Source organism: Hypomesus transpacificus, chromosome 17, assembly GCF_021917145.1.
Source record: "Hypomesus transpacificus isolate Combined female chromosome 17, fHypTra1, whole genome shotgun sequence".
Classification (NCBI taxonomy): domain Eukaryota; kingdom Metazoa; phylum Chordata; class Actinopteri; order Osmeriformes; family Osmeridae; genus Hypomesus; species Hypomesus transpacificus.
Window position 1 is genome coordinate 2365851 of NC_061076.1, and position 62983 is coordinate 2428833.

General features: G+C 45.6%; 6 protein-coding genes across 17 annotated transcripts; 1 reads left to right on the plus strand and 5 right to left on the minus strand.

The window, feature by feature from the left end:
* The first annotated feature begins 2852 nt into the window (after positions 1–2852).
* tmem98 (transmembrane protein 98) lies at positions 2853–8691 on the plus strand. 7 transcript variants are annotated; one of them, XM_047039095.1, is made up of 7 exons: positions 2853–2984; positions 4978–5215; positions 5924–6055; positions 6356–6389; positions 6478–6593; positions 6733–6792; positions 7006–8691. In XM_047039095.1, the coding sequence occupies exons 2-7, from the start codon at positions 5085–5087 to the stop codon at positions 7205–7207; spliced, it is 675 nt and encodes a 224-aa protein (XP_046895051.1). In that variant the 5' UTR covers positions 2853–2984; positions 4978–5084; the 3' UTR covers positions 7208–8691. The 7 variants fall into 7 exon arrangements, with proteins under 7 accessions (XP_046895051.1, XP_046895048.1, XP_046895047.1 ...); XM_047039092.1 differs by having other exon boundaries at positions 2865–2984; positions 4975–5263; XM_047039091.1 differs by having other exon boundaries at positions 2865–2984; positions 4978–5263.
* svilc (supervillin c) lies at positions 8253–28339 on the minus strand. Of its 6 annotated transcripts, none has more exons than XM_047039068.1 (32): positions 28251–28339; positions 24302–24930; positions 23430–23594; positions 23077–23253; positions 22582–22616; positions 21569–21630; positions 19656–19801; positions 18951–19182; positions 18077–18754; positions 17131–17178; positions 16949–17011; positions 16545–16625; positions 16253–16442; positions 16049–16132; positions 15640–15841; positions 15357–15529; positions 14958–15095; positions 14712–14848; positions 14377–14524; positions 14067–14212; positions 13502–13677; positions 13255–13399; positions 12599–12938; positions 12368–12495; positions 12015–12117; positions 11676–11883; positions 11241–11374; positions 10954–11109; positions 10652–10795; positions 10325–10437; positions 9038–9193; positions 8253–8913 (listed from the first exon to the last, which is right to left on the minus strand). In XM_047039068.1, exons 2-32 carry the CDS (start codon positions 24598–24600, stop codon positions 8827–8829), a joined length of 5094 nt encoding a protein of 1697 aa, XP_046895024.1. In that variant the 5' UTR covers positions 24601–24930; positions 28251–28339; the 3' UTR covers positions 8253–8826. The 6 variants fall into 6 exon arrangements, with proteins under 6 accessions (XP_046895024.1, XP_046895022.1, XP_046895023.1 ...); XM_047039066.1 differs by having other exon boundaries at positions 15640–15844; XM_047039067.1 differs by lacking the exon at positions 28251–28339 and adding an exon at positions 26677–26695 and having other exon boundaries at positions 15640–15844.
* A 2050-nt stretch (positions 28340–30389) lies between these two features.
* Positions 30390–32267, minus strand: cdk21 (cyclin-dependent kinase 21). The gene is made up of 7 exons (XM_047038176.1): positions 32035–32267; positions 31762–31894; positions 31498–31665; positions 31131–31240; positions 30863–30913; positions 30591–30723; positions 30390–30467 (listed from the first exon to the last, which is right to left on the minus strand). The coding sequence occupies exons 1-7, from the start codon at positions 32265–32267 to the stop codon at positions 30390–30392; spliced, it is 906 nt and encodes a 301-aa protein (XP_046894132.1).
* Positions 32268–32736: 469 nt separating this feature from the next.
* On the minus strand, positions 32737–37498 carry retsat.2 (retinol saturase, tandem duplicate 2). Its single transcript, XM_047039080.1, has 11 exons — positions 37266–37498; positions 36924–37106; positions 36451–36692; positions 35706–35907; positions 35315–35512; positions 35075–35194; positions 34801–34939; positions 34542–34651; positions 34100–34269; positions 33811–33970; positions 32737–33662 (listed from the first exon to the last, which is right to left on the minus strand). The coding sequence occupies exons 1-11, from the start codon at positions 37423–37425 to the stop codon at positions 33514–33516; spliced, it is 1833 nt and encodes a 610-aa protein (XP_046895036.1). The 5' UTR covers positions 37426–37498; the 3' UTR covers positions 32737–33513.
* An 808-nt stretch (positions 37499–38306) lies between these two features.
* On the minus strand, positions 38307–44891 carry nmt1a (N-myristoyltransferase 1a). The gene is made up of 12 exons (XM_047039083.1): positions 44749–44891; positions 42352–42460; positions 42031–42175; positions 41829–41947; positions 41572–41663; positions 41093–41209; positions 40619–40789; positions 40426–40534; positions 40138–40308; positions 39842–40009; positions 39574–39711; positions 38307–39455 (listed from the first exon to the last, which is right to left on the minus strand). The coding sequence occupies exons 1-12, from the start codon at positions 44862–44864 to the stop codon at positions 39435–39437; spliced, it is 1476 nt and encodes a 491-aa protein (XP_046895039.1). The 5' UTR covers positions 44865–44891; the 3' UTR covers positions 38307–39434.
* A 443-nt stretch (positions 44892–45334) lies between these two features.
* Positions 45335–60631, minus strand: plcd3a (phospholipase C, delta 3a). Its single transcript, XM_047039072.1, is given in 15 exon segments — positions 45335–46624; positions 46711–46860; positions 47344–47479; positions 47632–47810; positions 48057–48173; positions 48311–48464; positions 48730–48870; positions 48996–49293; positions 49425–49626; positions 49771–49996; positions 50546–50675; positions 51981–52195; positions 52197–52210; positions 55834–56001; positions 60346–60631. Coding segments are annotated over 15 exon segments (2361 nt in total). The 5' UTR covers positions 60434–60631; the 3' UTR covers positions 45335–46481.
* Between the last annotated feature and the right edge of the window lie 2352 nt (positions 60632–62983).

Genomic DNA, 62983 nt, shown 5'->3' on the forward strand with positions numbered 1-62983 from the left:
CAAAACCATTCCCATTACAGCAGAAACACATGACATCTTCTATAATGCACTGTTGACCTTATTCTCACAAGGCAATGTGTGGAATAGGGAGATTTGGGTTGTCTCCTGAAATACTTTTTATGCCAAAGAACAATGGCCTGGTTTGTCATGCCAGCTTCTTAAACATGCATCACAGGCAGTGCAGACAATGATTCAAAAACACAAATGCGCACACTGTCATTACACTCTCTGAAAAGCAGCACACACCATTATTCACACGCAGTAAATGTCTAGCTCAGGGTGTCTAAAACCAGCTTAATAAACCCAGTACTTGACCCTCAGAGAGGACTCATCCAGGTCTTGATCATAATTATCGTTTCGTTTCGAATTTCCTTTTGTGTCCAACTCTTCCATTTTCTACTATTTCTGCACCGATAGAAAATTCTCTGGAGCATTGCCATGTCAACTAAATAACAGATTCCAATAGGCATGCAGCACTCGCATAGGTCATTAGGTACTTATTATGGTCTGGGAGCTCAGGTGGCGTTGTTATGGTTTCTCAGCACTCACCGGAAAACCGGCTGAGACAAATCCTACATAGTCCGGTTTTTGGACAATTCCTACATGCATCACAGGCACATTCCCCGCAAAGGTGTTTGTGTTTGTATGTGAACCACTTCTAGATGATAAAAATGACTATTTAATCATCAACACACAGCCCTTGCTTCGCCACGGGAAAACGGTACGTTCACTAGCAGGCTTCATGCTTCATCAGTGATGACAGTTAGTCTCCCTGTTTGTGAGGAAGCGGGGGGGGGAAAGGATGAACGGGGAGAGTGGTGTGCTCTCCTACTGCAGCTAGCCCGGTCCTTACCATCTGTTCTGGAGGCTTCCACCCCCTCCCTGCTCACCCTGGCTCTATCTCCCTCCCCCTGTATGGAGAGACTGGGGCTACAGATGCCATGAAAGGCCACAGAGAGACTGTATAGCAACTCACATCCTCACTCTCCATCGATCAGCATAGCCCCTCACTTATGATGATAAGCTATTGATGCTGTTCCAAGAACTCCAGGAATTGGGATTCAACAAAACACATAACCGTGACTAATGGGCACAATTCTGCGTAGTGGTGTCGTGGCAAAAGGCAGACCTAATTTGGAGTCAAAAACATTCAGTATCCAGTTTTGTTCTGATCCGACGCCTCTGATGGGAACCCGCGTAGCTTGGCGCAGGAACGGAGCTGAGATCAAGTTGCGGAGAAAGCATGAGTCACCAGCTCCTCCCCCCTGCGTGGATGTGGGTCTGCATATCAACGACAGGCCCCTTCCACAACAACAACAACCCCTTTTTAATTTCTCAACCCTGATCAGCCGTTACCATGACGACCAGACCGGCGTCCCACCAACCTCCCACAACCTCTATTCCTAGCTCTATCACAGTCGCAAAAGGTGCCCAGCCACAGCACAGCCTCGTGTAAGAACTAGGGGTTCAGAGTCCACCTGACATCCAGCCAGTATTAATGACAGCTAATAGTTCAATTACAGCCAGCTAAGCTTTCTCTCCAGGGGAAGAGATTGTTATCCACTGATTGGATCTGCTGCCGGCTACTGCTATCATCGCTTCAAAGCTGCCTGGTGACGTTGTTAACACGGCCGGGGTGAGAGGCGAGCTGTCTCACAGCCTGCCTGAAGCAAGAGGGAGAGGAGACCACAGGGTCAGGATGGGGAACAAGGTGCTTGGCTCGTGTGTTTCTCTTCCTGTCAAGGTCTGGAGGCGTGAGGAAAGTTTTGAGGCGTTTTTACAAAGATATGACGGGATAATCGCAGAACTGATTAGGATTTGTCATCTACACCTGGCATATTTGTTGTCTATATTTTTGTCTTCCACAAAACATACGCTCTTTCCTCTGCTCTCAGTTGCACATTGACCCTGCGTTTATATCTGGTCAATCATTTTTTAATGAAGCGATACTTGTACAAAGGACTTTGTTTCTACAAGTCATAGTCAATTATTGTGATGACAGAGCAGATGGTCTCTCATGGGCTCCACAGACAACAGTCTGACTTTATAGCTATCTTCAGAATTACAGAGTGTCTACCTTGGCTTCATCACTGCCCCCTGAGTGGCTGCTTTGCACACTGTAACTAAAGGATCTTACTCTCCCCAGCAGGCCTGGGATCATAGCAGGGTCATCTGTTGGTGGCCATTAGAGTATCTCCCTTCATAAGGATGTGTGTTGTCTCAAACATCCGATGGAACTGCTGTAAATTCCCCAGTTGGATGTTCTTTCTGACAGGTTAATCTGTGTATATTTTTCCCCGTTTCGGGTTACTTGTAATCAGGAACGCATCGACATAAGAAGTAAACTGATAAGTAGCCTACCTGGTCCAAATCTTTTCCATGGTCGTTTTCTCAATTTTAAATTTGGTGTGGTCATCATGGAGACTTCCGGAATAGGATGGATTGCATACGCCATCTAGCGGTACTTTCAGGGAATTCGGGGTTCCAGATCAATGGCATAAAAATATTAAAACTTTCAACCCTTTGCAAAGCATGGGAAGAAAAGTTACATATAATCGATCAGTATAATATTGGCTGCAGTGCTGCTAATTTATACATAATCCATATAACCAAACTATAAACGTTATAGTATACAAATGACAATAACTATAAAACTGTGTGCAATTTAAACAGAGGGCCACGTTATTAGTTGAATAGCCACATTTGTAATAACTTCTACATAGAGAACGCACATTCTTCCAAGCGCAAGCACGCGTTAAGTCCTCGTGCACAACGCGGAGTTTAAAACTTTTCCCCAGAGCTCGGGCTTGTTGATACTGAACCACAGTAGCACATTCACCTACCTACCGCTCAACCGCTCACGTAATGGCCTTTGCGCGTCCCCGTTACCGATTTGGAGAGGTCGGTGCCATCTCCACTCACACAAGCAAGTAGTAGCCGCTTTGTTTCCCAAAGCAAAAAGAGATAAAGGACAAAATGATTTGGTAAGTCTGAAATCTAATCGTGTTGTTTGGTTGGCATTTGGTTCGATATGTTTTAGCAACACTAGTGTAAAGTGAGAAATAATGCAAACGTACCGTAACACAATTTAGCCTACTGATAAAAACTAAACTACAGATGAGTAGCCTAAACTAAACAGACCTAGTTAAGACAATTAAGTATGTAATTGTAGATCATTTTCAAGTGCAATTTCTATTATCTTGTTATTCAACAATTTCACAAATGGATGGATGCTAAAATACAGATATGAGTAGTGAAATACTTATGTATGAATACATAATATGTATGTGTATATACATACATTAAATACATATAAATACGCATTCCTGTTCATCTGAGTAGCCAAAAAATAGTGTGATTGACTTTTGTAGTCAGCTAGTGCCTCTAGTAGTCTTTGTAGTTCTTTTGTCTGAGTTGGCTGACTGGGTGTACACTCCCCTTTAGACCAAGCAAGGGGTCAGTGGACTGATGGTGGAGGGCAGGCTTGATGCATCTCATTAATGAGTCCATCCCCTTTCCAGAAAATTCAGCACAGTGTATGTAGATAGTACTGTGACAGTGTTTGGATATTAAAAGTGCTCTGTATGTTCAATCAATGTAAAAAAAAAAATGTCTCACTAACAGTGTGCAAGAGTTGAGTTGGGTTTAGGGATTGGCCGGTTATGCACAGAAATTTACTTCACTTAATTTGTGTTCCCACTGTTTATAATTTTCTGAACCAGAGTCAAATGCCTTACACACATTATGATCATCGGGCATTAATTGACTGTTCTCCTCTTAACAGAAAAGGAGTCTGAAATACTTAAAGCGAGAGACAGGACAAAGCACACTATGACATGGCCAGTGTACAACAAATTAATCTGATTAAAGAATTACAGCATTCCAAAGCGGAATCTCACATAATCATCCGGATGAAAATGTCGGTTGAGAATGTTGTAATTCTGTAATTCTGTTGCCCATGGTGACTGTGCCTCAAGATACGATGTGGAAATTGCATTGCCCTGTTAAATAAATGCCATGCCTTAAAACAAACCAATTACATTCCACCTCAAAAGGCCTTTCTATTGCTGCTCATGGCTTCCTTCCAAAGTATTGGTTATGTCAAACACATAAACACACTCAGGAACACACCCATGGTTCCAAGGTGGGGCAGTGCTAGGTTAATGAGTGATTCAACTGGGCAGAGGGCAGGTAGTCAAGAATTACATCCTGTGGGAAAACAGCTAAAAAACCATCAAAAATACTCTACATTTTCCCTCTCCAAGGACCGGAGGCATCTACAGGGGTAAGACGCTGGGAGGAAAGACAGATTTGTGATTGTGAGCAGATTACTTTACCCTTTATCTTGCGTGTCTTGGAACAGCTCAGTAAAGAACATGTCAGATGATTTAAAAAACTGATGGGCCATTCATATCCTAGCACTGTATCAGCAAATGTCAAATAAAGACACTGACAGACAAGCTGTATGGATTTAGCTGTGATAAATGATTCATTGGGGTTGTTCATCAATTTTATCTTGTGCGAGGTGGCAGTGATTAGAAAAGGGTGACATGTAAACCGTGTTCCTTCAAGAAATGCCAGTGTACCATATGTCGGGCTCCAGGTGCTGTCGTGTGCGGTTGTTATCGAGCTGTATTGCCTTCTGTGGCGAATACAAGGCAGCGACTCCAAAGGCTGTGCTCCGCCGCAGCATATGAAACCAACAAAAGGGCATGCTCACCTTCCATACACTGTATGTGCTCTGATAAAGCCCGGAGGATTGTGTACACTGTGGGTGTGACACTCAGAGGCCACGAATAGGCCGAGTATTAGAGGAGAGAGTTCTTCTTTTGTTTAGTTTTTTTTTACAGAGGCTAACAACGGGCTGATGCTGTGTGCAGACACAGTGAAACACAGCCAGCCTCAGACTGTACATGAGATCTAACAAGGCTTGCTTTTTCATGTCGCTGTGACTAGTGAACACCTTCTCCTCAGCAGATGAGTGCTCAGCCATAATCACGAGCAGACCAGCCAGTCACGCCTGATTGGAAACCTTTCCTCTTGCCACGTCGTTGTCTGTTGCCGTCGTGGGACCTGGGGTCACCATGGAGACGGTGGTGATCGTGGCCATCGGGGTGCTGGCCACCATCTTCCTGGCGTCCTTCATCGCCCTGGTGATGGTGTGCCGACACCGCTACTGCCACCCCCTCAGCCTACTGCATCACTTTGACTCCAAGTCAGTGTTCCAACGCATCTGGGGATGGGAGGGGACGTCAGCACACGGGTGGGTTAGGGTGCATATGGCCTGCAGCCCGAGGCTGTGGTCTCCTCGCTTCACAGTTGACTGTACTGAGTGTTCCCTTCTTGTGTTCCACGCATGGTCTCTGTGGTTTAGCCCCTCTCCGTAGCACTCAGGGCAAACCTGCTTGAATGTGAGGTTAATGCCAAGTCAACATGCAGGGTCTCTCTCTCTCTCTCTCTCTCTCTCTCTCTCTCTCTCTCTCTCTCTCTCTCTCTCTCTCTGTTGTCTGTCTGTCTGTTTCTTTCTCTCTCTCTTGCTGTCAGTCTGTCTGTCTCTCTCTCTCTCTCTCTCTCTCTCTCTTGCTGTCAGTGTCTCTCTCTCTCTCTCTCTCTCTTGCTGTCTGTCTGTTTCTTTCTCTCTCTCTTGCTGTCAGTCTGTCTGTCTCTCTCTCTCTCTCTCTCTCTCTCTCTCTCTCTCTCTCTCTCTCGCTGTCAGTCTGTCTCTCTCTCTCTCTCTCTTTTGCTGTCAGTCTGTTTCTCTTTCTTTCTCTCTTGTTCTCTCTGTCTGTCTCTCTCTTGCTCTTACTCTCTCTTTCTCTTGCTCTCATTGTCTGTCTCTCATCAAGCCCTCATGTGTTCTCCTATGTAACCTCACATCTCTCTTGTCATCTCTGTTCACCGGGTACCCCCTACCCTCCCCCAGACCCAACGTAGACCTTATTGGGGCCATGGAGACCCAGAGCGAGCCCTCAGAGCTCGAGCTGGACGACGTGGTCATCACCAACCCTCACATCGAGGCCATCCTGGAGAATGAAGACTGGATCGAGGACGCCTCGTACGTCTGACTTGGAAGCATACCAGTGCTAGCTTGGGTGCTAGCTTGGGTGCTACCTCGGGTGCTAGCTTGGGTGCTAGCCTGGGTGCTAGCCTGGGTGCTAGCTTGGGTGCTAGCCTGGGTGCTAGCCTGGGTGCTAGCTTGGGTGCTAGCTTGGGTGCTAGCTTGGCTGCTAGCCTGGGTGGTAGACTAGCCACTAGACTGGCCGCTCGGTCTATTATCAAGTATTAGCAGATTAAATATTGTATACAGGCATGGACTAGGGCATGTTTTAACTGAATGTTTGTTGGTTTTTAACAGTGGTTTGGTGTCTCACTGTATCTCCATCCTAAAGGTAACGTTAAGCAACACCCAGGTGCTTTGATATTTGTTCTTTCTTGTCCAACCGGATCATATTTACTGTACACACTACTTGTTCACAGATCTGCCACACCCTGACTGAAAAGCTGGTCGCCATGACAATGGGCTCAGGAGCAAAGGTCAAGGCGCCGGCCAGCCTCAGTGACATCATCACCGTGGCCAAACGCATCAGTCCTAGGTGACATTCAGACAGGGTTGAATCTATCATCTGAATTGCAGCTATGATTACAAATCCATATTTGTATTAAGACGAATACTGCCTGACCTTCTCTGACCTCTCTTTTGTGCCTTCCCATAATCCTGTGTGTCGTGTGCAGGGTTGATGACGTGGTTCGATCGATGTACCCCCCCCTGGATCCCATCCTGCTGGATGCCAGGTAATCACAACGGCCACTAAGCCTCCATCATCTGACGTGGAGAGACGGTTAGAGGAGACAGTGATGGCAGGCCATGCAGACAGCTGCTCTGCTAATAGAATGCGTTGGTGGAGTGCTCTAGACTGCAGACAATCAGAGAGGAAATGATGTGCTTTTGTCTTTTTCTTCAGTATAGTTCTGGTCCCGTATTGATGAAACCTGTCTGTCCCTCAGGGCCACTGCTCTGCTCCTGTCGGTCAGCCACCTGGTTTTGGTGACACGCAATGCCTGCCACATGTCTGGCAGTATGGACTGGATCGACCAATCACTGCATGCTGCTGAGGATCACATGGTGGTGCTGAGGGAAGCCGCCCTGGCTTCTGAACCAGACAGAAGTCTACCTGGAATAGACATGCAGAGAGAGCAGGCCATTTAGAGTACAAACATCCAAAACACACACATATTTTCATATATTTGCATATACACTCACATTCCCACACAGCATTAGAAGAACATGAATAAACATACAGTCAAAGGTGAATTCATACTCCATATGTATTCATCTACCATAACTAAGCAAGATGTTACACTTGATACAAGATAGACGTTGTATTAGAAGTCGGTGTGCGGTCTCTTCATGGACTGACAGCCCCCTCATCCCTGGAGCTCCTGACCCATCTCTCCACGGTGGGCCTTAATCCCACTCGTTAGGGCTGCACAGTCACATGGAGGCTTACATTCACTCCGTTAATCCAGGCTTGGGAGAAAAACACCCAAATGAAGAAGAAGAAGTAGAGTCAGTTCAACCACGGCCCCTGTCTGGTGGCATTGGGCGTGTCCAAGCTATCTGAGATCAATACTCAAATGCGTTGTTTATGTATTTACCCTACTGTAGTAACACAGGGGAGCTGTGTGTATATACCAGCTAACGGTTGTTCGGTTACAAGTACGGAGCGATCTGAAGCAGATTTTGCGTGCCTTGCGCTGACTGATATTATTGGAGCCTGTGTACCTGTTAGCCCATGCATACCTAATACTGGAGCTCCTAGGGCTCTGATTACAGTATTAACCAGCCCTCACACATGGTGCCTAGCCAGAGATGCAAGTCCTGCACAATACACAGGGTCTTTCCACCTACATTATTACAGGCTGCTACAAGGCTTTCTGTTCCACTGCCAACACTGCCAGGAACCCACACTAGTATGACACCAATAACATATGCACATGTAAACCATGGAAGAGCACAATCATGTAAAATGCACAAATTAGATTTTAGAGACAAAACTATATTACTGTCAAGCCCTCAACTAAGCGTAGTGACAAATCAGTGGGACTCTTGCGTCTGTCCTCCTGAAGATACATTTGTGGATGTTTTGTTTCTTCAACGTCAAACTGACATTTACAGTTTGAATGACTGTCAGTAGCTGTAGACCTGCAGGGCTCTTTGATAGAATTATCTTGATCGACGAGGAAACATGAAGACATTGGTTACTCCTTTATTCTCCTTGTTTACATTGTTTGTTAGAATTGATTGTTTTTTATTCAGTCCTGTTTTCACGTCCCATCCACAGTTTGCTACCGAGGTCCTTCTATTCCTCCTCTTATCTCTTTCTTACTTTCATTCATTCCCTTCATTGATTTGTACAGATAAATTAAAGTTTCATAGGAAAATTTGCGGGCTGTCTGTTCTTCAACAACAACAAAAACTCTAAAGGCTACTCATTAAGAAAGCCACGCACACATTCATCTTTTAGGAATACAAAAAAAGAACACAGTTAATCTGGATTGGGATTATAGTTAACCCTTCTGTTTGAAGGTATAGGCAGTCCTGTCTCTCTGAAACTGAGAGCATTTTGCTGAGAACAAAAAAAATAAGGCCCTAAAACAACATACTTAAATAAGACACACAGATAAAACGACTACTAAGAAAACACTGTACATGAATGTTATCGTTTGACAACGTAACATTTTCTTAAAAATAGAAAATACAAAAACAAAAAAACTTTTAAGCTATGCGGACATTAATACAAGTACATGTTCCTGTTGTGACTTTAGCTAGTAAAGTCCTTTGCTTTTCTTCAGGTTGACTTGTTTCCAGCTTGGAAGCGAGTCATACTCATCTCTCTTCATCTCCAGAATAGTCTGAAAGATAAAATTGGCAAAATATCCAGAAGTGTAAAAAAATAAAAAGTTGAGGCACATGTTTAGTCAAAGCAATAATTGACTGGCCTCCCTATGCTGACAGGTACAGTCACACTCTGCCTACCTGGAAGTCTTGGTCTGAGAGGTAGACCTCTAGACACAGGGGGTCCACGCCCTGAGGTAAAGGGGTCTGCAGCAACTCATCCAGGGGGTACTGGGTCTTAGTGAGCTGGGCCAGGGCATCCTGCACCAGGGTCAGCTTGACCCGGCCTGTCTCCACCTGGAACATGCAAGCAGACAGACACACACAGAGAGACAGAGAGAGAGGTTAGGCTATAGCTTACAATAACAACTCATTGTATCATTACTCACAATCTTGATTGATGTACTACTGTGACTGAGTTAGTGTACCTGTGGGTGAGTTAGTGTACCTGTGACTGAGTTAGTGTACCTGTGGGTGAGTTAGTGTACCTGTGGGTGAGTTAGTGTACCTGTGACTGAGTTAGTGTACCTGTGGGTGAGTTAGTGTACCTGTGACTGAGTTAGTGTACCTGTGGGTGAGTTAGTGTACCTGTGACTGAGTTAGTGTACCTGTGGGTGAGTTAGTGTACCTGTGACTGAGTTAGTGTACCTGTGACTGAGTTAGTGTACCTGTGGGTGAGTTAGTGTACCTTTGACTGAGTTAGTGTACCTGTGGGTGAGTTAGTGTACCTGTGACTGAGTTAGTGTTCCTGTGACTGAGTTAGTGTACCTGTGACTGAGTTAGTGTACCTGTGGGTGAGTTAGTGTACCTGCGGGTGAGTTAGTGTACCTGTGACTGAGTTAGTGTACCTGTGACTGAGTTAGAGTACCTGTGGGTGAGTTAGTGTACCTGTGACTGAGTTAGTGTACCTGTGACTGAGTTAGTGTACCTGTGGGTGAGTTAGTGTACCTGTGACTGAGTTAGTGTACCTGTGGGTGAGTTAGTGTACCTGTGACTGAGTTAGTGTACCTGTGGGTGAGTTAGTGTACCTGTGGGTGAGTTAGTGTACCTGTGACTGAGTTAGTGTACCTGTGGGTGAGTTAGTGTACCTGTGACTGAGTTAGTGTACCTGTGACTTAGTTAGTGTACCTGTGGGTGAGTTAGTGTACCTGTGACTGAGTTAGTGTACCTGTGGGTGAGTTAGTGTACCTGTGACTGAGTTAGTGTACCTGTGGGTGAGTTAGTGTACCTGTGGGTGAGTTAGTGTACCTGTGACTGAGTTAGTGTACCTGTGACTGAGTTAGTGTACCTGTGGGTGAGTTAGTGTACCTGTGACTGAGTTAGTGTACCTGTGACTGAGTTATTGTACCTGTGGTTGAGTTAGTGTACCTGTGACTGAGTTAGTGTACCTGTGACTGAGTTAGTGTACCTGTGACTGAGTTAGTGTACCTGTGGGTGAGCTTGGGGTGTCTTCTCCCAGCGAGGGAACACGTTGGTGAAGGTGAGGGGTTCTGCTCCGTCCAGGATGAGGTAGGCCAGCGGTGGACGTCTGGGGTTCATCTCTACAACACCAAGACAACAGCTGTACAACCACTGGACAAGGCAGAGCTAACAGTCGAACTACACGGAAAACTAACAGCAACGTCGCCGTGATATTTGTAAACAACAGAGTGGTGACGCTCTTTTTTAAATCTCTTCCCAAAAATGGATGATAAAGCTAAGGAAGCTTATCACCTGTCCAGCAATAAGTTACCCTAGGTTCCCTGTCCCACTTACCTTTGCAGTACTGCAGCACTGTCTGCATGGCACACCTCCTCTCATTGTCCCAGGAGCTACAGGGTGAGGTGGAGTAGTTATCGTCCTCAGCCTGGATCCCCTGCCACAGGTACACTTCCAGACGGTTGTCCAGTAAGAAAATGGCTGTGGAGAGACAGAGAAAGAAGATGGGGGGGGAGAGGAAAGAGAAAAGAAGAACAAGAAAGACCATTTAAATGATTTATCATCCAGGGAAAAATTGGTCAATTTACTTTAGTAATTGGTTTTGATGTCGTGTGTGTTTGTGCAAAGAGCCCACTCACACGGCTGTGGCACAGAGTACAGACTCTCCTGGACAAAAGGCATTGCCATGACAACACCTGGCAAGCGGCCAGGGCTTTGTAGTTCCTCCCCTCTGAATGTTCCGGAGCCAGCGCTCAGGTGAAAGAGACGAGGTGTAAAGTTGTATTTCCCTGGATCTGAGGGAGATCGCGAACAAATCTTAGTACTGGCTGTCTTGCAGTATGGGTTTATTCAGATGAAGTGTTTTATATACGTTTCGGTACCGTGTTTTTGGACACGTTTACGAGGTGTCGCGTCTTGTTTTTACCTTGAAGCATGCAGTCGTAGGCCTTCCTGTCCTGCTGTCCAATAGCGTTCCAGAATTCCACCGGCTCTGAGCCCTCCTCCACTTCCTTTACCCTGAGAGGGCTGTCACTGCTAAGCCCCAGCTCAGCAGGACACCTGACACACACACACACACACCATCAATACACTCCGATATCACCAGCATCGACGGACCTAGATAGACATTTACATTGCATTTAGTCATTTAGCAGACGCTCTATTCCAGAGCGACTTACTGTAAGTACAGGGACATTCTCCCCGAGGCAAGTCGGGTGAAGTGCCTTTCCCAAAGACACAACGTCATTTTGCATGGCCGGGAATCGAACCAACAACCTTCTGATTCATAGCCCAACTCCCTAACCGCTCAGCCATCTGACCCCGCCCAAAATAGACAAGACAACAAAAGGGGAGGACTCACATCTGCGTTAGGCGTTCCACAGCCCTCTTGCCGACTTCCCTCGAGCCAGAGTGGGCCTTGCAGCCATGCCAGAGGAACAGCGCCCCCCGCTGGCTGTCGAGCAGGACGAGGGAACCTCGCGAGCGCAGCCCGGCGCAGCAGCACACCACCTCCAGCAGACAAGCCTCCTCCGGGAGCTCACCCCGCACACAGAACAGGCGCCAGGCCACTGCAGGACACACCACACACACACACACATGCCTCTGTACAGCCCTGACACAAGCTCCGCCCCCTCACCAGACACGGTGAGGAATAGTGTGGCATAAAAAGGAAAAGGTGTGGGAGGAGTCATTGTGCTACCTGTGTTGGCGGTGGCGTCTCCTTGGCGGCCCCCGTGTACGACCAGGCCTCCCCGAAACAGCTGCAGGAAGCAGGGCGGCTCCTTCCCCTGACGGACCTCCACCTTTACCAGGAGCACCACACCACAGATAACACAAACAGCTACATCTGTGACGACGCTCTCTCACTCTGAGCAAATCACAGGTTTGAAAGTTTCTTTCTCATCCTGAATGTATGTGTGTTTGTATCTTTTTATGTCACAATACAAATTATGGTTATTGTTACTGTTATTATTCAAGTGGTAAGTCCATGGCTTGGACTCTATAATGCAGTGACTTCAGCTGTGTGTGGTTGTGGGAGGCAGAATATCTGACCTGCGCCCCCTTGTGGTTGGTCGTGAGAGCTGACTTGCCCCACCCACTGACATTGGAGTGCCGGCCTCGCCAGAGGAAAAGGGCGGAGACTTCCTCGTCAGGATCACCTGGGCTGTCCCTCTGTCCCACTGGACAAGGAACCGACACGTAAACACTCGACATATTCAAACGTACGTGAGTGCAAAGTAGTTCAGTGTAGAGTAGATATGACGGCATGGTGGTGATAATGACCTGTGTTGTTGATGGTGTAGGTCCAGCGGACCAGATATGTGTCTCCCTCATACAGCTGCCCTGGGCTCTCCATGGCGACCTCACAGTCGCCACCCTCCTGGATGTGCCAGGTATCCACAGCAACCGTGCACAGCTCCCCTTGTCGCCCATCCTCCAGGGTGACCCTCCCCTGTCCCCGCTGGAGAGCCAGCCCCTGCAGGGCAGCGTGAGCCAGGGTGTCCCTTGTCACCCCCTCACCTGCCACCAAGGCCTTGGCATCACAGGGACACAAACCCTCTGAGTGCAGGGGCATCGTGGGCACCATGGTTACCTCAGGCACAGGGCTCTGAGTGGAGAGAAACTGGGAAAGGAAGGAGAAGTGAAGGAGAAGGAGAGAAGTGAGGAACACATTGGATTGGTTTGAGACCGATGGAAACGCTGGGAGGTTTCAAGGTTATCTAGTCCAGTGGTTCCCAACCCTGGTCCTCAGGGACCCCCTGTCCTGCATGTTTTAGATGTTTCCCTGCTCCAACTCACCTAATTAAAATAAATGGTGATAAGCAGGCTTCTGCAGAGCTGGATAATGACCTGTGTGTTGGAGCAAGGAAACATCTAAAACATGCAGGACAGGGGTGCCCTGAGGACCAGGGTTGGGAACCACATTCTAGTCCACCAACCTGGGTCATCTGGACCAGGGGCGCAGGCTCCTCTCTGGACCTGTTCTTCTCCTCCCAGTCCAGAAACTTCTCTCTGAAGAGAACGGTCTCATTGCCCTCACACACCAGATCAAACAGGGCCCAGCTGGGACGCCCTTCACCACACCTGCACAGTACGTGTCATGTTGTTGTCATTCACCTCACGTTCATGCTATCAACCCTAAACGAGAGTCACGTCCGTGTGTCTGTAACGTGTCAACTGACTCACGGCTGTATGTTGGCATTGCAGTGGGCGGGGTCCAGGGGGTTCACCCTACAGTTTCTGTAGTCGTAGGCTCCGCCCCACACCTGCTGGGCCAATTGCAGAGCTACCTTCCTGTCGCCGTGGGATACGTCCTTGCCCTGCCACAAATATACCTCGCTGCCAAAGTCAAACACCAGAGCCTGGAGACGACCCACATAAACACACACACACACACGTATACACACGTTATTCATGTAATGGGGGAGTCAGGTGGCTGAGTGGTTAGGGAATCGGGTTAGTAATCAGAAGGTGGCCGGTTAGATTCCCAGCTGTCCCAAATAACGTTGTGTCGTTGGGAAAGGCACTTCACCCTACTTGCCTCGGGGGTATGTCCCTGTACTTACTGTAAGTGGGTGTGGATAAGAGCGTCTGCTAAATGACTAAATGTAAATGTAATATGCTGTTTGTTCCTGTGTCATTCTAACAGACAGCGGCGATCCAGCCTGTACAGGTGACCAGTAGAAACACCGATGACCATGAGACTGTCCGAGATCCTGTGAGACTCTCTGAGTGACCTGGAGGGACTGACCTCTCTGGAGTCCAGCAGCGAGACGCTGGGCACAGCTGCCCAGGCCTGCCCATGAGGCACCAGCCTGTTCTCCATCAGCCGGTACGCACAGTTGGACTCCACCACCCCACTTTCGTACAGCTCGTCCTCCTCAGGGGCGCCCGCTCCTGGGGGGGACAGAGAACCGAAACGACGCAGACGTCAGACGAACGTGAGGGAGGGGAGGATTTCTGATTCACAGTCACGTACGTTTCCCTGTTCAGGACTGTCATACGGTGTGAGCTTTAGCTGTGGAGCTGAGTTCTGAGAGAACAGCTGGTTTAACCCTCACCTCTGTACTGAGTCCTTCCTCCCAGAATGTTCCAGAAGTCGGAGGCCTGGCTCTTCTCGGTGTTGACCCCCTCCTCCAGGCAGGTGACTTGGGGAGCCTGGCAGCTCAGCTCCCCCAGGGCTACGATGGAGGCTGCCAGCTCTGAGGCCTGGAGGGCAGCACCACCACATCACTACTTGTGCATGATCGTACAATCCATACGTCCGTACACACGTGAATACTATACATCCTTAAGAAATCACATAGTCCATACAAGAGGCTGAATTCATTGGCTAGATGTTTCAGCCTATGGCTGGCCTGGTGTCCTTGTCAAAGCTGTGTTGTGTCAGCAGTACCTTGGCTTTCTCTGATGTGTTGGCAAACTCTCCACACCACAGGATGCAGTGGCTGTCTGTGACCAGGAGGAAACAGTCTCCACTGTTCAGAGACCAGACTGTTGGCTCGACCACACGCACCTGGACGTGTCGCTTGCCTGTTACCGTGGGAATAATACAGCACACAAACACACTTTTACCACACTGGCGTGTCTCGACACACAAAGCACACGCAGGCATACATGCGTGCACATTTTCTCTGCTGACCTTTTATCTGAATGAGCACAAGATTGCTGATTGGTGGGCTGTTGTTGTTGACCGCGTCCGTGGCAACGGTGACCTTGGTGACCTCGGTGCTGGCCAGACCTGCTAGAGCTGAGTCTACCACGCTGTTGTTCTTGACCTCTGCGAGACGGGAAGAAGTTCTGAATCAGCGACAAAAACAGAAGAGAGAAAGAGAGAGACGCGTAGGAAGAGAGAGAGCTGAAGAAAGAGAGACAGAGAGAGAGAGACAGACAGAGAGAGACAGTGACAGCTGAACAGAGCTGAAGAGAGATAGAGACAGAGAGAGAGAGACGCGTAGGAAGAGAGAGCTGAAGAGAGAAAGACAGAGAGACAGAGAGAGACAGAGAGAGAGAGAGACATGTCCTAAGTTAAAATGCTCACTCTTCTCTGCTTGTATCCTGTTGGTCTCCGCAGGCGCTTCGCTCACTCTCTGTCCCATGAAGTCCTGCCTGAGGTCCTCCCGGGCGGCCAGGGCTCGCAGAGGGTTCCTGGAGCCCTGGGTCCTGCGAGAGGGGCGCACCGAGCGCCTGTGCTCCGCCACCGCCGAAGTCAGCCTGACACACGCCCAGAACCACAGACCGTCAGGCACACCTCCAATAAGAACACCGTGCCAGGAGGATACCTCTGGCTAACACGCAGCGAGAATAAGCACACGCACACTCACATGGGTGTGTTCGTCTGGCAGAGGGCACTCAGGTCGGTCTGCGGCAGCTCAGAGCCAGAGCTAGGGAGAGCAGCAGGTGTGGGTGACAGGGGTGACAGCTGTTTGTAGAATCCTCCCAGTGTCCCCTGGTCATCCAGAGGCATGGCCTCCGTCCCTTCAGTCCCTTGCTCAGATGTCACCTCCAGGGAAGGTTCCTGGGTTGCTGCTGGGGAATGAGGACGGGGGGGGGGGGGGGGGGGGGGGGGGGGGGGGGGGGGGAGGGGGGGGGGGTCAGGTATTTCACATTCCAATGCAAGTTCATCCCGGGGCGAAAGGCTAAATTAAGAATACATCATGAGGTAAACCATCTATCAATCTGCTGTTGAATTGAACCAGGCTAGGGTGGAGTTGGTGTGTGGGAGCTGTGTACCTTTGCATGCTGTGGCCCCTGTAGAGGGTCTCTTAGTGTGAGAGGGAGGAGGGTCATCTCGGTCGGGTTCAGGAGACACCAGACCTGGAGCATCACAGGCATAGTGAGAACGGCATCACAGGCACAGTGAGAATGGGAAGGGTGACACGTACTGGAGATGACCAAAGCAAAGCGAGAAGTCCCCAGGCTGAACAGAGTGCTCACCTCGTTTTGTCATACGTCCAGCTTCCCCTCTTCCTCTGGTCTGCCACTGGTCCTCGTTCTCCTGAAGGGAACGCCTTCGCTCAGCCACTGATGGCTGGAGCTGGAGCTGGGAAGGGGCTTGGGGCTGGGCCGGGGCCGGGGCCTGGGGCTGGGGCTGGGGCTGAGCCTGCTCCTCCTCTGCTGGTCGGACCTACATCCCCAATAACAGAGAGTATTGGCGGAGGCAAAATATTTGTTCATGTGCTTATTTCAGAGACTCTGTCAGAAAAAAAAAATGTATGAACTGCCTCACCTTCTGCCTCCATTGAGGCTGAGAACGAGGCTGGCTCTGGGCGGTAGGGGAAACCTCCTGGGCCTCAAAAGACTGGGTCGTCTGAAAGAGGCAAGGTAGAAAAGATGACTCAAACAATGAGTGAAGGAGGACGCAGAAAATGATAAGAGAAAAAGGATTGAGACTTGACGAAACCGAACAGGCCTTTTCTGTTCTACCCAGTGGCATCCTAAACGACACCCAGTAAACAGTTAAAGGTGTAACAACCCACAAACCACTCCAAAACACTTTGTAACAGGCAATTGTTAACCGTCATTGCAGTAAATAAGTCTTAAAACTCTGCACTGCACACAAAGTACCGTCAACCAACAGTAGAGAGCAACATGCTTCGCCCCTCCACCGTGAGCGCACACACACACATTTACCTGATTGAAACACATGACATACTGAGGTGTACTGCTAGAATAGACGGAGGAAAATACAGGATCCTGGGAGGGGAGAGGAGGAGGGCACTACTGTTGGCTCAAATCGACAAAGTCGCTTTTCATGGTTTTGGACAGCATAATCGTCATGTCAGAATTCCAATGCGTCATTGACAAACGCTTACCCAGCTCTTCGGTCGGACGGACTCATCGTGAGAGATTTGGTTCTCGTCCTGTAGGGGGCAGTATGGGAGTGTTGAGAAGAAAACATTTGAACAAACAAACCCACACCCACACACACACTTGTACAGTGGTTATCCAGCTGAGGGTGGCTAATGGACATATGTGTAGAGTGAGTCCTTGTAATCACCCTTGTCTATCTGTCATTGTTCACTGTCATTCCAGCATGTCCCTGTCTACTATCACCCATAGTGATGTTCGCAGTTAACAGACATTAAACACATACCATAGTGATGTGCCTAGGAGGTACTCTGATGCTCCTTCGGTTTCAATGGAATGGCAAATATCTCATCCTAACCACTCAACTATCAGGAGCCGAACTGATCCGCACTGCATCAGCCCTTACGCTCAAGGACAGCCGAGGCAACTCATCCCTTCACTGCGGCTCCAAATCACTGAGTGTGCTTTAGTTTGACCTGTCCAGACGAGGTTCACCCCCAGATTCAGGCCCCCCTGTTCTGTTGTCTGCCCCTCTGCTGACCCCCTGCTCCCCCCTGCCAGCCGACTGACAGTCTAAAGCCCCCTGCTTCCAGGCCCACTCTCTGGGGATTAGAGATTAGGAAGAGGGTGGGAGCCATGGACCCTACTCTGGGCTGCTGTGCAGCGTTTGAGGATAGCAGGCCGCGCTCTCTCCCTCCCTGCAGCGGAACCTCCCGTGGAGTTCCGTGTGGTCTGTTAGCAGCTGTTCTTTTCAGGGTAAGACTGGATTTAGCCCATTTATTCAAGACTCTGAAGTGCCGCTTAAAACCAACTACCAGCTTGCCAAACAGATTTGGAAGTAGACTCTAGCGATTCCTACAAAATGATTTCCGATCGCGGCTCTGCTGTCAGCGTGGTCTGAGTGAGTTTTTTTGGGGGAGGCGGAATGATGTCGGGTGCTGTAGGTCGTACCGTCCTCCTCCAGCCGCCTGCTTCCTGGCCACAGCCGTCTGCCTGAGACACCTCAACATGGCGTCGTGGCGGGGCGTCCCTTCTCCTCCGGCTGCTCCTCTCCTCGTCTTCCTCCTCCCTGGAAACATCTGAGGAGTCCTGCTCAGCCGCCTGGCAGGACCTCTCCTCCTGGGGTTCTGGCCAGGCCCTCACTGGAGCCGCAGGGATGGGCTCCCTCCTGCTCCTCCCTCTATGCCTCCAGGGGGCACCAGATAGCGGGGTTCCATCGACCCCGGACACCCCATGTTTTTCTCTCCGATAACCAGATCCACTGTCTTCTCCCATGCCCGCTGCCTCTACGCCATTCTGCTCGAGGGCAAAGGGAGACTCTTGGCTGCTATCAGAACCTCGGTCCCTGCTCCACTCTGGTCCTCCGGAGCGACTCTTCTTCAGGATTCCTTTGATCTCACCAGTCTCCGAGTCCCAGCGTGACAGAGGCTTTTGGGGGGAGTAGAGTTCCAAGGAGCTGGTGCCAGGTCCTCCTGAGCCAGGCTCTATATCTGCCCTGGAAGCCTCCACAGGCCGTGGCTGGGCCTGACGCACCTCGCTGGGCCTCAGGTTGACGGACAGGGCCTGCTGCCTGTCTGAGAGGTGGGGGGACAGGCGCAGAGGGGGCAGCTGGGTGGGCGCTTTCTGGAGCTGAGATAGTACAGAGCGCAGGCAGAGAGAAGCCGTAGACGGTTAGAGGAACTGAATATAAAAGGAATTTGCAGCTCACAATCACAATTTATTGGGAAATGCAGATTAGTAGATTAATCCTCCAGATTAGTATACTGTATATTTGTCAGTGTCAATGCATCTCTGTGGCCACTCCACCCACACCCACCAGACTGACCTCCTCCACGGTGATGGGCTGTGTGCGGTAGCGAGCCCCCTTCTGCCTGCGTCTCTCTGGGGGGGCGTCAGCAGAGGCGTCTCCCTGGCTCCCCGGTAGAGACAGCTTGTTGAAGAGGGCCAGTTTCTCACTCATACTCAGTTTACAGCTCTCATCGTCCTCCACAGGCTCGGCCTGCGCAGCCTGGGTCTGGCCTGGCGGGGCCTGGCCAGACAAGGCTGCCTTGGGGCTGCTGTAGAGGAACCGGAGGGGAGAGAGGGAGGACCCTGGGTGGTTATTTCATGGGTGAATAGCTAGATAGAAACACAGTCTATTCAAGTGAATGTTAATGTCCAAAGGGCATTTATTGTGTAACACATAGCTGTACGTTTTGGATCTATGTCGACATCAATCAATGTTTAACTCTCCCCCTGTCTATGAACTGTGTATAATTAGAGGCAAGAATCCCTTTAACAGCCCAAGCCCAGCAAATGTCAAAAGGTAGTCTGTGGAGAAAATAGACTTGTCTTGGACAGCCATGCAGTCCTGCTACAATTGTGGTTGTGGTTTTATTATAATGAGTCTGTCTTTACAACTCACGACACTCATTCTACAAATTGGTCTGCACCCTGCAGCTTCCACCCCGAGCACCCTGTTGGCTCACTATACAATTCTCAAGGGTTGCAATCAGCACGTTTGACATTTGAGTTCTTTCACAAAGCCCACCTGATGGCAACCATTTCCTCACAGGTGATTGGTTGAGTGAGAGAACGATTTTCGTTGCTGCGACGCACCCTGCGTTCGTGGGACACGCTGCCGGAGCGAGGCTTCAGGAAGGAAGACACCTCCGGGGCGGCCGTCTTCTCCAGCTCCTGCCACAAAGAGACAAGAGAAAGGAGGAGATTTGAGATAAAAAATCAGCCATAACAGACATTTTGCTCAATGCAGCAGTCTGGAAACAGGCAGTGAAAACAGGCGGCAAATTCTATTCTGTGTTTTTCGTCTAAACTTAGGCCAGGAAGCGGGTCAGAGAGCTGGTGAATGGAGCAGTAGATGGGAGGTGTCTTTGGTAGCCTAGCCAGGTCCAGAGAGGGATAGAATGCCAGGCTTGCAGGTCAGAGCGTAACCAGAGCTCACCGTGTACCGTTACCTCCCTGCCTCCTCCTCGGACAGACGGCCAGGCAGGCTAATTATAATGCTGCTTGGGCTGTTCAACACAGGTCCTGGCACATTGTCACCTGGCCTTGACGCAAGCACTCCACAGCTAAAACTTAGCAGGACATGTCTACAGTGGTAACTGCTAATGTTTTGAAAATCAAAAAACGGTGGGTGTTTGCCTTTCAAAACAATAGCAAAATATATGTTTACCTTGGGACTTTATCTGTGTGCAGCTATGGAAGACATTGATGAATGGGTGGAACTAATATACTGGGACATCAAGTTGATGGCATGTGTGTGTTCTGCATCTCCGAACGATCAGGTGCAACATCAGAAGCACCTGTTTGGCCATTTGTATCACTCAGGAGGCAGGTGTTCAGTTCTACATACTCAGCACTGGCTCATCATGGCTCCGTGGCTGTGGGGCTGTAAGGTGAGCAGTAGTGTGGAATGAGGCTGCCGTCTGCCATCTCTGTCTCTCTCTCTGTCTGTCTCTCTCTCTCTCTGTGTCTCTCTCTCTGTCTCTCTCTCTCTCTCTGTCTCTCTCTGGCTCTCTCTGTCTCTCTCTCTGTCTCTCTGTCTCTCTGTCTCTCTGTCTCTCTCTGTCTCTCTCTCTGTCTCTCTCTCTCTCTCTCTCTGTCTCTTTGTCTCTCTCTGTCTCTCTCTCTGTCTCTCTCTCTGTCTCTCTGTCTCTCTCTCTCTCTGTCTCTCTCTCTCTCTGTGTCTCTCTCTCTGTCTCTCTCTCTCTCTCTCTGTCTCTCTCTGGCTCTCTCTGTCTCTCTCTCTGTCTCTCTGTCTCTCTCTCTCTCTCTGTCTCTCTCTCTCTCTCTCTCTCTCTCTGTCTCTCTCTCTGTCTCGCTCTCTGTCTCGCTCTCTGTCTCTGTCTTTCGCTGTCTCTCTCTCTCTCTCTCTCTCTCTCTCTCTCTCTCTCTCTCTCTCTCTCTCTCTCTCTCTCTCTCTCTCTCTCTCTCTCTCTCTCTCTCTCTCTCTCTCTCTCTCTCTCTCTCTCTCTCTCTCTCTCTCTCTCTCTCTCTCTCTCTGTCTCTCTGTCTCTTTGTCTCTCTCTGTGTCTCTCTCTCTGTCTCTCTCTCTGTCTCGCTCTGTCTCTGTCTTTCGCTGTCTCTCTGTCTCTCTCTATCTCTCTCTGTTTCTTTCTCTCTTTGTGTCTCTCTCCTTCACTTCTCCACAGTGAAGGAAAAAAAGGGTGCCCTTTTACCCAACTTAATCCACTACATTAGGAGATTGGAGCAACAAAGGATGATAAGATGTTGTGTCACAGAGGCTCTGTTGTGTCTTTAACTGGTGTTCTGTACACGTCAGGCAGGGGACAGGCGTTCTTTCCTAGTGTGTTCCCCTAGTCTCCGTGGAGACAAACTATTCCCAGGCATGGAGGCACACACACAGCACAGGGACACTGGAGGGGTCATGGTTGGGCTCCGGTGTGGGTCCTGTTTGTCTGCCACGGTTGTCATCAGACTTACTTTAAACAGAGACATCTTGGCTGCCACACTCATTTTGGCTCTGTCATCCGTCTTCACATCAGCTGTGAAACATAATACATCAGTTGTCAAGTCATAGAAAAGAGGGATGAACACTCTCTACTTATGTGTACATAAACACCCATATAACATCTAACGTAAACCAGAGACAGGTTCATAAAACGTATTTAGCCAGTTCAGGTGGCGCTTGACATCCCATATAAAACATTTTGTCAACATTCCTGTAGTACACACACACACACACACAAGCTAATCCCAGAAAGTCTGAGAGGGCTGGGGATAAGTCGCACAGAGTGAGCCTGTCAGTCACCTCCTCCACCTGCAGAACACGGTGTGCCTGATCCCTGTGACTGAACCCTCCCTGTGAGGGCCCCTCCAGCACCTGGGACACTGAGTCCCAAAGCAGCACTATCTCGCCTGGCAGAGCTGGGCTACAGCATGGCATCAGCCACTGGCCCACTGCACAATATTTACCCTGGCAGTTGGAAAGTACAGCTGATCAAAGGACAGAAGGAAAACTTTGTAATACTCAAAATAGACTTTACATGGGTAGTTTCGGTCAGCCATTTTACACTGAGGGCCACGAAAGAGATAATTGAGTAGTATTTGCAAGGAGGAAAATATTTTTGTTCATCATGGGTTTAGTATGTAACTTTGCTGTTATCCTCAGGTGAATAAAAACCATGGTTGAGTTTCAACAGAGGGATTAGTAGCGAGATAATAATAATAAAGTAAACACTCTCCTTGTTTTATTGGAGTAATAAAATGTTGTTTTATACCGAGGGTTTAAGAGGGCAGAGTGTGGATGTTTGTTTTCTTTGTGACTTTGTGTCTACCCTGTCTCAAACACATACTGAAACACAAGCATTTAGTGTGTGTCTACCCTGTCTCAAACACATACTGAAACACAAGCATTTGGGTGTGTCTTTCTCTGTTTTCCGTTTGTCTCTGCATAAATTCCAAACACAAAACAGCAAAACAGATGGGTACTTTACCTTTACAGCTCTCTTCCTCTTCTGTCTCTGGCAGTCTGGGAGAGAAATAACAAATGAAAGGTCACTGGCTGCAACATGCCGATGACAGAACTCCACCCAAGCATATCCTTTAGACATATCCTCTCTCTCTGTTACCAAACCTGTGGATGTGTACAGTTTCACTTTCCCACACACATACACAAGTTTGCATCGTATCTGCATGCTCAACAAGCTAACCCTGTTCACAAGGACGTCAAAGGGCAGCACCGTGGTCAGATGCAAACACACATGCAAATCTGCCAACAGATATTAACATGTAGGGGTGAACAGAAAGAGGAAATATAGGAAATGCTCACGGTATCCAATAAGACATGTGTTTAAAATAAACTCATCTACGTGCAAACAAAAACACAGCAAAGGCAAATCTCTGTTTCCCCCAAAAGGAGCCAGGCCCCTCCTCTAGACTCCCCGGCCTTCATGTCATCCCTCTTCCTGGCCACAGCACACAGCCCCTACCCGCCACTCTCCTGCATCTCACTGGCCGTGATTGGCTGTGTCCTGAAGCGCTCGTTGTTCTTGCGGCCCCCTCCTGACACCCCTGGCAGATAGCGACGGGGGCGTCGGCGCCCCCCCTCAGTGCCTGGCTTGACAGCGAGGTCGAGGGAGGAGGTAGCAAGCCCACCGTCTGAGCAACTACCCACAAAGACAGAAGAAGAAGAGGAGAGTTAGAGAGAAGGGCCGCAAGAGAGATCCTCTGGAAGAGATGACAACCAAGCTGAACCCCGCATACTGTACACACACGAAAACAGTTAAAGGCCTAGTCGGAAACACACACACACACACAGTTTGTAGCGTGCAGGAGACCCTACACGTTCTCAGGCTGTGTTGCACTCCCGGTCTGTTGCAGCAGTGCGCTCCTCAACTGGCCCACCGACACCCGAGTGTGGAGCTGGGGGGCGTCGGGTCCAGGGGGGCCTAGGGGGGCTACAGGGTCCCCCCTAATGAACATGCTGGCAGAGCCAGAAGAATGTTGCCTGGAGTTGAGGGGAGGGATGGGGAAGGGATGGGGATGGGAGGGTGGGGGGGGTGTATAAGGACGAACGGGGCAAGGTGTTGATATAAGGAAGGTGGCAAACTACCACAGCACCCTTCCCTAAAGAGCACCCCTTGCCGAATATCGTCAAAGTCCATCAAGCAAATGATGACAGCAAGAACCAGAATGATTGTATCTCATTTTTACAAAGCCATTTGGGAGCACAGCTCTGGCTGAATTTGAGACAAAGACCTTGAACAGCTAGTGAACTTTAATTTATTTTTGCATCTGAAAGGTCAGTGGCCAGAGTCTCCATTAGAGCAGGAACAGACTGCATGATAGAGGGGCACTGTTTGATGTGGAAGCACATTACGTTATTTGTGTTCGTAAGCTAGCTTGGAAGCAACCAAAAGGTGCATCTTTCGGCTGGTGCTCTGTGTTCCTAACAACACCACAACGCTCTTAAAGCCAGCAAACAGTTTTTGCATTTCAGGAACAATAGGCACTAAAGCCTGACTCAGCAAAGGAAGTGACATCACACATGCAAAAAAACCTTGAGCACCTCTCTCCATCTCAGTCCGTGTCAAGTCACTAGTGCACATCAGAATGCCACTGAGGGGACTTTGGTATAGAGAGTTCATGTACTTCTCAAAGCACTTGGATCACAGACACAGCAGGTCTGTCCAGACCTGATATAGCTGGACTCACCTTCTGGGGAGTGTTGCCTCTGCAGAAGTGTCTCCCTCAAAACCGTTGGAGACTCTTTGAGGGTCTTCACCCCCTGCTCGGCCGTTCACCCCCCCGCAGGGGGCTCTGTCTCTGAGGAGGGGCGGGCTGTCGGGGTGGGTCTGGGGCTCCTGGGCCTCCCTCCCGTCCCTCCTCACCCACTTGGTGGGGAGCTCCTCCATGTTGCCGTAGCGTTCCGCCAGTTCCCTCCTCCTCTCTGCCTTGTAGCGGGCGATCCGTTCGGACCTGGGCTCCAGGACCGGGTTCTCCAGCGTGTCCATGTGGCTCTCCCTCTCCGTGTCCCTCAGAAGGTTTCAGCTGATTCTCTCCCCCTCGGACGATGACGTGGCATTTATGACACACGCAGCGGGAAGGTCTTCTCTTTGCTTACCTCTCAGACACAACTGAAAGCGGGTAGGGGAAATGAGAAGCTTCTCTTGCTCCACTCCCAAGTGATTCCCGCTCCTCTACCGGCCAGGCACTTGACTGTGTTGACGGGAGTGTGGGTAGATCAGCCGCTCTGGAGGAACTCCTCTGCTGGTGGGAACCTGGCCCCCTCAGATTGATACGTCTTCAGTCAGACTAATCACCCTGTGACGCTCACAGCACATCTAAAGGAGAGGGAGCAGACAAGCATCCGATAAGCTCTGAGTCACTCTGTAACAGTCCAGCTTGGTTTCCTCAGTCAACATCATTCCATTTGTGTTTGCTGATAGATTAACAGGATGTATTAGATTTCCCACAGAATCAACTCCATTTTATTTGAGGCAACAGCAGAATGCCGCAGACTGACCACCCTTCACCTTATCTTGCCCCTTTTACCCATCTCTCTCTCTCTCTCTCTCTCTCTCTCTCTCTCTCTCTCTCTCTCTCTCTCTGTCTCTGTCTCTGTCTCTCTCTCTCTCTCTCTCTCTCTCTCTGTCTCTGTCTCTGTCTCTGTCTCTGTCTCTGTCTCTGTCTCTGTCTCTGTCTCTGTCTCTGTCTCTGTCTCTCTCTCTCTCTCTGTCTCTCTCTCTCTCTCTCTGTCTCTGTCTCTGTCTCTGTCTCTGTCTCTGTCTCTGTCTCTCTCTCTCTCTCTCTGTCTCTCTCTCTCTCCTGCTCGTTCGCTTCTTTCGTCTTGAAGGCTGTGTAAGATGACCTGCTCCAGTCTACACAGCCACGCAGGAATCTCCCATTGCACTGTAACCTTACCCCTCAGCCCCTCAGCTCCAATCCAGTCCCGGATAGCAATGAAGCAGCAGGGTTTTCCCCCAGTACAATTATACTGCAGCTCATTCTGGCTGAATAAGCTCTGTCCCGTCTAAACAGTGCTTCCTATGCTAGCGAGTAGAACATCCAATTGGTCAGCATTGGGCTAACTTGTGAAGTCTATGAGGCTCCATCTCAAAGGCTCCATCTCACTTGTGATGATGCGTTTTCTGTTGCGTTCCATTTGCACGCTGTAATTATCCAGAACCACGAATCACGTGTGTGTGCGCGTGTGTCTGGTGTGTGTGCGTGTGTGTGCCTGTGTGCAAGCGTGCACGTTTACAAGTGTGTGTTCTGAAATTGCCAAATGTTTGGCGTCAGCATTCCTGGTGCTTTACCCCCACAGAAGCAACACAATGTGGCCTATGGAACAATGAGCAGAGGCAACCACAGGGCTCAGCAGAGGTAGAGCATGGTTAAAGAATACTGTATGCTGTTAGCTTTCATCTCTTTGAGAAATGTACTTCCTGGTACAGATTCAGACTCTCAACTTGGAATCTGGGCAGGAAAGGGATGAAAATTAAATGAACTAACGAAACTAAAGAATACAAATTGTCAAATTGATCGTTGTCATAAAATACATGTCTGTCGTGTGTATGGGGAGTGGAATGATCATGGCTGGATAGAGGGAGGGTGGCAGTATATTGGATAAGATGTCATGTGTCAGATTTGTATAGCTAACGTCTGTACGGCTTTGTGTGTCAGCCATGTTGCTACGACAGGTAAACCTGACGCCTCATGTCACACCATAATACTGAGAGGTTTAATGAGCTGGTGTGCCAGACACAGTGATCCTCTAGAGAGCAAGACCCTTGGGGTGACAGTGAGAGGGGTGTGTCTGTGTGTGTGTGTGTGTGTGTGTGTGTGTGTGTGTGTGTGTGTGTGTGTGTGTGTGTGTGTGTGTGTGTGTGTGTGTGTGTGTGTGTAAGATAAAGACAGACAGAGAAAGAGAGAGAAACAGAGGGAGAAAGACAAATGATGTAAAAGTGAAGAAGAGAGAAAAAAAGGTCAAAAGTGAGTATGCATGACGATGTTGCACTGATGAACACAAACATAAAAGAGACAGGAACAACAAGAGAAAACGTGTTTTTTGGAAAGCATTGCCCTACCTTTTCCTGTCACTCAGAGGGTTTCCTCATGCTCGAGAACAATTTCAAATGTCCAGAAAAGTCCTAAACGATGCAACACTGTTGGTGTTAGTTGTAGCTGTAGAAGAGTGAGCTTAACAATGTAGGACTCCCCATCCTGTGTACAGGGCTGAGGTCATGTGACAAGTAAGACAGTAGGGGATTGGAGGAGAGCGGTTGCCATTGGAGCTCAACATGGATGATCAGGTCCTAATCCAGTAACACTAGCTGACACCAGTGTACCAACACACCGGGATAAACACGCTCTCTCCATTTATTTGTGAAAACACAACAGGGGTTGTCACACTAGTTGTTAGCAAAAGGCTTACATAACAATACATAATGTCATGTAATATAATTCTAAAGGACATTTTTGTGCAGGCAACATAGCAGCACCAATTTGTTTGACGAGCCATCCAATCTCATCATCTAAAACCAAACACAATCCCTAATCGACTTGGACTCCAGAGACACGAGGCTATTTCTCCCAAACCAAAGGTCTGTGATAGCCACATCAGGTACCTAAGGTATAAGGGAATGATTTGTTACGTCACACGATCTCACCTCCAATCAGGACCAGGGGCAGACGTCAAGATCCAGATTAGAGAGACAGCAAGGGTTTACAGCCGATTAGATCTGTGATGGGATCCTGGAGTGCAAGCCCCCCGCTGGGCAAAGCTCAAGGGCAGATGAACTTAGGTAAACCCCTCCAAAAATTACTCCTTTCCTTTCTTATCTTGCGCTGAGTGATGATTGGGTGGAATTGACCGAAATGTTGGTGAGTTCAACATAAACCATAATGTATCCTGTTCCTTGCCCTGTCTAGGTGAGCATTACATCTATCATAGCACACTGGTTGACACATATCACCTTGTTCACAGCCATACAAGCACTCTTGACAGCTTTTGACAGTTAGTCTCCAGTGGACTTGTCTGATCTATACAACTCCTTATAAGCATACTGGTCTCCATTGGATTTGCTACCAGATGCTCTGCCATGTAATGAATGTGTTACTGTTGTTAAAAGACAGAGGAAAGCATAGGGCACACTGCAGATAACACGTCTCTGCAGCAGCTGCGACTCTGCCTCTGCTGCTGGCATGGTGTGATGCATTAACAGTTGATTGCTCTTTTCAGATGTCAAAGTTTGAACAGCCTGTGGCAAAAATATCAGCCAGATCACACAGTGCGATGAATGGGTCACATCCAGTATTAAATGATGATGCGAAATAAATTCATTACACGGAGCAGTCCTAGTTGGCGTACAACTTCCCAAAAACAATAAACTGTCATTGGCCCCTCTTAAAACTATGAAGTAATGTCCAGTTCATGAGTAAAGGTTACTAATACGGTGTCATAAAATATGTTCCGTCAAATATGATATTTCTAGGGCAACTCAGTTTAAAACAAACTATTAAAACGATACATGTGGACAATTAATCTTTTGGAAAGTTGTGCAGAAAGTGTTCAATTTCAGCATTGTCAATCAAAACTCAGTAAAACACAACAGACTACAATTTACAACAAATAAACATTCTCACGGTAAAGTCAACTTACATGTCGTCGGGTAGTAAAGGCACCGGCAGGCTGTACTGGACATCAGTGCGCCGCTGCAACAGAGAGCGTGAACGCCCATGTAGGGAAAGCGCTTGTTCCCGTTAAAAATATACCCCCTCCCTCTCCCCTACATTCCAAATACGGGGGCCAAATCTAGGAGTGAGCGAAAGCATAACGGGTCAGCAATCCGCAAACTTTCAAAGAAAAGGTTTATTGACAGCCAATAAACCAAAAAGGTTGATGACATATGGTCCACCTGCTCATGATTCACAGGTATATACAATGTTTTACTGTCACAAGGCGACCATACATCTCGTATGGGTTCGACTGAATATGATTTATTGAATACAAATGCACATGCTAGTCATTCGAGCAAAATAGCCTATCGCAACGCATAATCTCCTTGATAACGCAGGTGTGGTAATTCAGAGTCAAGCTTCAATATCACAACACTGCCTCCCTCTGTTCAGCTACTGCAGGCAGTTTGAAATGAAGTGGGGTGCCTTTGAAGGCACGGTACTATTTCAGTTCAATGAACTGGGTACACATTAAGGATCAAAATATATCAAAAGGGCAAACACAGAATAGTCAGAGGTCCTTGTACAAATTAGGCAACGAGTCAGAAGGGAAGATGCAACGCTAGCTGTCCTACATCTGACAAGGCCAAAGATAAAGCTTTTAAAATAACACCAGGCCATAGCTCACTCAAAATACCACCTCATACTACCATAGAGAAAGCCAACCATCCCATGATATAACAAGGAGTTCTTTAGAACATCAATTCATGCTAGAATACTTGTCATCAGGTTTTACAAACTTGTGGAGTGCATGCACGCTGTCATAGCAACAAACAAAAAATGGGACACCGAATTGTAAGATATTCTGAAATTCATGTTCTTTAATTTTACTCAAGCTAATATTATAATTTGCATTGGAAAAATAAAGGGTATGACATTCAAAACAAAAATATTAATGCAAATTTGAAGTCTTAGATTTTCTGGACCCTATCAGAAAGTGCACTGACCAAACATATCGCTCGAGGATGCAGGTAATGGTACACTGTATGCTTAGTTGTAAGTTGGAGTCAAGTAAAACATTTTATATTTTCGGCCATCGTCTCCAAACAGTTTGTCTTGAGACTAGAATTTTAAATAGTCTCCTGTCCGTTACTTGTTGATGAAACCGTTGTGTTACACTGCAAGATCCTTACAATCTTTTGTTTAGAATTGTATTAGAAATATTTATTTTATTTTATTAATTTAGAAAAGAGATCAAGAAACATACATTGAATGCCGATAACAGGGTCAGGGTGAAAAATCAAACAATGCCAATAACTGTAAACAGGTGCTACTCAAATCTGTAAAAAAAAAAAAGAAAAGGTCAACCTTTTTTACCTGGTTTTTACAAATAACATTTACATAAACTACAACTATTTTAAACAATAACAACAACAACAAAAATCTAAAATGTGTAGGGCACCTCATAACAAAAACACACCTTTCAAGTGAATATATACACAAACCTAGGAATGACAACCACCAGTCACTGACCCATAAAACCACTTACAATATCATACACTGGACGCACAAGAGAACAACAGATGGTGAAACAGAACAGAAGCTAAATAATATGACCTACTGTATGTGCACAGAGAAGTGTCAATGACTTGCAGTAGCTTGAGAATTGAATTAGTACAAGCAGCAATAGGTTTATCCCTAAAAAATTACTAAATTAAAGCACACATGAACAAATCAATGAACGATGCACTTTTGACGCCAAGTTTACAAGCACAATGTGTGGATTTGTTAGATCTAATTCATCTTCAGATAAGGCACAACATATAGGAACAAGAAACTAATTTACTGCACAGAAAATATGTTTTGGAATGACGCACTTGCCAGCTGACTGTCAACACTCAAACTATCATGCCATAAGAACCTTTTAGACTTTTTTCATACTCACTGTTTAAGATTTAGACATCCATGATGTTGAACACGTTTTTTTTAACCTTAATATTGTTTATTAAAAAATACCTTGACCCAGCTGGGTTAGATCTTGTGGCACAAGAGTTTTCAGTGACACGTAAGGGATGAGCACTTATTTTCTCCTCCCCGCGTCCTCCAGTGTTCTGGAACACGCTCAGGAGCCCAGCAGGAAGGGGTGGGTCAAAGCTCTGGAGGCTGAGATGCGATTGGTCGGCTTGAACGCTAGACACTGCTGCAGGACAGAGAGGGACTGCTTTATCGAGACTAGTGATAGAAACAACTGATTACCCCAGAAGGAAACGTAAGCAACATAACACATCATGGAGAAATAATGTTAAGCTTTAGGCATGCTCACAAAAAGAAGGTCATTATCTTCCTGGCCCAGAGTTGACAGCAGCTGGGTACAGGTGGCACCTGAGGCCAATTTAGGGGAGTAGGAGATGGGACTCTCCACTGGCCAGTCCTCCTCACTGGGCAAGCCTATCACCCTGGAGAACAGCCAAAACCACATTTAGACACCATTAACAGTATAACCCACAAACATTAACCACGTACATCTGGCTGTAATTATTACACATGTATTACAGTCTTCCAGGACGTAGAGGGACTGTGATACATAAGACTCACTCGAATATTTTCTGGAGCTGTTGCATCTCAGTGTATCCAGAAAACAGTGGTCTGTGAAATGTAAAATGCATGTTATATTTGCATACAACAGTGCACGTGTAAAGTGTGTTTCTCTAAATTATAGAGATAATAGAGAAAATAATGTATCCATAAACTCAAAAACGCTGGACCCACATCTGCCATATGGACACAGAGATTGAACTACCTCCTTCTCACCTTCAAAACCACCCCAAAAGCAGTCCCCCAAAAAACTGTGCTCTCTCCGTACCTCAAGAGGAAGAGCTCCGCGAAGATGCAGCCTGCGCTCCACATGTCCACGGAGGTCATGTAGCTGGAGCGAAGCAGCACCTCAGGGGCTCTGTACCACAGGGTCACCACCTGGAGACCAGGGAGGAACACCAGGGAGGAACATCAGGGAGGAACATCAGGGAGGAACATCAGGAAGTTCACTTGGGTGATAAGTTCCTCCGGTCACCATCTTACAAAGATATGTTTACAATAAGGTTCACAAATAGGCCATTTGATACACTTGTTTATAGAAATAATACATGTATAATACAAAGTACTCCCACCCCATATGTACTATAACTCATGGGCACTCTTGTCAAGGGATTCACAGATGGACAAAGACTTACACAAGGGGTAAGGGCAATGTGATATGTGTAGATCCGTGCCATTCCAAAGTCAGCGATCTTGACTTCTCCAAGGCTGCTTATCAGGACGTTGTCTGGCTTCAGGTCTCGATGCACCAGCATGTTGACGTGCAGGAAGTCCAGCCCCTGCAGTAGCTGCCTCATCACATCCTGAAGAAAACAACATTTCAAGACAGGCTTGGTATAAGGTTTGTGGAGTCATTTGACAATAACTTTTGACATTGTGTGATAGGAAGAGCTCCACACCTTAATTTTGTCCAGGCTCAGACCAGTGTTGGGAACCTTGGCGAGAAATGCGGACAGGTCCTGATCAATGTACTCAAACACCAGCGTCAGGTCCATGCTCCTGCCCCGCATTACAGCTGACACATCCAACAGCCTGTCACAGAAAGGTCATCAAATGAATCAAGTAGTAACGACATCACTTTTGATCAATGCATTATTAATCCATGCATGACCCTATATCCAATCACATTGATTTGCGAACCACGTTAGTAATTAAGATTTGATCAAACTTACTTAACAATGTTGGAATGGTTGAAGTACTCGATTTTACGTAAGACGGCAACTTCGCGGATCATGAATGGCGGAATTCCACCATCAGGATCTTTTGGGATATTCAACTTCTTCACAGCAACCAGTCGCTGTTGATCTCTCACCTCTCTGGCCTTGTACACTTTTCCATAAGCGCCTTCCCCTATTTCTACGAGTATTTCGTAGTTCTGATTATCACAGCATGTGTTTACGTCCATAACTAGCTGAATTTGCTTATGAATTGAGCTAGTTTGAGAGTTTCCTTTGTCAATATGGATCTTGAACTCTCGTCAGTTCAACAGTTGACAGACCCTTCAGATAATGGTTCTAATAGTAGCTAGCTAGGCCTTTGCAGACAGGATCTCGATTAAGACAGGATGGCGTTAAAGTCAACACAGAAAATAGTTATCGTACGCTTTTCATGACACTAAAATTGTTTTAACCAGTTGGATATTAGGGCTCACTAATTAAGTTCAGAGGGCATGTAATAATTAAAAGAATACACGCCTTGTCCCCAACCTAGTCAGATCCCTCCGAAATTACATCGCATCATCGCTGCATGCATGCACCATCGATGTATAACGCGTGATGTCCTCGTGTTCGATGTGTACCTTATAAAAAAATATCCGGGCACAATGATGTCATCAAAGTGTCCTATCAAATTAGAGAAAACATCAGTCTTAAAAATAACATTTTATGCATTTATTTAACATGTTATGAATTATTTTTCATCAAATAATCTGTACCCACTCAGCCTTATTGAATATACAAATACATGTTATATAAAAAAGCATTTAGAGGATTCGCATTATGTTTTATTGACACATACGAACACAGTGCTTTATTCTTGCACATTAACCAGTTCCCCTGGTTCTCCTTCCCACACAAGCATGATCCCATTTCTGTAAAGGCACGTCAGTGGAGTAGAAAATGACTGCAGTCCGTTTGAAAATATACCACTAAAGAATTAGTCGTAGTCAGTCGTAACAACAATTGACACCTGTCCTATCATCAAAAGTGCATTTGAATTCTGAAAGATACCACCAATAGACAACTTACTTATTTGACAGTAGACTATAAAAACGGACAAACTGTAAATCTGTACGTTACATTTAGAATGCAAACATGTTCTGAGGCTTTCATTTAGCAAAGTATTTTCAACCAAAGTTTGTATTCTGCTAGTAATTCAATTTGATGTGAAAAGTCCCATTGCAATTGTAACATATTGTGATGTTATGCTACTGCTACAAATATTACAGGTAAAGATGAGTGAAATAAAATAACTGATTTGATGGCTTGTTATATTGCAAATGTATCTTAAAGTGAATGTGCTGGTTAGTTACACCCAGATTAAATACATGTCATTCCGATCACGCAGCGTCCTCCACCTTCTTACTCCACCCTCATTCCTCTTCACATTCATTGTTTCATGCTGATTTTCTGAGGCTACTGACGCCACTGGTTTTACTGCTCTTTCTTCATGTTGTCGACATTTTTGATCTTCTTGGCCAGGGCGATGGCGTCGAGGTGCAGGTTACGTTTGAGAATGACAGAACCACAGGTGAGCGCTCCAGCCAGGGCGCCAGCAAAGCCGCACACAAACACATCTTGTCCTGCGAATCAGACGCACACAGACAACTCAGATCCACAGCCATACCGCAAGTCAGACTCGAACTCTATCTAAATGAAGAGTGGAGCTATAAAAACGGTACGTCGAAAAGTCAAACACATTTTCAACAGAATCCCGAGACAGCGACTCACCTGTCAGGTAGAGATTCTTCAGTGGAGTCTGGGGTCTCACGGTGGCGTTGAGCTCGGCGCTGAAGCGGGCGGTGCCGTGATCGGCTCCGTAGATCTCACCGCGAGGGGCTCCTATGTAGTGCTGGTTTGTGATGGGGGTCCCAGCATCCACATACTCAATCTACCAGTTTTCAGATAAATGGAATAGAAGCGTCAAGACAGATTTTAGCCAGGTAACACAGTTCAGTTACTAGTAAAGCTACATAAAAAAAGTACAGACTGAACCTGATGCATCAAGGCTTTTTACTACCTTGTCCCTGTTGATCTTTGGGAAGACGCCCATCACCACTTCCAGGATGGAGTCGATGAAAGCCTGCTTCACCTCCTTGTAATCACCCCCTCGATTAGTCACCTTGTCATCTTTCCACTCCTCAAACCACTCATAGTTGGCAAAGCTCACTAGGCTTAGAGTGGACTTGCCTAACCAAAGACAGAAGCATTGGAGAGCGAGGTTGACGAGGATAGGTTCCCGGGAATAAACATCGAACTAGCACAAAAAGGACATTTAGTCTTTTAGTTTTTTGTCATTGAGCAGACACTCTTATCCAGAGCGACTTACAGTAGGTACAGGGAAGTGCCTTGCCCAAAGACAAACCGTCATTATGCACAGCCGGGAATCGAACCGGCAACCTTCTGAGTAATAGCAAGATTCCCTAACCGCTCAGCCATCTGACTCCTTAGGACACACGTACCTGGTGACCTTGAATCCCACGTAGGGTCTTTAGCAGACGGAGAGGCCACAAAGAGGAGAGGTACACTTTGAGCTGACTCCTCTCTCTTTCCCTTGAAGTACGAGTCGACCCTGTAAACAGGGAGGGGTTAGTATCCTTATGTTTTAGCACAGCTATATGCTCTCTCTCTTCCAAGTCCCCTAGACACTTGTACTGACCTGATATATGTATACAGAAAAGTGAAAGTTCAACCAAACGACTAATGACAAAAATAACATACAGTTCATCAACGTTGTTCTCTGTGAAGATCCAGTAGTTGTCTGCTTTCAGACCCAGCTCTTCCTTGGTTCCATCCAATCCCAAGAAGATACTCAGACCTCCCTCTCCATTCTTCATCATACTAAGCTGCTTCTGGATAGCTGCAGAAATCACATAACCAACTATCATCTTACAAAATAGTAATTTGCTTCTCGCGGGCTTTCTTCTTTACCCATATTGGACTCAGGCAATAGAAAGCCTGAGTGAAATGGACCGCATTCTGTTTCCTTGCATACCCGGGTTAGCTTGAAGCTCTTTGGGCAGCAGCTTCTGGTAGGTGTTGAAGATACCAGCGTTTGAGATGACCATAGGGGCATGTACATGCACCTCCTCTTTGCCCTTCATCACACTTACACCTACAACCCAAGGAAAAGCATTGGGAACTGCTCTCTAGAAACAGAACGATCGTCACACTCAAAACATAGCAGGTTTATGAATAAGCTTTAAAAAAAAAAAAAAAAAAAGCTGATATTTACCACAAGCTTCATTTGCGTCGTTGAACAGAATGCGGTTGACCGGAGCACGGACTAAAACGGCTCCCCCTGCTTTCTCAATGATGGGGATCATGTGGTAGCCCAACTCACTGGCGCCTCCTATTGGGTACCAGGCCCCATGGAGGTAGTGGCAGACAAGCAGGCTGTGCATCGAAAAACTGGCATCTTTGGGCATGTTACCTGGCAACACACAGAATATAGAAATTCAAGACCAAAACTTGCAACACCTCTATATTACTATAATACTCTATAGTACCAGAACATTTACATGCAGTTCAAACCAAAACTGCAACATTAATGACTTCTATCCACACAGCAAAAATGGTGGTGACCGGTGGTGTTTCTTAAGCGCACACTGTACATATCAACCTACCGTATGTGCCGAAGAGGTAGCAAAAAACGGCTCTGAGATCCTCGTTTTCAGTCAGTTCATTGACCACCTTTGTTAGACTGCGTGACGCCATTTTAAAGAAGAAAGACAGACGATTGGCTAAGCCTGTGTACACCAAGAAATTAGCCAATGGGAGAGGTATGATCTTCAACAAAGGCATGAGCCAAACACTGCGCCCTGCTTTCTGTGAACAGAAGACACAGACAGGTGTGAAAGTCAGACATGACACAAAAAAAGCGAAGAGATAATTAGTATTTTTTTAGGACCCAATCTTTCTACAGGTATCAACAATCAGATTAATTCAGTACCTGTAGGCTATGTCTAATTCTATTCATATGTTACGGAAACCTGATTCATGATGGTTTATTGCAAACTGCTGAGATAAAGTGTAATGTCTCCTTGATCTGATAAACTTGTTGGACATTAATGTCCACCCTTCCAGAAAGATTGCACATTCAGTCTTGAGACATCAAACATTAGGACACTGCTTCCTACTGGGATAATGGTGACACAACCGCATCGGACCACAGACTGTGACCTTCATGCCAAAGTACAGATAGATATGAAGGAAGTAAAGATTTTTTTAGCAGACATGAGTCACTATCAGTATTCCCACTGCCAATAAAGCTCATGGTCCTGTTTGAAGCCTCAGTAATGATTAGGTTCACTGAGAAAATCAGAAGACTCTCTCCAGCTAAACTAATCTGATCATGATGTAACAACACACCTTGACTAGTCTCATGTACTCATCGATGGCCTTCTCTTCCCCTGGAAAGCACTTCTTTAGCTCTTGAGGGAAGCGGTCCCTGCCACTGTAGATAGGGTAGACGCGCCTATTGTCAGCTGGGCCGATTACCACCTGGTCAAAGGGGTTCTCCAGGGGCTCCCATTGCAGCTGGCCATTGGTCAGCTGGTCCAGCATGCAGCGGAAAGGCTTATGCTCCAACAGGTCACCAATATAGTGGATACCTGTGTGGGGAAGACAGCGATAGTGTTAGCATTGTCAGAGCTAGGACAGTGACAGGACTAGATGAAAGGCTTATACAGCCTAAAGACAGCCATTCTGGTAACCTTAAGAATAATATCTGATACTGTACTGTAACATCCCAGAGAGTGTTAATAACTGTTTCTTCACAATCAGTCATCTTCTGATTCTTAAGATCTGTTGTAAATCGCAGGGCAGGTGCCATCGTGTCTTACCGACGTCAAACTCGAAGCCTTTCTCTGTGAACGTGTGACAGCATCCCCCAGCCCTGTCATGCTGTTCCAGGACCAGGACTCTCTTCCCAACTTTAGCGAGCATCACTGCCAGCCCAAGACCACCTATTCCACTGCCAATGACGATGGCATCTAGGTTCTCTGGTACTTTGCTGGTTAAGAAACCTGAAAAATAGGAAATAATTCAATAGGCAATATTATTCAGATTGTAAATCAATCTTCACCCGAAATAAATACTTAGGGTGCAACAGGTAAAATACGGCTCTATATAAAACATTTGATCCTATCCAAATGTTTGAATTGGTTTAAATACTGTCACTTTACCTTGTTTAAGAACTTTATTTTTCTCCTTCTTGTCAGTGACCAGTGGTTTCAGCGGTTCACGCGTATCGATATCGAAAGGATTCGGTCCTGAATTTCCAAATACATATTTTAAAAGGAATGCAACAAGACTTGCACAAAATACAGCTACGGCGATCCACATTGTGCATGAGGTCGTGCACTGACTAAACTATGCCAAAGTGTAATCACTTCCTCGTTGTACTGTACTAGGAAGGACTTGGTCAACCTACATGGCAGTTGAACTCCATCCATGCTTGACTGACAACAAACTCAGCCAATTGCAGAGATATCGTTCGTCCCACGTCAGGCAAATTCATCCAAAGTCAGCTGATAAACACGCCCACTTCAAGACCAGGGGAAAACGCCCACCTACAATCGCACGTACCAACACAGCCATTATTTTCGCTCCAGCGGTCAAAGCAACGGTCAAATATGAGAAAATTGTTCACCGCAGAACGTTGGGTAGCCCCATTCAAGTGAATGGAGCATTCTACAGCGTTAAGAAGAGCCGTGTAATAATATAAATAAAATACGTGAACTCGCAACTTTTATCCGGGATATAGGCTCTACTCGAAACCACTGCAACTACTAATACTAATATTTCGGAGCAACTCCCTTAAAAACAGAGGCATGCTACAGCAAAAGCATTGTGTCACTGTGAAAACAGGAGTTATCATTGTTTCCATTGTAGTGCTTCTTGGTCCACAATAAGCCTTGTTTCTGAACAAGAAAGACACCATTATCTACATATAGATAATGAAACTTGGAAAGCAGAGACCACATCATGTTTTCTTAGAACAATGACTATTTAAACCCATATTCCCATTGTGACTCAAAACACTAGCTAAATATTGAACCTAACACCGTGTCCTAACTGGATGCGATGCGACAGTCGGACGCTGGCATCCAGTTAGAATGTTATGACACATCTTTGGGTTAAACAACCTAATTCGATACAAGCAGTAAATATAATTATAAGAAACCTATCATGTCGAAAAGCATTACAAAAATCATGCCAAAAACTTCATGGCAACTTCTATATTTTATTTTGCACAAAATCACCTGCATGTTCACATTTTCTTGCATCATAAAACAATGATACCCGTTTTCCACATCAGTTTGCAAGTCCAACTAACACTCAACTTTAAGAGACACTTAATCTGGTCCCCTCCCCCACATTCGAAATCTAGTAGGTTTTATTTTGTTTCTCCTGTTCTTCACTCAAGATATTCCCATTCCTATCCAGTTTATAAACTGTTTCTATTCACAGCAAACCCCGATTTGCTCTCTGCCATGTATAAAATATAATAAAAACAGTCAAAACCTGTTATTGTTTTATTTTCTTCAGAACAGGGGTTTTCTGTAAGTGTAACAAGCCGGATAGTGAGTCACAAAGTTAGTACAGATGAGGAAAAAGCATTCAAAAACATGAAAGCCAACTCTTTTAGTTCAGTCAGTCAGGGGTGCTGAATCGACACCAGAAAACCTATTCACGTAGAAAAAGAAGGGATTGATGGCAAATCTGCAGGTTCAAGCTTTAACTGAAAGAGGAAACCGATTCAAAACAGAAGCCCTTGTCTCAAATCCTCTTTTGGATATCATCTTACACCTTCTGTATTTTACCCGTTGCTTTTGAAATCTTTTTTGATTGTTTTTATTTTTCTTTAAAATTTGATGACAGGTTATTACTGCAAAAGCCGTTTCCATTGGGAGTGGAAAAAGAAAAAATGTTAGATTCAGAAGAGTATTAGCATTACTTTGCTGTATTTACATTTATGTTTTGTGGGTACACAAATGTGTAGGTGGTAAATAGTAACTGTTCTGGTCTGTGTATTTGTGTGTTTGCACCTGGTACAATCATGACAGCCTTTCAATGTTGTACAGCTGTCTGAGATGGTAACTACAATGGCTTAAGGTCCATGGGATGGGAGGGAGAGAGAGTGTGGGGGAGGATCGTCTCCCCCCCACCTCCCTGCCTGCCTGGCAGCAGTAGTGCAGGTCAAAGTTCAAAAGGTCATAAAGTAAAAATGGGCGGTGGGGTTCCCCTCCTGGAACAGGAGGGGCCATCAGGCCGTCGGTCGGGTGTTCAGTGCATTGGTGTGGTGTCCTGGCCTAACTGGGACACTGTGCACTGAGAGGCAGACGGGGATGTCACTGCAGTACCAAGCCAACCTGGAGAACAAAGGAACGGTGAGCACAGTGTTGTATGCTATATCATCCAACTGTAATCTACAGTTGAAGATACCACATCTATAAGTATAAGATCATGACGTATCAATGACAATATGACCTTGTCTGACCCCATGCTGGGACACTTCCAATTGTACAGATAATACTGCAGATTTCCATCTCCGATACCAAACTTAAGCTTTTCCAGGAAAGTCTTATTCTCCATCAGGTCCAGTGCATTGAAGACGTCAAACCCTTTCTGTGTGTTTAGAACATCAAACATAAGAGCGGTGAGAAAAACCATGATATAATGAGAGGAAGAAGAGATGCAATTCGTAAACGTCAAAGGGAAACATAACTGTTCTGACTATACTTGTGGGCAAACTTACCGACTTGGCCAAGATGAGGGCGTCAGACATTAGGTCCAACAGGGGGGTGACGGTGTGCACATTGTAAAAGGAGTAGGCTGCCTTCAGGCTGTGGTGGACTGGATGGTTCATGATGGTGGAGGGAAGTGTGTAGAAGCTCAGGAAATCAGTCACCTTTCCTGCAGAGTTCTATTGAGGGAGAGATGAGGAGGCAAAAAGCACATTCATTTTTTGCTCCTTGTTCATGTAAGTCTCTAACAGTTCTAACAAAGCCATGAGAAGGACTCTGATCCTGTATGACGGGTGGAGATCTCTACCTCCACCAGGTAGGTGTCTATGATGTTCTCCTGGGGCAGCAGCCAGTGCTCCACCTCCCCCGGGCTCATGGTGGGGGCCAGGTGGAACTGGCTCAGGTACCCCAGCAGCAGACGATGCACCGCCGGCACGTCCTTCCTGGTCATTGGTCGCAAGCCCGATGTCTTTGGAGCCTGAAGGGAGTTTATAACAGGATGGGTCAGCTAAACCTTTGTCGAGGAAAGGAGATCGTGTCATCACCTGTTTGGTTTTGATGCTGTGCAAACGGCAGCCCCTAGATGGTTCCCTACCTCAGGAAGACGGTACAGCTTCATGGTACGCTGCATTGTCATGTTCCGGCTCAGGTGAGAAAATTTCACCTCGATCAGCTTGCGAGGGTTCAAGGAACGGTGCCAGTACCTACAGGAGTAATGCAAAGTGTTTTGATACGGTCATCTCTTGAAATTCCTTATGTGATTATGTGTGTGTGTGTATTTGACCCACCTGCAGGTACCCACAGGTTTGGGCAGCACTACTCCAGCAGTGTAGACTGCCTGGAAAATGCCCTCTTGATTGACTCGTCTGGTGATCTCTCTGATCAGAACTGGCGCTACCCGCTTGGCGCGCAGCTTCTTGTGGACACAAAGGAAGTTGATCTCCACCATTTTCTTTTCCCTTAACCACAGATAATAGTTCAGAGTCAATATCATTTCTGCCATGCATTCATGTATGCGTGTATCTGTGTGTACATGAACATGCCTTAACATTGTTAACCATTTTGCATGTACGTTCAGAACGTCCCAAAGGAGTCCCCAACACAAGTTATTCAGTTTGGTTGTAATACAATGTCACCAATTTTCAAGACAAAAAAAAAGAGACAATAAATAAATGTACATACTGTACCAGTGGTGTCATTCGCAATTACATGGAGTCTTATTGTTGTGTCACTGTAGCCTGTCTACTGCTTAGGTTTCTTACATGTCATAAATGCGGATCTTGGCAGGGATGGCACTGATGAATCCCACAAGCTTCTGGTTGGAGTTCACCCTCACCCCACAGTGCCACTGAGGCAGCCAGCCGGGGGGACGCAGAGCCCTAGGAGAGACAGGCATGAGCTACACTTCATCAGAGGGGTAGGGGGGAAAAAAATCTATTCACATTTGAATCGCGATTCAGATCGTTTTTAATCAAATCGTGACCCCAAGAATCGATTTGAATCGAATCGCGAGGCACCAAAAGATTCCCACCCCTACTTAATCACATCTGTTGCTAGTTACTAGGTAAGTGCCCTAATAACGTACAGGCGACAAGTGACTTGTGGTACACTGATGCGTATAACAAAACCCACAATGAGCATTTCTAAAGTAGCCTATACCACAATTACATATATCTTTATGACTCACATCGATTAAAGGATCATGTTGAAGTGGCATGAGCAATAGAGGTTCATTAATTACCAGAGCAGGAACTCGGGAGAGTAGTCAAAGCGGAACATATTGTCATCGTCCTCCACGTAGTTCTCATTCAGAAGGGTGTACAGTTCCTTCAACTGAAATTGGTCAGAAAAAAGTCCATTCATCAGGCATGAAGGTCAGGATTGAATGCGTTGGATGGATGAATTGGCTGAATTGGTTTTATGTTCTAGGTTCAGTAGTCTGTGAGGTGAGGAAATACTGGCTGGTTGAATGTCTTAAAATCTGTGGTGTGTTCTCACCACAGCAGGGTTTCCCAGGTCGAGGGCATCCCAGGTGAAGCCTTGTGGAAGGCTGTAGGGCTCCTCCCGGATGGTGTCTTTGTCAGGCTCGATAGAGCCATGCGATGTCACCATCTCCCCTAGGAGGGAAAAAAAACCCATCATTTGGAGGTGTCCAAAAACCATTCTGCGTCTACATGCCCCTGTATGTCCTATGTTATACCTAGCTTAGGGACCGGCTGTGTGTCCCAGAACTGGTAGCTCCTCCGGGTAGCCTCCTCCATGGTTTTGGCAGGGCCGGGACCCACAGAGAATAGTTCAATGGCCTTCTGGATCTCTTGCAGTTTATCAGCTGGCAGTGAGTTCACCTGTACAGAGACAAAAAGTGAATTTGAAATGTATTGCTAACATACACATAGACACATGCAAAATACACACACACTACATTCAGTATCTCTCTCTACCCGCTCACCTGCCTTTCTATCAGTGTCTGTGTTTTAGCAACTCTGTCAAGGGAAAACGGCATAATCCCACCCCCACCTACCTTGGCTAAGGGATCCTGTGCTGCCTCTTGGACTACAGACTTGTCCTTTTTCTTTCTCTGTCTCTTCTTCTTCTTCTTGGCACCACTGTCATCCCCCAGACCCTTTTCACTGTGACAGAAGAGAAAACATTCGAATCGGACCACTAGACAGGGCCTGGAGAGTGCCACTAAAGTCTCTGTTTGAGCACCTATACAACGAGTAGAGAACACACACAAGTATATTCACCCTTACAATCCAAAGCAGTTCACATTAGTTAAGAAGCAGGCATGAGACAGAAAGAGCAGTGTTTCCCACACATAGACTAATTTGTGGCGGTGCGCCACAGAATCAACACCGGCCGCCACATATTGCGCTTCGTAAAACATTTTTTTTAACGCCATTTAGGTTAAAATGCGCAGCGTATTCGTTCAGCTGCATTTCCTTTTCCCTGCTCTCCCTCCGTCTCTCTGTCACTCATGCGTCTTTCTCACATATGCACACAGTCACAACACGTTAGCAACAATGCATACATACGCCGTTCTAGTAAGACCGACAGCTATATCAGCGAGCTTTCAGCATTAGTGCCGTAGCTAAAAGTCGAGGAAAGTTGAGGCTACTTTTTGCTAGGTACCTCGAAGGTTCCTCTTCGTTCTTTTGGTGAGAAGTCTCAGGAGCTAGCTACTTACCCGGCGTCATGGAGCCGACCAGTTAAATAGCTGTTTAGCACTAGCGTTGCTATACATGCATAATGCAGAAATTATATGTTAGTTGTTGTTAATTTTGTGAAGGTGTGAATCTTTTTGGATTAATATTTAATGTAACAAATTATTAACAAATTAACTGTGTAGCGAATTATTAACGAAGGAATTATTACGACCCCCCCCCCCCCCCCTCCGGTCGGACAACCCTACCCCCCCCCCCCCCCCCCCCCCCCCCCACGCCCGCCACAACTAGATTTCTAATCTGTGGGAAACAATGAAGAGGCGTGGGACATGGAGGGTTTACCACAGACAGAATTCAGACCAGTGTCAAGTATACATAATTGTATAATAACACCGTGTCACTACCACCTTAATTCTCTTCAGCCTTGTCTAAGGCTGGGCACTGAACAGAAGATGAACCCCGCACCCACCCTTGAAGGCTATCTCACTGGGTGAGAGACTACATACTTACAGAGGAACACAGGATAATCCCATTACTGTCCAAGAGGGGAGAGAGGCCAGGCACTGGCTTGTATTTGTAACACCAGGACAGATGGTGAATCACATGACCAAAGTGAAGTGTGTGTGTGCATGTGTGTGTGTGTGAATGTGTGCGTCTATGTTCAGTGATCACCTAGAACAATAGATGACAAAGCCCTCAATGGTTTGTTCACCATGTTTCCATTCTAGCAGCTGGGTCCAACTACCATCTAGAAGCTTTCTGTTTTCCAGGCACCCTACCTGTGTGCGTGCGTGTGTGTGTGTGTGTGCGTGTGTTTGTGTGTATGCATTAAGGTAAACTGTGAGATTTTTTAAATTATCTTACTGTTCTGAATTCTACAGCTCAATAAAATCGATCTAAAATTGATTTCTTATTGATTTCATAATAGCTATTAATGGTTTTCAAATGGACAACTGTATACTCGACATTAAAATTATAACAAATGTATAAAGCATAGCTCCATGTGACCTTGAGACATGACATCAAAACCTCGTTGCAAGCGGTGATGGGTTTGGAGACGCCTTCATGAAGATGCTGCAAGCATACACTGCCCATGACTGAGTCATTATACTGTCTGTGAAATGAGGCCTGCACAATACAATATTAAATAAGCTGGCTTCTTCCTTATATTCGACTCATAGTACCTCAAAGATGCTATAGATTTCCTTTAGTCACTTGTTTGCTCATTTTTGCTTTAATTGTCCCACGACATCGTTAGTGATTAGCAAATTCGCCAGCTAACGACTGTGTCGACACTTCATATTAAATGGCTACAGAAATGACAGCATTAATTGCTACCAGTGCGACACCGTGGCTATATCCTTGTCAGTTATGTTTAAATAACATAATTCCACCCTAACATTTCACTGTAGTACATATATGTTTTGTTTATGCAGTGAATGCATGCTTATTTCGACAATTCTTTCATCTTTTCGTTTCTATCTCCATACCTTACGACGCGTTAGGGTAAAATGAAAGAAAATGAAGACCCGCCCATAACAGGAACAGCTTCGAATTAGGTCCAATCAGAGCAGAATGTCAGTAAACTGTCAACCTTTAGTACCAATGAAGTAAAAGCAAGTGGGTGGGATTATTAGGAGCAATGAGTTTCTCTAGCATGACTGATCTTGGTTGCACTGTTAGCAAGCTGTCAAACGAGCGCATGAACATTGCAAAAATATAACTATTCTTTAAAAATAAGTCTGCGCCCTCACCCGTCATCAAAGTGGTGCTCTTCATTTTCACAATCGCTGCAATGTCCATGGTCTTCTTCTACCTCCTCCTCTTTCTCCGGCTTCGGTGCTGTCTCATTCTCATCCGCCATCTTCATCTAGGAAGTGAGGAACTACCGCGTGCACTCAACGCCTCAAAACACCCCCCGATACTATTGGCCAACTGTCGTGGTGCTCCTTGGGTCCTGTAGTCATCCCAAAAAACTAACGCCTCTGACAAGTCAGTGTCTACGTGCTTGAGTCAAGAAGAATGTGCATTCTACGTTTTGGTAGATCTAGTCTTGTCTGTGTCATAATTTCCTGACCCAATCGTCCATTACTTCTCTTCACAAAATCACAAACCTGATCTACCTATTATTAAACTATGCTACCAATCACTGACCTAAACTACAAAGCCTGAAAATATTGGTTCATGTTTATCTAGGAATAATGAGCACGAGCTCATTCTATACTTTATTTTTAAACTAATAACTAGAGCACGCTATATTTATTGGTAAAAATTCGCTCTTTGATCTGACCAACACACAAATTGTAAAACAATGTATAATAATAACATTAAACAACAGGGTTTAGAACATTCATTTTTATTAAAAACATGAACAAGCTTGCCTCTCATTTTCGTTAACATCTTCTGTCGATACACACCAGTTACACATAAGTCATGGGAAAATAAATACTGTATTGGCACGTTATTGCTATACAACAAAACAGTAAAATACCATCTATTGATGGAGAGGACTTAACTCAGTGGTGTTAGGGCTAAGAAGCGCTTGGTTGGATTTGACATTGACCTAGATTTCCAATGCTTACCGAGCATTCTGTAGGTTCAATACCTACAGAATGTGGGTGAAAGAGGACAAAATGGTCAGCAGGCAATATACACGAGAGTAGCAACAAACAAGCAGCTTTTTCAAGTTAAAATGGTTAGCTTACCTAGATTACAATAAAAAGCAAGGGAAAACAATTTTATAAAAATGACCTTGGGTTAGGGTTCATCATAAAATTAAAAAAATAGAAAAGGATGCTCACACATTGATGATTTAATACACTACCTCTAAGACTTTCCAACTAATGTAACACTTGGTCTAACATGCAAAACTGGACTTCGGCTACATTGCAGTACATTACTACATTATTACATGTATTTATTTAGAAATAGATGAGACCCTATTGAAAGTTTTAAACAAAAATGGTGTTTGTTGTATTCAATACAATGGTAACAGTTTAGTTATAAATCACAAGTTCTATGTCAGTTCAGATTATTATCAACACCAATCTCGCTATCATTACATATCATAAACATAGATTACTCAATCATGACTCTTGACTAAACATGACACTTCTTAACTAGAGAACTGTAAGAGCTTTCAGTAATAATAAATTAAAAGGTACATCAATTATATTAAAAGGTATCAATAGTTGTAAAAAGTCAAATGTCTTCACTTAATAAAAGAAATACTTTAGTCAGTCATATTTAGCAACTGATATAGCACTGACATCAAGCAACAGAATACTCCCACAATGAGACACACATTTCCTAAACATTTCTCGAAGGAGGAGTGGCCATTTTGTGAATCAGGAGTGGCTTGTGATTGAGTGCATTACGTAAGTACTGGGCTACAAGTGGCAGCAGGCCCCTGTCACCTGTGAAGGATTGTCATCTTCTTTAGAACCAGTTGGCTGTGAACCAAAACCCTAATTCAGGTGAAGCACACTCATGCTTTGCCTTTGGCCATAGCCATACGCTCAGACACGCTTTTGATGGGGACTCCTTTGCGGGACACCTTTACGTGTATGAAGAGGGTGGCAGGGGACAGACTGGAGCCATCTGCCTTAAGCAGGTGGACATGGCGATAACCTGGGGAGGAAGAGAGAGCTGAGCAAAAAAAAACATCTAATCGATTGATTTATTGATTTGTCAAATAAAAGGTTCTTAGTCGGTACCTGTGCGGAGACTGGTGAAAGGCAAGGTTAACTGGCCCACAAAGTCGTTTCTGCCTGTATGGTCGTGGTCCTCCACTACGAAGCGTACCAGGGCCAGGTCAGGGACCTGCAGCTGGAAACTCAGAGTGCAGTCCCAGCGAGGGTTGAATCCTGTAGAGGGTGCAAAAGTGCCGTCAGACACAACATCATCTATTCCAGTGGTTCTCAACCCAGGTCCTCAAGTACCCCCTGTCCTGCATGTTTTAAACGTTTCCCCTGCTCCAACACACCTGATTCAAACGAATGGGTCGTTATCCAGTTATGCAGAAGCCTGCTAACGACCATTCATTTGAATCAGGTTTGTTGGAACAGGTAAATATTTTAAACATCCAGGACAGGGGGTACTTAAGGATTAGGTTGGGGAACCACTTATCTATTCAAACAGAGCCGTAGTGGAGGAGCTGTATAGGATTAATTATAATTATCACTGCCCTTGGGCCAGGAAGATGAATATAAATGAAATCCACTTTGCCATGTCTATATTGACCAAGGGTCACGATTCAATAAGAAAGACAAAAGACAATAAACTACTGGTATCCTGGCCTAATTTGAACATGATGTGGTGTGAGAGAGATGGGTGAATGATAGGTGTACCATTGTTGTCAATGCGTTGGGTTTTGTCTCTAGCATTATCAATGGCCACGCCATGAATTTCCACCCACACCTGTGGGTCCACAATAGAGCTGGCTTTGTCGGTGTTGATTTTAGGTAGCTGCTGTGCAGATATAACCTGAGCACAAAGAATCCAAGATAAGACATTTTTGTTTACTCCCGTTGTATAACTAATTATGTGATTCATACGATCGAAATGAGAAAAAGGGACATGACGTGTAACTTCCTGCCGTGTGAGGCAGTCAGAGCTAACAACACCTGATTTCTCACCCGTATGGTCAGCTGGGTAGGGATGTGTCCCGGGCCGCCTCCAGTGATTTCTGGGTTGAAAGTTGTTGTGGGGCTGCACAGGAAGCTGGGTTTGAGGACGTAACCACACCGGCCATTAGGCAGAAAGCGACCCTGGTTTAGGTCCATTTGCTCCCCGGGAGTCTGGAAATTCAGGGCCACTAAACACAGAAGTAGAAATAGAGACACACCGGTGCCCAGAAATGCAAGTCATCATAAAACACATCCCTCACTTTGGTGTTAGTTTGCTGATGAGTGCGAAGGTTAGGAATGTACATTCCAACTAAAGCCCTCAGCAGAGAAATGAATCGTTATTAGTCTCAACTGCTTAATCAAGATTGAAATGCAGTGAGTGGTGTGACCTCCTTCCCAGCCTCCCAACCAGCCTTCAAGACATGTTTACTGACCCAACTGGCAACCACCATTCCACATCTCCTGGGGGTCGTAGTTGGATGATTGGAGGCGCTGGCCAGAGGGGTAGATCCGGCTCAGCTGTCTGGTGTTGTGTCTGACAAACAGTTTTCCTGCATAAATGAAAACACAGACAAGCATCTATATCAAATAAGAGTCAGGTTACAAAATACGTGATTGATGGAGAAAGCATCTGGGTGGCTGAGGGCCATAGTGTGACAACTTCACTTGGATATCCGAAGCCTCTTGCCTGAGTCTTTGATGTATTTCAGAGCCTCACTCTCGGAGAACGAGGACATCTCATTGGGTGATTTCTGGGCTGAGTGATCAAACCCACGGAATGAGACACTCCTGCAGTATACCACCAGGGCAGACAGCTCCGGGCTCATCTTAGAGGACATGGCCTAGAAGTTGAAACACAAATCAAAATTGATTTGTATAGCCTTTTTTTACAAGCAATGTGACAGAGGGCTTCACATGCGCCCATAGAACTACCACTCAACCAACCTAAACCCTCAAGGAAGACAAGGAAAAACTCCCAGAAAAACTGAACGGAGCAAATCAGTGAGAGATCCCCCTCCACCAGAGACGGAGAAGAATCACATTAACGAACCATTTAGCACCATATCCCGTGACTTGAAGTGATCGACATGTGGTTCCTGGCCTTACCTTCGAAGGGTCCTTCTTGTTGCTGCCAGCAGGTTCTTCCTCAGAGCTGGAAGAGAAGCTGGCCGAACTGCTGGTCTTCCCCAGCTGTCCCAAGTGAGGGGTATCTTTCTTCCCTTTGATCAGAATCCGACATTTAAGCTCCTGCGGGAAATTCAACATTCTAAGGATTCTCCAAGTTCTCAATTATTATTATTTTTGCGCGGTCAAAATGACCTCCGACTGGATTGTAACAGGACTGTGGATGAAGGAGCTGTGTTTTGTCCTACCTCAGGAGAGGGCAGGTCCTCCAGGGGCAGGTCACTGAGGGGCTTGGAAAGCAGATGTCTGCCCAAAATGGTGCGCAGGTGTCGAGCCATAACCAACTGCTGCTCCACAGAACAGTGGTTCTCCAGGGAAAGGATGAGAGGATAGGGGGAGGCCTTAAAGGCGTACTGGGCTATAGTCTCTATCACCATCTTAAAAGGCACTTTCGAGGTTAACGTGTGTCCGTGGTAGATAACCGGCTCTCCTTTGTCACCGTCCCAGCAGTCCAGCTCAACACAACGACAGCCTTGATTTAGGGCTCTGTCCCAAACAGAGAACAATGATAACTTAAAGCGGGTATGTAAGTGTGTGTGAGTGCCTGCATGTGTGCATGCCCGTATACTTGTGTTTGCATACGTGTGTGTGTGTGTGTGTGTGTAGAGTTGTAATACCTGATGTATGGCTCTGTGCTGCTGTCACCTGTCACCTGGTCCTTGGTGAGGTATGTGTTGTGAGAGGTGGAGATAAAATAATGTGCCATAGGATGGGTCATATTCTGATAGACTCTGGCATGGTCAGGGTTGAACACATCATTTTCCTTGGACAGCATATACATGGTGAAGCCATTCTGAGTCATCAACTGGTTATTCTGGGCTGTTTGAACGAGCAGGATAAATTCACTATTTATTCACTTTCACTTTATTCACCAAACTTATCTGTAGGTGCAGACGGAAACAATTATCCAGCTATAATTTGTTTTGAAGAAAAAAGACGCAGCAGATAGATTATTGGGCCTACCCCAATCGTTGAGCTCATAGGTCAATATGAGGCTCTTAGCATGGACCAATGAAGCATCCTCTCCTTGGTCTCCCAGAAAATCCCTCAGCTCTGCAGTGGAGAGCATATAGCCGTTCCCTGAGTAGTGTCTGAACACAGAGTCCAGCTCTGGCCGCCGCATCAGCTCCCGGCAGAACTCCTCGATTTCCACGTGGTCGAGACGACCATCGCATGACCGGTCGCACTTCTGAGACACGGAGGAGACCGACAGACAAGAGTATGGGTTTTAATGAGGAAAAACATAATCATCATGATTATGACTTGCGTAATCACAAGGTTCAGATTCAAACTGTATGTTTAAAGCAGAGTAGTCATTTGTTTTGGGTGTGCCTGTGAAACTCTGGCCACCCCCATATAGTTTTTGCTTAACTGACCCAAAGACTTTGAGTGTGTAAGAAACTCCCCTGCTGAGGCAGAGATACAGAATGTGTGTGTGTGTGTGTGTGTCATGTTTGAGAAAGGGGGCCTCCTGGTTGGCTTGCCACAGAGATGGTAATTGAACACAGATTCTATACTCCAGGCAGTCTCTGAAATAGAACCTCTCTTCATAACATGCTAAGTAAACACAGGCTCTTTCACGGGCAACGGTCAAACCTTACTTCACAGCATGACGAACGTCTCTCTTGAAATTCTCTTCCTCCATTTGTTCATCTTAACGTCTGTCTTTCTGTCTCTTTGTTTTTCTCTCTGTCCTACTACCATCTCACGAAAGCATTGTGCGGGTGACCTGACTCACCTTGAATAAGGAGAGGGCATACTGTTCACTCAGGTCTATGTTGATCATCTGGAGCAGTGTTTTGACCTCATCGTAGCTCATCTTTCCATCCTGGTTTTGATCTGCCCGCCTCAGGTACCCACGGATCCAGGTGGAGCAGGTTAAGGATAACAACCGTGGTCAACTTCACCTGTGACCCCCACCGTCATGCACATGGTCCAAAAGGCAGACGAGCACACAACTAAGGTCCATTGACCCAGACGTTCATGCACACAAGTAGATTTGAGGTTTAAACTGTGTTCAGTTAATCCTCACCACTTTCATTACACAGTTTAATGCATTCGTTCCATGCACAGGAATATGACATGGAATTGACGATAAAATGAATGCAGATGGGAGATTGACCTAAATACTGTACATTATTATTAGGTGTACATTCTGCTCAGATGAGCATTCATATTAATCTGTGAATGAATGAAACCTCATATAATCACAATATGGGGCATAACATGGCTGTCGTGGATATTATAAATCACACCTTGTTCCAGTAGGAAACTTGTTGGTTACACTACTGGGACTTAACTGTGCTAAACCACAACCAAACCACATACAGTAGTAATCCATGGTGCTAGCCTGGACATGCACAATTACTCCAGTGCACATGTCTTTATTCAGACCTCACAATGTTTAAACAAAAACTGATTGAAGGAGAGAGAGAAAGAGAAACAGCGAGGCAAGACAAAGAATAAGAAAGACCTTGTTGGAAAAATTGAAGATGTAACACATTTATCCTGTATAAGAATGATTCTGTGTTCAGCATTCCTTGTGTGTAGAGAGAGACCATAAAAGATGTCTGGCCTTATCTGTGTTGGGTGAATCATGTGGTCAAACTTACAGGGGTCAAAAGGCACACACACGCACACACTCAAATGCGCACGCACACACGCGCACCAGGTCTACGCAAGGAGCCAATGAAGAAGAGCCATGGAACATTTGCATGCCTTTGTCTTAACCAATGACTGTAAAGAGTGGGGCTGCTTAAATAGCTAGCTAGACAACATACTAGCACAATGGCGTGTAATGTTTTTGTCTCCTTGTGGGCCGGCCGCAAGCAATAAACTTTCTTAAACTTGTTCACCGACTGACTGTGCCATGCTTGATAGATTAATATTTCTGACAGACCTGCTTAGTTAGTGTTTCCATCTTGAATTCCCATACCCCCAGATCCCCCACAACCTGGGGGCTATGTGAGGGTTTATAATTGACAGGATATCTATTCTATATTTAGACAGCACTTTTTGCTGGTCATTGCTCAACATCTTAGCTATGCTCTGGATGTGAGATGGTGCATGTGACAGTGTTATGTTCAGAGCCAGAGCCAGTCACCATAGAGATCTTATTTCAGCAGCACTATATTTACTCTGCATCAAGGCTGACATCGAGAGTGTAAGGATATTGGTCCAGTTTCTCCTTCTGTGTCATGTTGGACACCCGCTCCTTCAAGGTGCGGATCCCCCGGACCCAGCGACGGGCCTCCTCCTCACAGAGACACCGCAGGTCCAGACTCTTCCTGGCTCCTTTGAAGATCAAGGTGAAGCACTGGCTCTCTGGCACCGAACCAGACAGCCTCCGCAAAGCCTCAGACTGACAGCCCTCACGCACACATTCCACCTTCCGTCACCGAGACTGAGGGAGGGGTGTAGATGATTGGTTGGGAAGGACAGAGAGAGAGAGACAGAGAGACAGGAGAGAGAGAGAGAGAGAGAGAGAGAGAGAGAGAGAGAAGAGAGAGAGAGAGAGAGAGAGAGAGAGAGGAGAGAGAGAGAGAGAGAGAGAGAGAGAGAGAGAGAGAGAGAAAGAGAGAGACAGACACAGAGAGAAAGAGAGAGAGACAGGACACAGAGAGAAAGAGAGAGAGACAGACAGAACAGAGAGACAGAGAGACAGAGACAGATAGAGAGACAGAGACAGAGACAGAGACAGAGACAGAGACAGAGACAGAGAGAGAGACAGAGACAGAGACAGAGAGAGAGATGCAGGATCAGTATGAAAAAGGGTTTAACAGAACACAAACTGGGTACCACAGTAGCACAAAAAACACATGGTACTCAAAGTGACGAAAGGTCAAGGGTCAGTGTGTGTTGTAACATCTTTCTGGAGGAGTAACGGTGCTAGCGAAACCATTTAGCACATAAAATATGACCTGCATGAGCTTAGTGGCTAAATATGTTCCCAATGTACATTCAGGCTCCAAATTTAACCTGCCACTCTGAGACCCAGTTTCCCAGACAAGGAATAGGTGTAGTCCTAGACTTGAAAAATAGAATGAAAGACATGTTTACAATAGTTTTCCTAGTATTAATAACACTGTGTACAATTTATGACAGGGGTAACTGGGTCATACATAATACCCAAATGTCTGCCCAGCAACATAACACCAGCCTGCCACTCTACTGCAGACACAAACTCCCAAACACAGAATGGGAGCCGAAAAGGGCGTAAAACCATCAGCTGAATTACTCATGTTTCAACCTCCTCTGCTCCTTTTCCTTACATGACAGTAAACAATTTTGCACTATATTGTAAAGCCTATCCCTAGCCCTCTAGACCACCAATGAATGAAGAACCGTGTGTGTTCCTGCTCTGCTATCAGATTTCTAATAACAGAGACACAAAATAGAGCACAGTCCACACTTGGCTTTGGGCATTAGCGGTGAAAAACAGTTAATCCAGTTTGTTGTGACAATGGTACTCTTTCTCCAACTGATGGTAATTAAAGCCTCCAGACAACTGTACCCACCTCCTCAAAACTGCTGATACATTCCTCCTTTTGTCTCCACAAAGAGGGTGACATTTAAAACCTGATAAATGTTGGGTGAAGTGTCTCTGTGTGTATCTGCATAAACACGCCAAGAGTGAGTGGAGATATACTGAATGACACACACTGGCACAGCTAAAGTGTTAAGTGGTGCATTCTCTCTAAAGCCCTTCTGAACAAAGGGCACCATGCTGAACTGTAGGTGCAAAGCTCCAAATAACCACCAGGACCCTGGGAGCAAGAAAAGGAGGCTAGACTCTAGGCATTCACATGCATGTGAGTGTGCACATCTTTTGTGTGACATTATAATTTTACTGGTTTACAGCATTGGTTGCCATTTGTTGTTTTTGGACGTGTTGTATAAGTAAACCCGATTGATCGACTGATCTGTCTGTCTAAGGTCTGAAACTATAAAGTGACCAGTGTGACTGTCTGCTGAAGAGATCTCATGATCTGGGTCTGATCACTGTGCAGTGCTACTCGTAGGGTTTGATAGTCACTATGACACTTACCACATTGAGTCTTATTTGGTCTTATCTTTATACAGACTTGCAACACAGCTGCACCCTGCCACAACCTACTGACCCAGACAAACCAGTTACCCCCGTCATACCATAACAGAGTCATATCTATTAAGTAGTTACAGCTGCATACTGGGGTGGGGTTAGAGGTGCTTTGGAGGGAAGGATACATAAGAGATGTACAATAAGAGAGGAAGAAGAAGAAGAAGGAGAGAGAGAGAGAGAGAGAGAGAGAGAGAGAGAGAGAGAGAGAGAGAGAGAGAGAGAGAGAGAGAGAGAGAGAGAGAGAGAGAGAGAGAGAGAGAGAGAGAGAGAGAGAGAGAGAGAGAGGAGAGAGACAGAGAGACAGAGAGACAGAGAGACAGAGAGAGAGAAAGAGAAAGCCCTCAATCAAAAAGGTACCATTATTGTATACACATAACCAGTAAGTGCAGCTCCCTTTGTACTATCCTGAAGCTTCACAGCAACAGTCTACAGTCCATCTCTAAAACGGAAAAAAATGAACCTCTCTTGATTGCCACAGTGTTTGGACATACTTGGAAAATCACTCAATTGTTAAAATAATCAATTGAGCCAAAGGACTGACAGCTCAAGTTTATGGTCAACTCTATAATACATTATTTTATATATAAGAACATTTGTTTAAAGATACGCTGTGAAAAGAGCATTGGTCTTGTGTGGACATTTAACTCATTTGTCTTGTAATTTAACTATGAGCACCAACTCATGAAATTATAGGCATCAGAAACACATTTAGATCAAACTAAACTAACTTCAAATGACAGACCCAAGATGGTTGTGGGGGGGTCATGCACAGAAACACACCCAGCAATTAGAGGTTGGGCAGAGGTATGCTTATGTGGATGAGTTATAATCTTACTACAACAGGCACACGGACAGAAAAACCCATATACACCTTTTGAGGCATTATGGTTAGTGTGTGAATGGGTATGCCTGCATGCTGACCTATATGAGGATTTATGCATTTAGTGGACGCTTTTATCCAAAGCGACTTCCAAGAAAGAGCTTTACAAAAGAGCATAGGTCACTGATCATAACAACGAGGTAGTCCCCAACATTGCAAGCAGCCAAAACATGAAGCATGAAGCATACATTGCGTATACATGAGCAATATATGGGGTCATTCAATTCTCATTCGGTCTTTGACATTTGAAGTCCCACGCTTTAATGAGCCAAATAATCTAGGATTAAAGACAAAATTATTTCCCTTTAAGAGGATTTCAATCATTATAGATTGAAGCGACAGTCTTCCTCAGTATTGGATGTGAAGGCTTTTAGTGAAGCAAAAAAATAAAACCAAGGCAGATACCTCGCTTTACTGGTTAGCACAACCACTTTCAACCATCAGCTTCCAAACCTTTTTCCTAGAAAGTTGTTATTGGGCTGTGGCTCCTTTCATGGACATGAAATACCAGTAGCTTCAGTACCTAGAACTAGACCTCACCTTTTCAGAAAGCATGGACCTATTGTATTCAAGTAGGGAGTGCTTTGTAGGGAGACATGGTATAAAAAGAAAATAACGACAATGAGTGTACTGAATGAGTGCATTGGATCCTAACCAAGAGTTGAATAGGCTAGAGTAGGCTAGTGGAAATCAAGTTTCTTTGTTTTTGTTTGTGACTCCTGTAAGATAGCATCGAGGCCTTGATCTGATAATGGTTTTAGTTTACTTTTCCAGCAACTAAACCTCCTATAAAAAAACATCTTAGATCTTGCAACTTAGAAACTCGGATCAAGCTGCATCGTGTGATTAGTATTCCTTCCTACTCATTACTCCTTATCCTTTCCCTACCTCGCCCTTCAGCCTTTCCACACCCTCTTTTTCCCCATTCCTTTAATCCCCCACTTGGGCTCCAATTTATCTTTCCTCCCTCTGCCTCACCCTTTAACCACCCCATTCTCTCCTTTATCCTTCCCCCACACCCCCTCTCCGATCCTGGGTTACTTACACGTCTGCTGGGCCTTGGCCTTCCTGGAGCTCTTGGTGGACTCGACAAACACCGTGACCCCGTCCTCCAGCAGCCTCAGGCTACGGCTCTTCTGCCACCTCTGGGAGCGCACCTTCGTCATGTTGGAGCCTTGCATCATCGTGAGAACGTCCTCGTCATCCAGTACCCCTGCAACCCACACACACAGGGGGACGATGATGTGAGGCTTATGATGTTGTGATTCATGACCACTAAATGTAACTCTGTCACGTGTCACTGCTGTCATGTGATGTGTCAGTCTCGCATTGTTTCCTCTTCTTAGTGCTCATACAGATCCATTGGGCTCCATTGGCAGGTCATTGAGAGGGCAGTTCTGCTTTCATTAAAATCAGTCAACTCTGAGCCCTCCGGTCTGTGCCGAAAACTTCAAAAGACTGTCAAAGGTTAATGAATGGATGTGGATTTTTCTGTTGAGTTCTTATGTTTGCAAAAGCTGTTGTTCCAGTGAGGAAAACATTGTTTTGTTTGTGTGTTATGTGCTAGGCAAATAGTGGGGGTGGCAGAATGACTTGCTTTTATATGAGAAAATGTTCCTCTGGCAGGCCAGTCATATCCTCAAACAAACGTTGTCAAGGGTTATGTTTATGTCCTAAACACACACTATTTTGATGGAAATACAAAGGATAGCTTCAGTAATACTACATTAAAGTAATTGCCGAAACATTTATTAGGGCCTTTTAACTTAATATGGGGGGTCAGATGGCTGAGCAGTTAAGGAGTCGGGCTATTAATCGGAAGGTTGTTGGTTCGATTCCTGGCTGTGCCAAATGACGTTGTGTCGTTGGGCAAGGCACTTCTCCCTACTTGCCTTGGGGGAATGTCCCTGTACTTACTGTAAGTCGCTCTGGATAAGAGAGTCTGCTAAATGACTAAATGTAAATGTAAATAATAACCCATCCAAGTTACCATGAAGTGTCATTTTGTTATTGTTCGTTTTCCATGTGCCTGGCTTACAACGGTTTTCAAGCAGAGCCAGATTTGAAACGCTCAACAACAAAACAGAGTCAGAATGCAGGGTTTGGAACAAATGCCAACAATTATATGATTAATATACTTCCACAGCCAGGGAAAAACCAGCAAAGGAAAATTCTGGAATATGTGGATGCAGTACATACACAGAAGAGACTCCCAATACATCTGGTTTGTAAAATATCAGCTTTAAACCGTATCTGGGTTTTTTTCTCAAGGGAACTTGAGAATATGTGCCACTTTAAGTGCCGCTCCATCAGTCGGTTCAACATATGTAGAACACAAAGAACCATGAGGCGGATGAGGACACACATTATCAGGGGACTATTGATTCACACAAATATCTGTCTAAATGACTCTTCTTTAGGGCTCCATCACTTCTCTGAATGGTCCTCTGCAATGGATCAATATAGGCCTCCACGGTTGTTCTAAACCCCAGTTTGCGGTAATGAACACACTTCTCCCTTGTCACAAACATAACTCTATTCATCCCTTTTTTTTCCCTTATACAACCTGTCCGAGGACAGAATCTTAAGTGCAGAAGTGTCAAACTCCCTACTCAGAGGGACACTCTTAAATGAGTCAAAGCGTCTTTCAGACAAGCTTGGATTCCTCGTGCTCGTTCCCCTGCCAGGCTGTGTCTTAGCAGCTCAGGGACCTCCGCAGCTTATTGGAGCAGAAGAAAAGCTGCTTTCAGCCCCGCCCCCACCCCCTCTTTACATCTGAGGGGTCAAACACAAAGAGGAGCCCCTCCACGACCACCACATTCTATCATCCATAACAACTCTGTTTATTGACAGTGTCTTCCATGCAGAGTACATTCCATGCAGAGCACGAGGCACCTGTAACAGCAGATCAGTAACTATGCTAAGCTGTTCAAACTGATACTGCAGTTTCTCAATCTTTCTCTCTTGACTTTAATTTCCTGTTGTTCCTAACGTCCACTTCCTAACCTCAACTATGATGTTGTGTGTGTGTACGTGCATGTGGACATGTATGTGAAATCAAATTAAACGTTATCTACACAGCCCTTTTACAAGCAATGTCACAGAGGGCTTCACAGATGCCCATAGAACTTGGCCAAAACCAAAACCATAAAAGAAGTCAAGGAAAAACTCCAAGAAAACTTTGAGAGAAAAATGGAAGAAACTTGGGAGGAGCAATTCAGTGAGGGATCCCCGCATCCAGAATAAAGGCGCTCTTTAATAATACCATCACTGCCCATGGAATGCGAGAAGTTCCAATGAAAGGCTCACCTCACCTTGGCAACTGCACAAAACCCCCTCAGCCATGGGAAGTACTTCGTAGGAATCGTCCATAAGTTATAACGCTGTAAGTAGGAATGGAAGGAGTACGCTGGAAAGTAGATGGTATTCAGAGGCAGCATATCTCGTGGATCACATGTCCTGCAGCCGGCGGGGGGCCATCGTGTTAACACACACTTGATCAGTTGGCTGAACATAACAAGCTGCCTAGCTAGCAACCATATAATGGTCTGAAAAAGCAAATAGTTAGAAGCTGTAGAGATTGAGGGAGAAAATAGAGGCCGCATTTACAGAGAAAACTCATTAAACAAAGATGAATAGAATAAATTAAAGCAAACAAAAAGACAGATATGTGCAATAGAGATAACGCCCATGTCTTCTGGGACCCAGAGAGAGAACTATTCTGTAAACAACCACATGATTCCAACAGGCTCGTTCCCCACAGGGTGAACGAACTCTGGGACCAGCGGGGGAGCCTCGTCGTAGAGGAGAAGCAAAGTCACTCCGGTCCCCCAAACAGTTCCATAAGACTATTAAAATCTGTGAAGAAATGTGTCAAGACTAAATGTGAACTCCCTTCCTTCCTTGCATGGAATTGTTTGTTTGGCTATGGCCCTTCCCTCATCTCTGATGCAAAAAAAACCTGCACTCAACCTTAGGATCGCCACATAGGTCACTGCTCAACTATATATCCTATACTCACAAACTCAACCACATTTGTTTGTTGTTTGTTTGTTAAGCCCCTACACCAGATTCCTTACGTTCTGTACTCTAACATGCCATATAACATGTAATACCACTCATGACTAGGAACAACTTTCACAGTCTTTAAGAACAAGTTCAAGTCTTTTATTTGTCAGGTGCACAGAGCAACACAAGGTTAGACTGGGCACTGAAATTCTTAAGACAAGACAACGCAAGCACTTGGCATAACATAACATATAAGTACACAGAACAAATTTACATCTATGCTGAGCTTAGATAAGTGAACTTCCTAAATATACAGATAGCAATAAATAAACGACTATACTAACCCTAACACCTTTTGAAAGAGCTGAGAGTGTGTATAGCTCTCCTATGGTGTATGTCCTAAGAAAGCCTTCTACTATTTGATTCAGGTGAGTTAACATTCTCCTTCGCCCCCACCTTGGTTCTTTGCATAGACAGGATTTACTGATGTCTGCCAAGAATGGCTGCTTCCAATGTCACAGGTAAACAACCCAACTAAAGTCCAAACAACATGAATTGCACTCATTCAAAAATCCAAAGCGCATTGACTAAGAGCCACAGAAAACTTTGCACTCCGATAAGACAGTATGTAAGGGCATGTCATAGACCTTCTGCCTAACAACTGATAAAGAACTTTACTAACTGGACACTTTACTGTTCTATTTTTGAATGACTTGTGCAACTACAGGGTTCAGTGGCTCCAATGCAAGATTCTATATGGAATAGACAGATATACCCATTCATGTATGTATGTAACAATAACATAAGGACTAGAAGGTTTCAATTTACACACGCTCATCTTGGTACCATCATTCTGAGGTCTAGACTGACCTGATACATTCAAAGGGCTTTCTGGGGCTCTGACAGGTGCTCTACCCTTCCTCAGCAGTTCTCTATTTTAGGCCATTTGTGACCATGAGCTGAGTGTGTATGATTAACAGGGAGTGGGAGTTCTAGTGAGAAGGGGTGTCAGAAGAACCACAGTAGGGTGACCACGGAGTGGAGGCTTGTGAGAGAAGATTTGAAGAGCTTGAATCACACAAGTGGGTCAGTGAGCTGTTGTGAACTGTTGGACAATCACAAACACATGACCACTTGTTAGCGCCCCCACAGAGTTGATTAAGCTCTATGTTTTTCCTGGAAAAGTTTCGTCCACACCACTTCAAATCAGAAGATGTTTGTTTTCATTTGGATTTTAGTCATTGTCTTTGACAATTAGTTAAACTTCTCAAGCACAACCAAAACCGTTGACAACAACGTCAACACTATAGGCAACAATGTAGGTTATTTATTATCATTAATATGTATTTGTTTTTAAAGGCACATATATCGATGCATTGGCAACAGATAAGAAAGTCAGCGATCACAAAAATACGTGATTACCTTTCTAAAACTGTGTCAACATTTTGAAGGTTTACTAGTCTTCTTTAGATGACACCTGTCCAGTTGATTGATCGAGGAATTATCTTGTAAGTAAAACATTTTAATTGTACCAGTAATCGCTTCTTACCCAAATTCCTCAGAGGATCTTGCGTCTTGGATTCTATCGGTCGCTGTTCATTGTGCACGGGGGTGGGTTTCTTGCTCCGGACCAACATGACGCCACTGCGAGATGTCCAGTACAGATCCCTGAGGTCTTGGTTGATTTGAGGCTGTCAGGTTCTACTCGGTGAAAAGCAAGTGTGGGTTGAAAAGCGTGCTTGAAAAGTGTGCTTTTCAATTCGTAACAACTCTTCAGGAGCTCTGGGGCGCCTCCCAAGAGAGAGCGAGGGAATGGATGAGAGAGAGACAGAGAGAGAGAGACATAGAGAGAGAGAGAGAGAGAGAGAGAGAGAGAGAGAGAGAGAGAGAGAGAGAGAGAGAGAGAGAGAGAGGGAGGGAGAGAGAGAGAAAGAGAGAGGGAGGGAGGGAGAAAGAGAGAGGCAGAGAGATGTGCCATTGACTATTTCTCTATAAAATGTGTCTCGCAACAGTGTCGCCGCATTAGCAGATGCATGTCTTGCAGGATTTTCGTGAAACAGCCCCGTGGTAGTTTTAGAATCAGAACAGGCTAAAAACGTTTCTTTTCGAAAAAGAAGTTAACCTGTTTGTGCTAACAGACTGCAAACCATAGGCTACTTTTAACCACTACCAGCGACCATATGTAGGCAAAACAAACAGTCCTTGACACAAAAGTGAACTAAAGGTATCTAGCCCACTCTTATCACATAGCGCCCCCTTTTGGCTTCTCGCTGACACTTTCACTGACACACGTATCCAATCCTGTGTGGCGTGTGGAAGTGGTGTCATGGAAACCCTTTCATTTAACGTTAGATTCATTGTCAATCTGGTGCACACCGTATTTTCACAAACTTTTTAACTATAGCCTAATCAAAAATAAAACTGTTTTAAGATCGCCTGAGGATCAATCTTTCAGTATGCATATACAAATGATACTATCCTTCATGTATGTGTAGCAAAGAAAATTAATAAATCAATTGATTCGTAAGGATGTTTTAGGCCACAGTTTTAAATGGTAGATCAAGCTATATCAATATGAGGGCACACTGGGTCCACTAGAATACCGCAGTAGATTAAATGAATGTGTCTTGGTCTAAGATTCTATGGCAAACCCAGGAGGCAGCGACTTAATTAGGTTTTGATAATGGTATAAAGAGGATGATTAGCAGAGATATAAGGGGGAGGGGTGGTCTGCTGGAGGTACTGTGTATATGAGACATCTTGTTTCCTGGGCTGTCTGAAGAACTGTGGAAGAAAATGTCACTGTTTGCACAATGTAAGAACTGTTTCTATTTTATAACGCGTGCCAATGGGACTAACCTGGTGGGTCTAGGCCAAAATCCAGGTGCATGATGGGAATGGAATCACTTTACAATGTCATGGTGGTTTAACATTATTGATGTGCTAAGAAAGCAGTGTCATAAATATGGATTTAGGCCTTTCACAAGGAAATATGTGAAATATGTGAAATAAACAAAAACAAAAGTGGTTTTGCAACCATGTCAATGTTTGAGTTTGTAGAATATGTTGCTTTGGTTTAAAGCATCTGCTAGATTAATAAAATAAATGTGTAGGTATTCCAGTACACTGTTTAGGCTACAATAGGCTAAATCCGTATACAACTCCCTAAGCATCAAAAATAATCATTTTGCACTGTGCATTTTCATAAGTAACTAAAACTTGTATCAAATTAAGACAAAGTTATAGCTATATGGGCCTATACATGTTTTAATGATTACCACCTTAGTCTATCCTTAGTGGCAGTTCAACTTGTCTATCATGATGCATCTGCATGGTGTACCCTAACATGTGTGGGTTATTAGTCAAGTTCTATTGTATAAAAAGTTTAGATGAAAGGAACAAAATGTGAAATGGGGCAAATGAGTGGTACAATATGATCATGAATGTATACAAATACACGCAGGTGTAACTGAAGACACCTTAGCTGGAGGGGCCTGTGCAGTTCTGGTTACCTTCACATGCAAAAACTATTGTCTTACTTGCAAGGGAAGCTTTCTTTTACATAGCTAAATGGCCGTAGATTCAGTCTCAATGTTTGGCTAATGGCTTTCTAGCCACAAGCTACCTGCTTGCTAGCTTAAAAGCTCAACACAAGAGCGGATAGAGTAGGCGAGCAGTTCTTTAAGATTGACAGATTCAAGAAGGGTGCGTCAAAATGTATTCAAAACCTACTCCTTCCCACATCCTGCAATAGTAGCTTCTGATAAAAGCCGTGATACATTAAAATAAGCTATTTGCCAACTATACTAACCGAGTTTGTAGCTACCATGGTGTTGTCAACGTCTCAGACTATTTCCTGGAATTGAAACGTTCTATTTTTCGTAGTTTGACACAAAGCAAAGGATGTTTTACATCAGTGGTGCTCAAAGCTAATTAGTTTCAATTCATTAGTTACTCAAAGCCACGTGGGGAGTTACTTCCCAGTTTTTGTGTTTAATGGTTGCATTGTTTTGTTATAGTTCAGCAATTAGACGGAACCAAGCTAGCAAGTAGTTTTATTTAGCTAACCTAGCTACTTTGCAACCTTAACCATGTTCGTTGGTATACAAAGGAACATTTGGACAAAATCTGACCGAGCTGCGTGCTTACTCTGAAAATGTTTGGGCGGTTGTTAAGGATGCCTAGTT

Excerpts from the sequence above, each read along its gene's own strand:
- retsat.2 (XM_047039080.1), bottom strand. The coding sequence starts at position 37,425 with ATGTGGATCGCCGTAGCTGTATTTTGTGCAAGTCTTGTTGCATTCCTT. Across the intron at positions 34,940-35,074 it reads AGAGCTTCAAGCTAACCCGG|CTATCCAGAAGCAGCTTAGT; the intron begins GTATGCAAGGAA and ends TGATTTCTGCAG. Across the intron at positions 34,270-34,541 it reads GTGGGATTCAAGGTCACCAG|GCAAGTCCACTCTAAGCCTA; the intron begins GTACGTGTGTCC and ends GTCTTTGGTTAG.
- cdk21 (XM_047038176.1), bottom strand. The coding sequence starts at position 32,267 with ATGGACGTAAACACATGCTGTGATAATCAGAACTACGAAATACTCGTA. Across the intron at positions 31,241-31,497 it reads ACATTGCCCTTACCCCTTGT|GTGGTGACCCTGTGGTACAG; the intron begins GTAAGTCTTTGT and ends CCTGGTCTCCAG. Across the intron at positions 30,724-30,862 it reads CAGCTCCAGAAAATATTCGA|GGTGATAGGCTTGCCCAGTG; the intron begins GTGAGTCTTATG and ends GCTGTTCTCCAG.
- svilc (XM_047039066.1), bottom strand. The coding sequence starts at position 24,600 with ATGGACACGCTGGAGAACCCGGTCCTGGAGCCCAGGTCCGAACGGATC. Across the intron at positions 15,845-16,048 it reads AGGGGCCACAGCATGCAAAG|CAGCAACCCAGGAACCTTCC; the intron begins GTACACAGCTCC and ends CTCATTCCCCAG. Across the intron at positions 14,525-14,711 it reads ACACATCAGAGAAAGCCAAG|GCCTCAGAGCTGGCAGCCTC; the intron begins GTACTGCTGACA and ends GCTGCCCTCCAG.
- tmem98 (XM_047039089.1), top strand. The coding sequence starts at position 4,074 with ATGGCTTCCTTCCAAAGTATTGGTTATGTCAAACACATAAACACACTC. Across the intron at positions 6,390-6,477 it reads ACTGTATCTCCATCCTAAAG|ATCTGCCACACCCTGACTGA; the intron begins GTAACGTTAAGC and ends ACTTGTTCACAG. Across the intron at positions 6,793-7,005 it reads CCCATCCTGCTGGATGCCAG|GGCCACTGCTCTGCTCCTGT; the intron begins GTAATCACAACG and ends TCTGTCCCTCAG.
- nmt1a (XM_047039083.1), bottom strand. The coding sequence starts at position 44,864 with ATGAAGATGGCGGATGAGAATGAGACAGCACCGAAGCCGGAGAAAGAG. Across the intron at positions 42,461-44,748 it reads GAGCACCACTTTGATGACGG|TGAAAAGGGTCTGGGGGATG; the intron begins GTGAGGGCGCAG and ends CTTCTGTCACAG. Across the intron at positions 40,535-40,618 it reads AAACCTGTGGGTACCTGCAG|GTACTGGCACCGTTCCTTGA; the intron begins GTGGGTCAAATA and ends TTACTCCTGTAG.